Raw genomic sequence first — 68,293 nt, 5'->3', positions numbered from 1 at the left:
TACCCGGATCTATTGCAGTCTTACCGCGAGCTCAGCTTGCTCGGTTCGATGGGTCTGCTCCCTCAGGATGCTGGCTTGCTCGTCAAAGAGTGATCCAAGGAGGCTAAATAGGTAGTCACTTGGTACAGGGGGTCTTCTTCATGGCGGCACCGTTCCAGGCTTCTCATACGAGCTTCCCAAACTGGGGTTCTGATGGCCGGAGGGAATAACCACATCAGTGTGTGGGCTAGGTGTCCTTCTAAAATCCGGCACAGATAACGGAGTGCCTTCCTGACGGCCAAGAGATAGGCGTCTTGGTGTCTAAACCCCATGGCGGTCACTCGACATGGCTGGATGTCGGGGTAGCGGTCGCTTCTGGTGATGACCAGGATCACCCTGCAGCGGAGGGTACCATGGTGCTCGTACTCTCCGCTATAGTACCTTGGGCGTTCTGTAACGCCAAGGCTTTCCAGGGCGTTGATCAAGAGGCTGGGGAAGCCAGGTGCAGCTTGGCAATTGCCCTGGGTCCATCCTTCCTCAGCCATCTGAAAACAATGATAGGGTGAACAAACTTACACAAATATCTGGGTACAAAGGGGATAGATGGTATTTATTATTACAACATGGTGGGATACAGATTTCATGGATACACGATTATTAGGATAGGGGTTCTAGCTTGGAGTGCTGCTCCTATCATGGGGACTCTTCCTCTATCTGGATAGGACGCTTCTTTGGTGGAAGGCACTGCACCATCACATCATTTTCGGTCTGAGTACCTCTATCCCAATGGGTTTCTTCGGGTTCTTTTTCCATCCACCCTCCTACTCCTCTATGAGCCTCGTGTTCTTGCCATTGGGCTTGGAGAGCGGCTAGGGAATACTCAGGTCGTACGACTCTTGTCCGTTGTTCCCCTATTTCTTGGATTGCCTTTTCTGCCCTGTGGATTTGGTGCTTCAGTTGTGCCGCCTGTTCGCGGTGGAGCTTATCCAGGCCGGTGAGGTAGATGGATAGGTGGGAGACTGTACCTTCTAGGTCTTCTTCTTCTCTCCCAAGTCCTCTCATCCGGGCAATCCATGAGAGTCCTCTTCCTCCAGTAGGTGGGAAAAATCCCATAGGAGTCCGCTGGAGATGATGCTTGTAGACCACACGCAGACGTCGCAGGGCTTTTCGGGCGGCCTTTCGGTAGGTGTCATGGAAGCGAAAGCCAGTGGTGGAGATGAACCAGGGGTCCACGTCAGGGTAGCGGGTGCTTTTTCCCACGAAAATCATCATGTCGCACCGAAGAGTGCCCCTGGAGTCGTACTCCCGGTAGACGTACTCTGGTGGGTCCACAACTCCGACACGTTCCAGGCTGAGTAGCAATAACTTAGGATGGCCGGGCTCTGCGGGCAGATTCCGCCACTCCATCCATTATCAGCCATCTGGAACAAGGCAAGAATCAGTTGTGAGTATTTGTGTGGAAAAAGGATTAAGCAAGGAAAAGTCCTAATGTGAAAAGGCCTGAAAAATAGTCTTGCTCCTAGGGTCACGTCCTACGGCCAACCTACAGCTCTGATGCCACATGAAGCGTCCCCTCATAAGAGAAGACTTAAAAGTGATACAGTATCAGTCCCAAGAGGCTGATAACACTTTTATTACATCAGATGGTACATCACCGTACAACTCTACGCGGAAGTGGGCAGTGAAGCGCCACTATCACGAGGATAACAACTAACACCCACGCAACAATATTAACTATGAAGAGGGGGTCATCAGAGTCTTGCGCCATACGGAACTTCCTGCGGGTGACCCTATCCACAGGCAAGGTTGGGTGCAGGACGGAACCTCTACTCAACGTCTTCGGGAACGAAGTCTGGATCTTCCTTTGTAAAAATTAAGAATGGGGTGAGTACAAACATACTCAGCAAGTCCGACCACACCTATGGAGAGGGTATAAACAGAATATAATGCACAGGGTAAACCAATGATAAGGCTAGGGTTTAATTTGTGGAAAGCCAATTTTTATGCATGGGTTTATTTGAACGAAAGGGGTTTTCAAAAGCCATTATCTTACGCTGAGTTACACGTAGGGTTGATCCACACAGGATCCAAGTTTTAGATTGCTACCAGACTCCTCATCCGCCGTAGCACACGGCACAACTGCCGGACACTTTTCCAAAACAACTCACACCAACCCATCCATTCCCAGAAGAAACACTAGTTGTATGACCAAACTGTAACTCGCCCAGTACCGTGGGCACGGCTATTCGAATAGATTTTAACTCTACAGAGGTGTGCAACTTTACCCACAAGCGGGGTACCACAGCACAATCACCTTAGTGTCGGTGAAGATCCCAACAAAGCCATTACCCACCTTAGCTAGACCAGACTAGCCACCACGGGATCCACCAAGGGGTCATCGACCTATCACCGAGGTTTAACCGGGGCATCAGTCACACAGAGCTTATCCCTTCTCCCTGGTCACCCGTTGCTCTCAGCTCTCCTGATGGCTATTAGACTAACTAGTGGGGTTTATGCTAAGTCGTTGCCCATACAACGGTCGAGTGGTTTGCACGATAGTAGAGTTAGGCAAGATGACACACCAACTCAGTCCTTAATTGTGACAAGATGGATATCTCCCTCCCTTGCCCTACCACACAGGTACGAGCACACCATTTGGCACATCACACAGAAGTGCCATCCATCCCGCCTAAACTCATCTTTCGAAAATTCCACATTTTCCCTTCCCACACACTCACACACTTTCTTTTTATAAACAAGTAGTACCGTGTTTAAGGTCCTAAGCGTTCTAGCAGCGATTAACGTCCAAACAGATCATATCCAGACATTAATCTAGGTGGTCAAGGAATAGTTATAACAAATCAAGGGGTGGCTATCCAACCATGTTTTTAGCAGTTAAAACATATACAGTTTTGTAAAACAGGCCAATATGTTGTGTTTATAAAAACTAGGACAAAATATGCATCAAAAGGCGGGATTGAACTTGCCGTTCTCAAAGCCTTCCGGGAAGTCCTGATCGAGGTATTGTCCTTCGGGTTCGGGGTCGCGGAACTGGTCCTCGTTCGCTTGCTCACAGTACTGCTCGTCGACGAGTTCTCCCTCGTTCACACCGTGATCTACGCCGCACACAAACAAGCACACAATCAAGAAAAAGGAATAAAAGTTTTATCGCTGAGCTCGAATCGAAAATAATTAAGATAGGGAGACAGGAGTAATATTTTTGGGTGGTTTTCTAATGGCATGGTCAAAAGTATATAAGAAATAGCGTGGTAAAGTTTCAGGACGATCGGACGATTTTTGGCGCATGAAATGACGAGTTAAAGGAGTGGTTAGGGCTAAACTAGGGTTCAGTGGCCTTTTTGCAATTATTTCTGAGATAACAGGGGCTTGGTTGGAATTTTAGAAAACATCGGGGCCACTCTGGAAAAGTGTAGGGGTATAATTGAAATTGTGTTTATACGGTGGAAGGGTTTATTTGCGAATATAATAAAGGGCAGGGATTCTTTTGCAAAAGACAAAAGAGTGGAAGGGCTCTTTATTAAAAATGAGAGAGTGCAGGGGGTATGGGCATATTTGCCCTTCTCTTCTTCCTCCCGAACGGGAAATAGGGGAGGGCGCGTGAGGGGGCGGCGGCGGCCCTTGCCGGCCGTTCGAGGCACGGCGGCGGCCGAGAAGGAGGGGGAAAGGAGGAGGGGCTCACGGGGAATGGATTCCCCTCCTCAATTTCGGAGGAGGGGCCCCACAGGGAGGGGAGCCATGGCGACGGGCGGCAATCGGCCCTGGCCGGTGCAGCGGCGGCGCTGCAGGGCCTAGCGGCGGCCGGGACTAGGGGAAAAGGAAGAGGGCGACGGTGGGACCCTTTTCCCTCACTCACCATGGACTGGGGTGCAGCGGAGCGTGCTAGCCACGGGGGCCGGCGGCGGCGGGCAGAGCTTGCTCGGGCGGCGGCGCTAGAGGGCTTAGGTGGAGAGCTGGGGTTGGTGGGCTGGTTGTGCAGGTCGGAGGCGAGGTGTAGGGCCTACTTATAGGCGTGGCAAGGCGGTGGAGCGGGCGAGGCGTGTCGGGCGGCCGGCGAGGTAGCTCGCGACCATTAATGGCGTTCGCCGTCGTGGAGCGGCGAGGCGGCACAGGGAGATGGGATAGCTCGGGCAGAGGCCGAGCGGTGTGCCGGGCACTGCAGGCACGTGGAGCGCGTGGGTGTTGTGCGAGCACAGGAGCGGCCGGCGGCGAAGGCGGGGCACCGCACGTGGCTCTGCTTGCTGGCGGACGCGGAGCTCGGGCATCGAGGAAGGCAAGCAGCACGGCGGTGTCGAGGTCGCGCGGAACGCGCGTTGCGCACAGCGCACGCGGCGCGTGGGCAGGTGGGCAGGGCGGGTCGGCAGCGGCGGGCGAGGGGGCTCGGCGTCGAGGTAGGCGAGCGACACGGCGGCTCAGCGAGGCGGGGTGGCAGGGGGCGGCCGGGAGCGCGCGTGCGTGCGGGGAGCGGGGCGTGGCGGCGAGTTGCTCTGCAGCGTGCGGGGAAAGGAGAGAGGGAAGGAAGGGGGAGGAGGAAAAAAGAAAAAGGAGGAAAATGGAAAAAGAAAAGGAAAAAGAGAAGGAGAGAGAGAAAGAGAGAGAGAGCGAGCGCGTGCCGGCGATATTCGCGGCGGCTACCGCGCGTGGCCGGCGTTGTCCGGTCGGACGGCGACGCACGCGGAGCGAGGAGAAATGGGAGATGGAACGACAGTTGAAACCGGGTGTCGGGACGGCGGAAAAAAAATTCTAGGAAGAGATTAGGGTTTAGGGATAATTGAGCTCGACGATGAAAAAAAATTTTGAAAATTATTTTTAGCGCGTGTTTTATTTTGGTAGATTTTTCGGGATGTCACACCGCGGCAGGCGACGGTGATGGCAGGGTAGCGGCGGCGGCGCAGTACAATAGGGTAGGGCGGCGGCGGCAGCGAAGTCCGAGGATAGGGCAGGGGACGGCGGCGTCAACAGGGCGAGGGCGTGGCCGGACGGCGGCGCTGTGCGATGCAGAGGACGAGGGCCCGCGGGGGTGGGGCGCGGACGCACGGCGGCGGCGTGCGATGCAGGCGCGCGGGGTGGGGGTGGGTTTTTTTATTGCAAAATGACCATACTACCCTTCAAATAATTAAATCAATCAAAATAGTTATTTTGTGTAGGCGTTGCGAGGCGTTGGGAAGTATTTCCAAGTATTGTAAAAGGGCTCTTTACACATATCTTAGGATACATTCGACATAGGATTGAACGGAGAAACATGAACAGAGTTCAGTATATCAGTTACGCATAATCCAGGAAAAATTGGACTTGGCTGCATATATCACCAGTAGTGGATATAGAGGCCGATTATCCATTATATCAAAAAAAGGGGTTGGACGGGGTGTCAGGGTCTTCCGTGTTCGTTCGGCATAGAGCCTCACTAACTTGTCCAGTGCATCTTTACTGTGCTTCAGTTAAACTATGCAAAATCAGCTTCCATGTGACCATGCCATGCAATGAGTGGGTCAATCAGGAATGCAGAGCACAACTTAGCATTTTATTTTTCACCAAAAAAACAAAGCACTTTCTACACTGAAGTGTAAGCCAACATAGTTTTACTATCAGCATGATGTGCCTGGTAATGCCATGCAATTACTCACGCAAGGGATAAACACAACGACCTATCATGAACAGACAGTGGGAAAAAAGATGACATCTACATACAGAAGTGCTTCTTTCAAGGTAACGAATTCCATAGCATGAATACCATGCTAGCCAATAGCCATTTATTGCTAAAGAAGGCAATAGACATTTCTGCTTTGAAATCATGAAAAGCATGAAGGATCAAAAAGTTGTAATGTGTCAAACCTGCAAAGCTCAAATACTAGTACTTAGCATTTGTACATTGATGTCCTTTTCTCAGTCAATTCACATATAGGAAAGTTACATTGAACACATGATTTAGAAACTGTCTGTACTAGGCACAGGGATAAAGTTCAGTAATTGTGAGTACCTGATTGTATCCACAGAAAGAACAAATGATGCAACTGAAATCACCAATAGCTATATGTATATTTCTATGACAGGAATGCACAACGAATCAAAACATTTTTCTCACAGCGATGATAAACAGACTGCATTCTCCACTGCAAGATCACATTATAGGAAGGCATGCAAACTAAACACTTCAGAAGATTGGTAAATGAATTAAGTAAGCCTTCCTTGGCTCTGCATTTCTTCTTAGTGAATCAGAACAGAGGTACCCATTGGTAAACAAATTAAGGAAGGATAATGAGTCTCACAAATTCAGATTCCAAGCACATCAATCCAATTCCTTGATAGAGTGAAATCATAAGAAAAAACACTGATTGCCAACACACATATTTTTAGGATAGATTCTCTGTCACTTCACACAAATAGGTCGCAAATGGTAGTCGTTTGTTCATTCAGGAATGCAAACTGATTGATTTCCACAATGTACAGAAAAGTAATGGTATCAAGTTTTCAACTCACTGAACAAAACCACAGCAATTATTTCAGCACCAAACAAACGGAGGTAGAGAGGATCGTAGCCAAAAACCTGCCATCTCAAGGGTGAAGCCTAGCTGGAGAAGACTATCCTCGCCCTACAAACTGGCCACCCAGCATGTCCAGCTCGCTTTCATGGCAGAAGCCATACCGGAGATGAGTAGTCCGAGCCGCCCTGTACTGGCTGAAAGCAGTTGGTAATTATGGGAGGCGATCCTGACGACCACCTCCCGTTGTCGTTGCAAGAGTAGGATGCCTTGTCTATTTGGTTTGAGCCATTATCATCCAAGAAGTAGATGCCGCTGAGAAACCCTGGAAAATCGCTGGTCTCGTAGCTTCTAGAGTGCCCTCGTCCCAAGAATAACATCCGGCCGTCAAGCGACTTCAGCTCAGTACAGAGACATGGAGCGAAAGGTGGTTTTGTTTCATCAAGGCCGGTAACATGGAACACCCTGAAGTATTCAGCTCGACAATTCTTCTGCTGACCGCACTTCATCACCATCAGTAGTTCTCCGCGGGAGCTCACAAGATACCGAGAACGGATCTGCTGATAGTGGAGTCCGTCAGTTCCATACTGGATGCGGTACGAGCTCCAATTGTCGTGGGGGAGCAGACCCTGAGACACATCCGGTTTCCAGACTAATATCTCTGATGTGCTTGTGATGAAATAGAAAGATGAGTTGTGGAACAGTACATCTTCCGGATCCATCTTTATGCTCGAAGGTGCGAACGGGTCCACGCCAACAGCTGATGTCATCTCCCAGAAAACAATCCCCTTGGGCTTGTTGAGGTAATCCATTTGCACAATTGCGGCCGCAACACAACCCTCATTGTCGGGTGACGACGAGAGCGTGGCGGCGAGAATGGCCATGTCGTCCCGGCCGTTCCGCGGGTACGCAACACGTCCAGGGAGCAAGTATACCTTCCCGTTCAGAATATTGACCAACTTATGAACCGGGCCGCCGGCGAGAAACACCCACCGGCCGTCGTATGAGCCGAAGTAGCGAGCGAAGCGGGCGTCGGCGGGGGTGCGCACGCTGTGGATGACGCTTTCCGCGCCGTCCCCACAATATAAGCAGGAGAATGAGGGCCCTCCAGGCAACGGGTGGAGCAGCCACGGGAGTTGCGGCGGCGGCGCCGCCGCCCCGAGGTCAGCGGACGCCAGGTGACAGGCGTGGAGCACGCGAATGCGTCCAGCGTCGCACCGGACATGTCGGGCGATCTCTATCAGAATATCTTTCGGAAGGCAAGCTGCACGTCTTTGACGAGGGAGAAACCAAGCCGGAGAAGAGTGGTTGGAAGGCACCTGCTCCGGGAAGAAGCGCTCGACAACCGAACGCGGCCCTTCTGACCACTTGCCGTTGTCATTGCAGAGATACTGCCTCTCATTGACACAGCGGAACATCATCTCCTCCTCGTAGAAGCTCCGATCATCCAAGAAGTAGATGCCGGCCTTGAACCCCGGGTAGTCGGCCGTTTCGTAGGATCTGGAGCAGCCTCTCCCCACGAACAGCATCCGGCCACCCAGCGTGTCCAGCTCGCTCCAGGTATAGGGGCGCCCAACCATGCCGCTGCTGCCGTCGTCCTCGAGCGCCAGCGGTCCAATCCGGCTGAACACCTTGAACCCCGACGTCGGCGAATCAGGATCGGGAGCGAACCTGACGATCATCAGCAGTTCGCCGCGGGACTCGAGCAGGTAACGAGCTCGAACGAACCCATCGTGACTGGTGTCCCTGGGCACGCAGCGGCGTAGCGTCGAGGAGAGCGATACTCCCCGCAGCGCCTCGTCCCCATCCTGAACGAAGGTCGGCGCGCACGCGAGGATGTGCTCCTCGTCGGTGAGGAAATGGAAGCACCCGTCGTCGCGGTACACGAGGTCCTCCACATGTTCGGTGATGTAGGGGGGCGTGATGTCGTACACCACCCGATCACTGATGCGCCAGATCGCGCAGCGGAGCTGGCGCGGGCCGTCGACGTCCCGCTGATAGGTGACGATGCCGGCGGCGAGGCAGCCTGGGACATCGGGCGCGGACGAGAGGGTGGCGGCGAGGATGACCATGCTGTGGACGTGCTGGGCCGACGGGTTGTAGCGGGTGCAGACCTCGTCGGGGAGGAAGTGGATGTGGATGTGCCCCCCTTCATCCTGGAGGAGGCCCATGAGGCGGTGGCCGCGACTCTGCTCCATGGCGAGGAAGAGGTAGCCGCCGTCGCACGAGCCGAGGTAGCGCAGGCCGAACGGGGCGTGGTGCCCCTGGTGGATGCTGCAGCCGCTAAGGATGCAGGCTACGCGAGTGAAGTCGTCGGACGGCAGGAGGAGCCGCGGGAGCGGCGGGGGCGGGGAAGCTGCGAGCCCCGCGCGCCATGAGCGGCACACGAAGGCCATGTGGGCGCGGTCCCATTCGCAGGGGACACGGCGGGCGATCTCGGAGACTTCCTTGGGTGAGAGATTCGCCCAGGGCGAGGGCGCAGCCATGGTGACTAGTGAGGAGAGTTTGGGAGTTACTGGTGGACGAATTGGGGAAGGCGAGGCGACGAGGAAGACGTTGGGGGTGACCGGGAATCCGGGATGGGATTCTCCCCGATTTTGTTCTGGGCGCCGCCGGGGAGCAGAGGAGCAGGGAGGCAGGACTCGTAGTGGGGGCTCCTATATGTCAACCCGAAGATGGATAAGCAACATAACTATAAAGCTCATTAAATTCAGATTATAGTCTAATTAGATTCAACATTTTTTAAAACAATTCAACATTTAAAAAAGAATAGATTCAACATTTTATACAACACATTTCAACAATTTTTAGAAAAAAAATACTACATTCAACATTTTTACCAGCTATCTCGACATCATGACATAATAGATTCAACAATTATCAAAACCTAAATCAACATTTTCTAAATCAACATCTTGACAGCACGCGGCGGGTGGAGATGGGTCGGCGACGGCGGTGGACGAGCAGCCGCAGGGGCGCGGCGACAGCGACGGACAGCCTCGGGGGCGGCGGCGGGGGGGGGGGGGGGGCCGCGACGGGCAGCCACGGGACTGCGGGCGGCGGCAGGGCCGCCACGGGCAGCAGCAGTGGTGGCGGAGGGAGCTGGGGCGGTGGTGGCGGAGGGAGCTGGGCGGTGGTGGCCGCCGGGACGGGCAGCCACGGAAGCGGCGGAAACCGCGATGGGCACCCATGGTGGAGGTGGCGAGCGCATGGTGGTGGAGACGGGTGACTAGGGCGTGGATCAGACAGATAGAATTAGTTGGCACGAATCTCAAATAGTGGAAAAATCTAAAATAGTGGAAGATAAGGAAGAAAAAATCTTCCGAAAAATGTATAAGATCCACGGCTCGTTGTCCGTCCTCGCTGGCAGGAGCGGCAGCCGTCTTCTCTTTGGCCGTTTAGATTGAGCCGAAGCTGGAGCCCACATCGATCCTCACCAGTCCATCATCCCATCCCATACGAGAAACACACGCATATATGATGGAGAAGGAGAACTACAGGCCCAACAAGAGGCCTATATTATAACCTGCGTCTTTCTTCATGGAGGCCTTGTTTGAGTTGTTTCTGAATACTGCTTTGGTCTAGTCAGCAGTTGAGCCCTCAGCCCCACCTCTCTCTCTCTCTCTCAAAAAAAAAAGGTTCAGCCCTCAGCCAGCAGTCTTCTTCACACGCCAGTCAGCTGCTTGCTCACACGAGCTCTAGGCCGCGCAGTGAAGAACGAGGGCCGGCGGCTGTAGACGTCAGGGACGTGAGGTCCTTGATGATGCTGTGTCTCGATCTAATTTTGGAGCCGGTTTCGATATACGTTGTGAAATTGGCTCGATGGTGGTCTCGAGCGGACGGGCCTTGCGCCTTGTGGGGCCAGTGTGCCACGCGGCGGGTATCTGGGCAGTGTCGCACGGCAGGCGTACCCCTGCTCGGCTCTTTCCCCCTGCCCAGTTGGGCCACGCTGTCGCACGCGACGCATGTCCAATTCATCATGCGCATCCCCGCACGATGCGTGTCATGCCGTCGCCGCTCGCGCTCTCCTCGTCATCGGAAGCGAACCCGAGCACGCCAAAGCCGCTGCCACCAGTGACCAGCCCATCGCAGTATAAAGATCGCCGCGACCGAAGCAGCTGCAGAGGCAAGGCTGGAGCTAGCCGTTGCTGAGCATGTCGTCCCAGCACGGCGGCCTCGGGGGCACGGCCCGGCGGTGGCGCGAGCTCCAGGGCGAGGGCGGCTGGGCGGGCCTCCTCGACCCGCTCGACATCGACCTGTGCCGCACCGTTGTCACGACTCGAAAAATTTAAACATGATTAACATGTTAACCACATCATCATGAGGCATAAGAGAGCATCATGAGCATGTGTGCTTTATTTTGAATTCAATTTTGTGTATGTTTGAATTTGTGATTGTTAAGAAAGTTTAAATTTTGCTATGCAACTTAGTCTCCAAAAAATTTATTTAAATACTAGATTTCAAATGTTGTTTTAAAAATATTTTTGCAGGATTTTTTGACCTTAGAACCGAGCCACAAAATTCTAGGAAATTTCAAAAACAACCTCTTTGTTCTTTTGGCTGCGATCAAATTACAAAATCTTTTCGAGTGATTCTTATTGCATTGTGTTCTTGGTGATTTTATCTATCTCTAGTAAAAATTTGGTGAATTTTTTAGCCCGGGAACACCTTCATTTCGAATTTCAAACTTGCTTTCTTTTTTTTCCTCGCCCGGGCCCACTTGTCAGTCTCCTCCTCCTCCTCCCTCCTCTGCCTCAAGTGCCACACGTCGCCAACGCCGCCGGCCATCTCTGGGACATGCGCCGGCCATTCTCGTGCACCGTGCCGCGTGCGTCCTTATCCGTTCGCCCGCCCTCTCCTCGTCCATTTAGAGAGCCCGGCCGTCGCCGTCCTCCCCCTGTGCTGCCGCCGGTGAGTTTCGCCATCACTTGGGGCACGCTGTGCGCCCCCCCTCTGCCCCGCTCCGGCCCCGCCTCGCCGGCGCCGCCTTGCGCCACGCCGCCGCTGACGTCGCCGTGCGCGACGTGTGCGCACGCGCGACGCGCCACGCGCGCCGTGGCCGCGCCCACGCCGCGGTCAAGGCCCGGCCTTGCCTTGACCCGGCCTAGGTGGGCCGCTGGCCCATGGCCCCCACTGTCAGCCTCTGGGCTGGGCGACCCCGGGTGCACTTAGCGTTTTCGACGAGTTTTATTTGTGCTGCAAATTTGAAAAAAATGCGTAGAAAATTCGATAGACCTCGGAAAAATGCGAAACTTGTTTTGTTGTGTTCATATCACTGAGATCTACTTAAGAAAAATATTGTTTTGTATGTTTCCTTACTATTTGTTAAAGTTTTAGTGTGTTTTCATATGCTCTGTCCAAAAATGGTTTATTGCATAACTTTTTGCTGGAAAGTGACAAAATGGTGAAACTAGTTTTGTTACCTTTGTTTTCATGCCTAGTATCTATGATAATTTTCTTGGGTTTGTTTAGTTACTTTTGCATGCCTTTTCCGATTTGTCTTGTATAGGACTGCTGAAGCTCGTTATTTTTGTAAGTAATTCTAAGAAAATCCTTTTAAAGCAAATCTAAGTTTCATGAGTTCCTTGTAATGTCCTCTACGTGCTTAATTTAATTTATGATTTATGTTTGTTGTAATTGTTCATTTCTTAATTCTTGCTCTAGCTTCCCGTTTTCATTTGCAATCGTGATCATTTTGTCGACGCATGTGGTTGCATTGTGTATCATCGCATGTTGTGCCATTCTTTCTTCATGCCATATCCTCTTTTATAACCATAGCAGCAATCTAATGCATACGCATCACTTCATGCATTATAGTGACTGAATCGTCGGAGGTCGAACTGGAGCCCACTGAGACCGTTGAGCCTGAACCCGGAGTCCAGTTCGTGATCGAGCCCGAAGCTAACCAAGGCAAGCATCTAAGCATTATTCCTTGCTCCTATTTAATCTGAGTTAGTTAGTTATATCACTGGGTAATGTTGGGTTATATAATATGTATGTATTGCATTCTTGTACCCAATTTCATGCATTGTCCTCCCCTGATTTGTCACTCATGTCTTTGTCACTTGTTAGTCAGTTAATTACTTAATCTGACTAGATGCTTAGCCCTGCTTGGAATAATTATATCGCTTGCTAGGAAGGAATGTCTTGGAGTGTCACACTTACCGATAATCCTTGATTGCACTGGTTCGTTGGGGTAATGTTGGAGTGGTAGTACTGAGATTCGAGCAGAATGGTAGGGCCTAGAGAATGTTGTCACATGGGCATAGTCCGCTTGGGTCGTTTAAGGACCGTCCGTGGATGCCATCGACTTTGAGCACCTTTCTGTGCTACCACGTATCCAAATAATGGTACGGATGAGCCAACTACCTTCTTTGACTTGATCATTGATGTGCAGTCCTAGATACGTGGCCACAGACTATGCAGAGAGGCTTAGGGGTGTCCCCGGGTGGAACTATGTATAGAAAAGCTTAGAGATGTCTCTGGTGGAACTAAGTCTCTATGCGTAAGCTAGGTGTGAAGTTCAATGATCGAGCCTTGTTGGGAACGGTTGACGCGAGTACCCCCTTATCCAACTTTAGCGGGTTGGGTGAGCCGCATGGTCCCTGCGTCGTGTGGGTAAAGTAGTACACCCTTATAAGGTTTTTAATCAATTCGAATTGCCACATTCTCGGATATGAGCAAGCTCTTGGTTCGTCGAATTCCTCGTAGAGAATTTCGGTATTGTCGGCTTTGGTTCATGTCACATCTATGATCACGTATATTTTTCATATATTATGCTTTTAATCAACTAAAACTTTTGGGGTTCGGGCAACATCAATTAATTTTGCTAGGTGATAGTCTAGAGAGCTCATACTTATGCAATAATTACTTAACCTTAAAGCTTTTACGTGAGCCTTTGCATGATCCTTGTTTATTTAATCGCATAAGTCTTGCGAGTACCTTTGTACTCAGGTTGCTTTCTAAACCTAGTTGCAGGTGAGCCGGAAGTGGTGTTCGACCAGTTCTACCCCGCTGATCCAAATACGAGGGAGGAGTAGGTCGTTGTGGCTGTGATGGTGTCCTTGAGCAAGACACCATTATCTTAATAGGTTTTTATCGTAACCGAACTTCGTGAGAGCATGTAAACATAATAAAGTCTAAGTTCTGTTTAATATGGCTTTCGTGAGCCCAAGGCTTGTAATGGAAGATAGTTTGAACCCTCCTATATCGAACCTGTAATGAACTTTGGTAATGTAAAACTGCACTTTGTGGTTCTGTGGCGATGTATCTGATTGTAAATGATATGTGCATATGCTGGATCCTGGGTATATGTTGGAGTACATACCGGGACTACCAGATTTACGATCGGTTTAGATGAATTGTGTTGATTAAGTGCCTCTAAGATGTGGATTAACACATGGCGTGTCGAGAGACGAACACGTGTTAACTCTCATCTTAATAGATTAATCAATAATTTTCACCGAAACCGAGTGCAAATTGGGCGGTTCTCACAACGGGTATCAGAGCCGAGATTCCATAAAATGAACCTAAAACTTGTTTAGTGGGTTGAGAGTAAAATAAAATTTGATCACTTGCACTAAGATTTATTTTTGTTAAAAAGTTGAACTTAAGGCAAGATGCTACCTTTCTTCCTTGGTCTTAGAGCTAATTCTTTCTTACTGCTTCACTTGTTTAATTAAGATGTGCTTAACCCCTCTTGTCTTCATAAGTAGTGGGAGCATAGGAAAAACCCTTTCGCCTGCTGAAAGCTTTTTGAGCAATCTACCGAGGTTGAGAGGGTGGGAATCACCCATTGTCCTAAGTGCTAGTAGGAGGGTTGTAGCACTGCTAGACAATGCGGTTGTTTCGGGTCGTGAGTGAGTGCTAGAACGTTAAGGCGTGCTCACGATGTGAGGAGACGTCATGTTGCATTCATATCTCGCATGCAAGCATACTCTCACTCGTCTGATCACCAAATCTGTTTTTCCTCTTAGAGTTACTACTCCTGTGTTGATCGTGTGTTAGAATTTTATCTACACATTGTTTTTCCAACCTTCCTTCGAGTATCCTCTATCGTCCATTCCAGACCGCTAACCGTTTTGTTTATTAACAGGATGGTGTTGCATTCGGGAACTGAGAGGGATGGTGGTAATCGTTCGGGTGGCACTAACAACCGCAACAATGAGGCCCCCCTTCCTGAACCTCCCGTTCACCCAACCGTCGCGGACGTCCTGGCTCGACAAACTAAACTTATGGCGCACCTAGTCAATCAGATGGGCAATGCCGGCAATTATGGTCCTAGGGCTGAGCCTCAAGTGAACAGGTTCGGAGAATTCTTCCATACCAACCCTCCCATCTTTCGTGGCTCCAAGGATACTCTTGACGTGGATTTCTGGCTGAATGTAATTGAAGAAAAGCTTGATCTTATTGAGTGTGAGCCACATGAGAAGGTTCTTTTTGCTGCTCATCAACTTCATGATGCCCATGGGACTTGGTGGCGGAACTTCAAGGCATCTCACCCCGCAAACCACCACTTCACATGGGAGGAGTTCCGCACAGCTTTTCGCTCCTTCCATATTCCCCAGGATATCATGGACATCAAGAAGAAGGAATTTCTGAATCTCACTCATGGAAGTTGTGGGCCTATGTCAATGCCTTCAACACTCTCTCCCAATATGCACCTAAAGAAGTGGCCACCGGTGCCAAAAAATATGAACGCCTGTATGATGGGCTCTCCAAAGAATTGCAAGACAAGCTCTCTACCACCAAGTTTGAAGACTTCAATGACTTGGTGAATATCACCATTAGAGCCGAGCATAAGATGAAGAAACTTGAAGCAAAGAACAAGCATTCTGCTCCCACCTCGGCAGGCGGTAGCTCCTCACGTCCGCGTCTGGGGCCTCCTCCTCCACCTCGGGCGCCAGGTGCTCAACCTCCACGTCCTATGTGGATTGTGCGCCACCCTCAACCTCCTCAAGGACAAGCTCCTAGGCTGGCCAATGCCTATTGGAACAACCCAGGTGTTGCCGCGAAGGGTTCGTGCTTCAATTGTGGTGGCATAGGCCACATCTCCAAGAATTGCCCCTCTCCGAGGCGTGGCGGTGCCTTCAATGCACCTAGGCCCAATAATCCTTTGCCTCAAGCACCACGTCATGAAGCTAAGCCACAACAAGCTCCTAAGCGTGTCCGTCTTAACTACACCACTGCTGAAGAAGTTCCAGAGGATGCCGAAGTACTCATGGGTACGCTTCTAATCAATTCCCACCCTGCGATTGTTCTTTTTGATTCTGGGGTAACTCTTTCATTCATCAACAAGAAATTTGGGCTGCATAGTAAACTTAAGACGCAAAATCTACAAGTGTCATACCATATAGAATCACCGGGTGGGAAAATCATTGCTAGACATTTTGTTAATGAGGTTCCAATCCTCATTGAGGGAACTACTTTTTGTGCTAATCTTCTCATCCTTGATAAGATGGGCCTAGATGTGATTCTGGGGATGAATTAGTTGGGTAAGCATGACAGAGTTATCAAATGTGGGCCCCGCACCATCGATCTTTTGCACCCCTCTGGGAGTAGAGTTCTCCTTTCTCTTTCTAAGATGGAATCTCATCTGTATACTCTGACGAGTACCAAAGCCACTGCGTTGGAAGATATTCCCGTGGTGTGTGAGTATTCGGATGTCTTTTCAGAAGAACTACCAGGAATGCCCCTTGATCGTGAGGTTGAATTTGTCATAGAGCTCAAGCCTGGAACAGCTCCTATCTCTAAACGGCCCTATCGAATGCCTCCTAATGAGCTAAGGGAGTTGAAGGAACAACTCAAGGTCTTGTTGGACAAAGGTTTCATTCATCTGAGCTCCTCTCCTTGGGGTTGCCCGGCTCTCTTTGTAAAGAAGAAAGATGATAGTTTGCTGATGTGTGTTGATTACCATCTGTTAAACGCAGTCACTGTCAAGAACAAATATCCTCTTTCTCGGATTGATATCTTATTTGATCAACTCTCGGGAGCTCGTTATTTCTCCAAGATTGATTTAAGGTTAGGTTATCATCAAATCAAGATCCGAAAGGAAGGTATCCCTAAAACGGCTTTCTCTACTAGATATGGTCTTTATGAATTCACTGTCATGTTCTTCGGCCTCACTAATGCGCCGGCTTATTTCATATATCTAATGAATAGCATCTTCATGGAGGAACTCGATGTCTTTGTGATCATCTTTATTGATGATATTCTCATCTATTCCAAGACCCAAGAAGATCATGCTCGTCATATTCATATTGTCCTTCAAAAACTTAGAGAACATCGTCTTTATGCCAAGTTCAGTAAATGTGAATTTTGGCTTGAAGAATTATCTTTTCTTGGTCATATCCTCTCCAAGGATGGTATTGCTATAGATCCTAATAAGGTGCAAGATGTTCTAGATTGGAAGCAAACTCAGAATATCCATGAGATCCGCAGTTTTCTTGGACTTGCGGGATATTACCGCTGGTTCATAGAGAACATTTCTAAAATTACGAAGCCTATGACTGAGTTACTGAAGAATGATGTCAAGTTTGAGTGGTCCCCAGCCTGTGAAGAAGTCTTTCAAACCCTCAAGGATCGTCTCACTACCGCTCCCGTTCTTGCTCAGCCAAATATTTCCAAGAGTTTCGATGTCTACTGCGATGCTTCTCGCATCGGTCTCGGCTGTGTTCTTATTCAAGAAGGCCGAGTAGTGGCCTATGCTTCTCGTCAACACAAGCGACATGAAGAAAATTATTCTATCCATAATTTAGAGCTTGCGGCCATTGTCCATGCTCTAAAAAATATGGCGTCACTATCTGCTTGGCAATCATTGCAACATTTATACTGATCACAAGAACCTCAAGTACATTTTCACTCAATCTGATCTCAACATGAGGCAATGTCGATGGCTTGAACTGATCAAGGATTATGATATTGAAGTGCACTATCATCCTGGTAAGGCAAATGTCGTCGTCGATGCACTAAGCCGGAATGCTCAATGTAACTGTTTGACCATGGCTCCTCCTGTGCATACTCTTTGTGATGATCTTCGGAAACTTAGGAATTTCCATAGTCAAAGAAGGCTATCTTGCCACTCTCACGGTCAAATCTGACCTTTATGATCAAATTAAGGAATTCCAAAAGAAGAATAAAGGTATGGCTCGAATTCGGGAATTAATAAAGGAGGGCAAAGCTTGATGTTTCTCTACTGATAATGAAGGAGTTCTATTCTTTGGGAAGTGTATTGTGGTGCCTAAGGATCATAACCTCAGGCAAATTATCCTTGGTGAAGCCCATAGTTCTCAATTCTCCATTCAGCCGGGCAGTACCAAAATATATCAAGATCTCAAGCAAAGGTTTTGGTGGACTCGCATCAAGCAAGAAATCGCTCGATATGTCGCCGAGTGCGATGTTTGCCAAAGAGTTAAAGCCGAACATCTCAAACCGGCCAGTACCCTTCTGCCCTTACCTATTCCATCATGGAAGTGGGAAGAAATTGAATGAATTTTATCATTGGATTATCCAGGTCTTCTCAAGGGTATGATTCTATATGGGTAATCGTGGATCGTTTGACGAAATCGGATCATTTTCTTCCAGTCAAGACTACTTATCATGCCAAGCAATATGCGGAGTTATACCTTACCCGCATTGTATGTCTTCATGGTGTTCCTAAGAAAATTGTCTCTGATCGTGGTCCTCAATTTATTGCTCACTTTTGGAGAAGTCTTCATGAAGCGATGGGAACCGATCTCACATATAGTGCTGCTTATCATCCTCAAACCGACGGTCAAGCCGAAAGGGTCAACCAAATCCTAGAAGATATGCTAAGAGCTTGTGCTCTTATATATGAGAAGAAATGGGTTACTTGCTTGCCATTCGCAGAGTTCTCCTACAACAATAGTTATCAAGCAAGTATCAAAATTTCTCCTTTTGAAGCTCTCTATGGAAGACGGTGTAGAATTCCGATCAATTGGTCCGAATCTGGAGAAAGGCCTTTCTTTGGCCCCGATTTGGTAAAGAATGCTGAGGATCAATTCAGAATTATCCGTGAGAATCTTCGCATTACTCAATCTCGCCAGAAGACTTATTCTGATCGTCGTCGCCGAGAACTCCACCTCAAAGTTGGCGATTATGTTTATCTCAAGGTTTCTCCATTCAAGGGCACTCGTCGCTTCCAAGTAAGAGGAAAGCTAGTGCCACGCTATGTGGGACCTTTTCGGATTACCAAGAAAGTTGGCGCAGTAGCTTATCAATTGAAACTTCCTCAATCACTCTCCGCAGTACACAATGTCTTTCATATTTCTCAGTTAAAGAAATGTCTTCGAGTTCCCACCCGACGCCATCGACCTCGAGTAACTTGATCTTCAACCAGGTCTTATCTACGAAAAACACACAATTGCCATTCTTGATCATGATGAAAGAAGAGTGAAGCGTAGCATGGTGAAGTTTGTCAAGGTTCAGGAGAGCAAACACTCCGAAGATGAAGCCACTTGGGAGCGTGAAGATCGATTACGTCAAGAATACCCGGATTTCTTTTCTAAGGAGTAAGTTGTCTTTCTACCACACCCCGCTTCCTTAATGAAATTTATCTTTCTAGATATTATTATATGTGGACACAGTCACCATCAAGAAAACTCTAAGAATGTCTCATCACACCACATCACCCCTGCTTTTATGCATCATCTCGTAGATAATTATCCAGTCTAGGTGAATATGGCCTCAATCCACCTGGAGTTTTGTCCCTTTCATCCTATCTATCTAAATCTCGGGACGAGATTTTCTTAAGGGGGGAGAGTTATCACGACTCGAAAAATTTAAACATGATTAACATGTTAACAACATCATCATGAGCATCATTAAGGCATAAGGGAGCATCATGGGCATGTGTGCTTTATTTTGGATTCAATTTTGTGTATGTTTGAATTTGTGATTGTTAAGAAAGTTTAAATTTTGCTATGCAACTTGGCCTCCAAAATTTTTATTTAAATACTAGATTTCAATTATTGTTTTAAAAATATTTTTGCAGGATTTTGTGACCTTTGAACCGAGCCACAAAATTCTAGGAAATTTCAAAAACAACCTCTTTGTTCTTTTTGCTACGATCAAATTACAAAAGCTTTTCGAGTGATTCTTATTGCATTGTGTTCTTGGTGATTTTATCTATCTCCAGTAAAACATAGGTGAATTTTTCAGCCTGGAAAAGCCTTTATTTCAAATTTTAAACTTACTTTCTTTTTTTCCTCGCCCGGGCCCACCTGTCAGTCTCCTCCTCCTCCTCCCTACTCTGCCTCACGCGCCACACGTTGCCACCGCCACCGGCCATCTCCGGGACACGCGCCGGCCATCCTCGTGCACCGTGCCGCGCGCATCCTTATCCGTTTGCCCGACCTCTCCTCGTCCATTTAGAGAGCCCGGCCATTGCCGTCCTCCCCTTGTGCTGCCGCCGGTGAGCTTCGCCATCACCTGGGGCACGCCGTGCGCGCCGCCGTCGCCGCGCGCGACACGCCACGCGCGCCGTGGCCGCGCCCACGTCGCGGTCAAGGCCCGGCCTTGCCTTGACCCGGCCTGGGTGGGCCGCTGGCCCGTGGGGGCGACCCCGGGTGCACTTAGCGTTTTCGACGAGTTTTATTTGTGCTGCAAATTTGAAAAAAATGTGTAGAAAATTATATAGACCTCAAAAAAATGCGAAACTTATTTTGTTGGGTTCGTATCGCTGAGATCTACTTAGGAAAAATATTGTTTTGTATGTTTCCTTGTGGTTATTAAAGTTTTAGTGTGTTTTCATATGCTCTGTCCAAAAATGGTTTATTGCATAACTTTTTGCTGGAAAGTGACAAAATGGTGAAACTAGTTTTGTTAGCTTTGTTTTCATGCCTAGTATCTATGATAATTTTCTTGGGTTTGTTTAGTTACTTTTGCATGCCTTTTCTGATTTATCTTGTATAGGACCGCCGAAGCTCGTTATTTTTGTAAGTAATTCTAGGAAAATCCTTTTACCGCAAATCCAAGTTTCATGAGTTCTTTGTAATGTCCTTTGCGTGCTTAATTTAATTTATGATTTATGTTTGCTGTAATAATTTATTTCTTAATTCTTGCTCTAGCTTTTCGTTTGCATTTGCAATCATGATCGTTTGTCGACGCATGTGGTTGCATTGTGTGTCATCGCATGTTGTGCCATTCTTTCTGCATGCCATATCCTCTTGCATAACCATGGTAGCAATCTAAGGCATACGCATCACTTCATACATTATAGTGACTGAATCGTCGGAGGTCGAACCAGTGGAGCCCACCGAGATCGTTGAGCCTGAACCCGGAGTCCAGTTCGTGATCGAGCCCGAAGCTAACCAAGGCAAGCAGCTAAGCATAATTTCTTGCTCCTATTTAATCTGAGTTAGTTAGTTATATCACTGGGTAATGTTGGGTTATATAATATGTATGTATTGCATTCTTGTACCCAATTTCATGCATTGTCCTCCCCTGATTTGTCACTCATGTCTTTGTCACTTGTTAGTCAGTTAATTACTTAACTTGATTAGATGCTTAGCTCTGCTTAGAATAATTATATCGCTTGCTAGGAAGGAATGTCTTGGAGTCACACTTACCAATAATCCTTGATTGCACTGGTTCGTTGGGGTAATATTGGAGTGGTAGTGCCGAGATTCGAGCGGAATGGTAGGGCCTAGAGAATGTTGTCACATGGCATAATCCGCTTGGGTCGTTTAAGGACCGTCCGTGGATGCCATCGACTTTGAGCACCTTTCTGTGCTACCACATATCCAAATAATGGTACGGATGAGCCAACTACCTTCTTTGACTTGATCATTGATGTGCAGTCCTAGATACGTGGCCAAAGACTATGCAGAGAGGCTTAGGGGTGTCCCCGGGTGTAACTATGTATAGAAAAGCTTAGAGATGTCTCCGGTGGAACTAAGTCTCTATGCGTAAGCTAGGTGTGAAGTTCAATGATCGAGCCTTGTTGGGAATGGTTGACGCGAGTACCCCCTTATCCAACTTTAGCGGGTTGGGTGAGCCGCATGGTCCCTGCGTCGTGTGGGTAATGTAGTGCACCCTTGCAAGGTTTTTAATCAATTCGAATTGTCGCGCTCTCGGATATGAGCAAGCTTTTAGTTCGTCGAATTCCTCGTATAGAATTTCGGTATTGTCGGCTTTGGTTCATGTCACATCTATGATCACGTATATTTTTCATATGTTATGCTTTTAATCAACTAAAATTTTTGGGGTTCGGGCAACATCAATTAATTTTGCTAGAGAGCTCATGCTTATGCAATAATTACTTAATCTTAAAGCTTTTACTTGAGCCTTTGCATAATCCTTGTTTATTTAATCGCGTAAATCTTGCGAGTACCTTTGTACTAAGGTTGCTTTCTAAACCTAATTGCAGGTGAGCCGGAAGTGGTGTTCGGCCACTTCTATCCCGCTGATCCAATTGCGAGGGAGGAGTAGGTTGTTGTGGCTGTGATGGTGTCCATGAGCAAGACACCATTATCTTAATAGGTTTTTATCGTAACCGAACTTCGTGAGAGTATGTAAACATAATAAAGTCTATGTTCTATTTAATATGGCTTTCGTGAGCCCAAAGTTTATAATGGAAGATAGTTTGAACCCTCCTGTATCGAACCTGTAATGAACTTTGGTAATGTAAAACTGCACTTTGTGGTTCTGTGGCGATGTATCTGATTGTAAACGGTATGTGCATATGCTGGATCTTGAGTATATGTTGGAGTACATACCGGGACTACCGAATTTGCGATCGTTTTAGATGAATTGTGTTGATTAAGTGCCTCTAAGACGTGGATTAACACGTGGCGTGTCGAGAGACGGACACGTGTTAACTCTCATCTTAATTGATTAATCAATAATTTTCACCTAAACCGAGTGCAAATTGGGCGGTTCTTACAACCGTGCTCCGCTACGGCGAGATGGCGCAGGCGGCCTACGACGCCTTCAACCACGAGGCGCTCTCGCCGCACGCGGGGCTGTCCCGCTTCGCCAGGGCGCGCTTCTTCGACCGGGTGCGCCTGCCGGCCCACGCCGCCGCCTACCAGGTCACCAGGTTCCTGTACGCCACGTCGTCGGTGACCGTGCCGTGCGCGTTCCTACTTAGGCTATCCGCACTCGTCGTACTCCAAATCTACTCAATAAAAAAATGTTGCATCCTGGTCATCGAGATTTTCTTCTCTATCTTCAGGTTTCTCGTGCTCGTTCATTCTCTATATCCTTACTCTATACCAGCTATCAATTGATAGGACCCACGTGTCATTTTTTTTTTCTTTTCTTTACCTCCCTTGGCGCCCTCCCTCCCCCGTCTCTCTCTCTCTCTGCCGGCGCGCAGCTCCGGCTCGAGCTCGCCGCCCCGCGCCCCAACCCCTGCTCGCGGCGGCGGCTCGACGGCGGGACGGCTGCTACTCCTCCGCCGTGCCTCCCTCCTCTCCGGCTGCACGCGCGCAGCCCCTCTCCCTCCCTCATCTCCCTGCGTGGGCGCCGCCATGGCGAGGCGGAGGCGCAACGGCCATGGCGACGGCCGCGGCGAGGAGGACGCGGCGAGGAGGCCGGGCCCTGCTCCCTCCACTCGCGCCGGCTGGGGCGGCGTGGCGAGAAGGGGCGTCGCGCGCGGCGGCGGTCGGTGCCGAGCTCGCCGAGGCAGGGGGCGGCGAGGGCCAAGAGCTGCCCCTGGGCACAGCGGCGTCGGCCGGTGAGGCGAGCAGGGGCCTCCGGCGGGTCAGATCCCGGTGGCCGCGCCGTCCCCCGCCCTCCTCGACCCTCCTCGCTCCTCGGCGCTCGAGCTCCTTCGCCGCCCCTGCGCTCGAGCTCGGCTCTCCATGGCCCGGAGTGGCGACCACAGCGGCGCGCGCACGGCCCGGAGCGGCGACCACGGCAACGGCGGCGCGCGAACGGCGGGGCGACCACGGCGGGGCGGCCGCGGCGGCCTGGGGACGCCGCCCTCCTCGCGCCGGTGCTCCTCCACCCCCTCGCTCGCGGCGTCGCAGTGGAGCAGGGGCCGGTCCAAGAAGCGGCGCGGCGGAGCGGTGCGGACGGCCCGCGGGTGGCTCGCCCGAGGCACGGCGGAGCGGCGGCGGCAGGGCGGCCCTGGCCCCCTCTCCTGCTCCTCCTCCTCCTCCATGGCGGCTCTCTCTGCGCCCCTCCTCGCCGGCGGGCGGGCGCACGGGCGGGCTCGCGCGTGGCCGCGTGGCCCCTCCTGCTCCCACCGCGCCGGGAATCCGGCCAGGAGCAGATCCGGCTTGGGCCGCCTCTCCCCTTCCTCCGCACCTCGCCAGTCAGCGTCAGCGTCACCGTCACCGTCAGCGTCAGCGTCACCGTCACCACACTCTCTCACGTCCTGCCTGCCTGCACGCATGGATCGGCGGATGCAGGCGTTGAGCGAGGTGCGCAGCCTGGTGGCCAAGTACAAGGACGAGGAGCTCAGCATCACGGTGACGGGCCACAGCCTCGGCGCGGCGCTCGCCACGCTGAACGCGTTCGACATCGCCGCCAACGGCTACAACGTGGCCCCGCCGGCCGCCGCCTGCCCGGTCACCGCGTTCGCGTTCGCCAGCCCGCGCGTCGGCGGCTCCGCCTTCAAGAAGCGGTTCCACAGCATCCCCGAGCTACCCGGCCGTGTTCTACCATGACGTCGGCGCCGAGCTGGCCATCGACACGGGGCGTCCCCGTACCTGAGGAGCCCTGGGCACGAGCGCACCTGGCACAACCTCGAGGTGTACTTGCACGGCGTGGCGGGCACGCGCGGCGGCGGAGGAGGAGGGGTTCGAGCTCGCGGTGGCGCGGGACGTGGCGCTGGTGAACAAGACGTACGACGCGCTGCGGGACGAGCACGGGGTGCCGCCCGGGTGGTGGGTCCCGCACAACAGGGGCATGGTGAACGGCGCCGACGGGCGCTGGTGCTTGATGGACTGCGAGGAGGAAGATGACGCCGAGTAGGGAGCAAAGCAAAAACACCGAGGCGCCTCACGTTTGATTTTTTTTATATTTTAACCCTTTTAAAACTAATATTTTATAAATAACTCTTCTCAAACTAAAATTTCAAGAAGTAGCCCTTTTGGTCACGTCACGAAACTTGGCGTGACTTGTAACTGAGTCGCGCCATTGCTTGTAACTGAGTCGCGCCATTGCATGTGGCGTGACTCAACTGCCACAGTGGCGCGACTCGAGATCGATTTTCATGTGGTGCTGACGGGGCAAAATGAGCTGAGCTAGTCACGCCAAGTTACATGGCGTGACCCAGCATTGAGTCACGCCGGAATGCATGGCGTGACCCAAGGAGGCTAGCAATGTGCAAAAATATAATCGTTTAGTCATATTTTGTTATTAGTTTTAATTAGTAAACGGTCTCCTAAATTCTTGAAACTTGACAGGCACAATATATAAAATGTCTGTGTTCCATTTTAACTATTTGAACTCCAATACATTATGTGGAAAATGAGAAATACAATTTCTAATTATGCTAAATGGTTAGACTTAGCATATGTGCAGGATTCACTCAGCATAATTAGAAATTGGATTTTTTTATTTCCTACATAATATATTGGAGTGCAAATGCTTAAAGTGGAACATACATACTCTATATATTGTACCTGTTAAGTTTCAAGAATTTAGAAGACTGTTTGCTAATTAAAACAAATGATGAAATTGACTAAATGGATTGTATTTTTGCGCACTTGCACAGCCTCCTTGGCCAGTCACGTCGGCATGCATGGCGTGACCAAACCTCCGAGTGCAAAAAAAATATAATCTGTTTAGCCATATTTCTTTATTTGTTTTAATTAGCAAGCAATATCCTAAATTTTTAAAACTTAATAGGAATAATATATAAAGTGTTTGCGTTCCATTTTAACCATTAGCACTCTAATACATTATCACTATTAGAGAAAGAGCTATTCGTTAGTGTTACTACTGGCCGCAAATTGAGCCGGTACTAACGCGTGCAGTGTCCTGGGAACCATTTAGTACCGGTTGGTGGTTCCAACTAGTACTAAATGTTGGGGACGCCACCTTTGGCCATCGACCGAAGACTCGCGCGCCGAAGGAGCCATGCGGGGTCCAATGTTCGAGCAATCAAGCGAAGCCTTGCGAAGAGCCGGAGAGGGAGCCTTGCGAAGACGCCAAGCGAAGCCATGCGGAGAGACAAAGCCCCTCGGGCGAAGACGCCTGGCGAAGCCATGCGAAGACACAAAGCCCCTTGGGCGAAGACACCTGGCAAAGCCAAGCGAAGAAACTAAAGAATTCAGGCGAAGACCCGAGAACTACAGCAGAAGCGGCGCCCCTCGAGGGTAGCGAAGGCCGAGCTGACATATGATGACGTACGAAGCCGGGCCCGGGGAACAGTAGAAGTCCAGCTGTAATCCACTACGTGATGTAAAAATACGGTCTTGTCTTTGGAATATTCCAAGTGATGTAAAAATACGGCCTTGTCTTTGGAATATTCCAAGAATATAGTTGTTATGGGGCATCACAGTGTAATTACGGGGATTGGTAGGTGAACCACCACCTATAAATACCCGATCCGCTGTACGTTGATGAGGGAGATTGAATAGAGAGAGAATTTTGCTCGATTGAGCGAAGCCTTTGCGTTTGGTCCAGAGTTGTTTGCTTCGCGCACTTCCTTATTGTGGTAGTGTTCGTCCGATCCGGAGGCACTCTCCACCAACACTAAATAGGCTATTCCGACAACGGCTAGATTCTTTTGAGGCCGTGCTAAGGATCGGATGTCTGAACCCTGGCCCGCTATACCTGGAGTATCCGGGTTTGCAACTGTCCAGTAGCAGCTTCTAAAACCAAGTGCCACATGCTGATGGCATGGATGATGCCGACAGTTGATGTTGTTTTGAATGGGAGCACGAGCCAGAGTAGTAGACAAGATAGTAGACAACAATACATTGTTTCCTCATTTAATGATGGTCACGTCACCTCATTTTGCTTACGTGGACTTATATAGACGCATGGTGTTTAACTATTGTACATGCCCTTAATTAGAGGTAACATGATCATCTTTCACTAAAATGTATGAAATTTTCTAAACAAACAGTTTTTTCTGGAACGGATGGAGTATGTGTGATATGTGGCTAGTTATTTTTATATTAACAGGGGATATTCTCATCAACATTATTATGGTGGGCAAAGACTCTGTTAATCTCATAATATGTCAGTCCAGTCGGTGGAGTTCCTGCATATGAGTACTTGCATCTAATGATGTCTCGAGGGAAAAAAATTTATATGAATGTTGTAATTGTATTGCTTACTAGTTAATTAAACTTCGGGTTCATCCGTTATTAGAATAATATAGGGTGTGTTTAGTTTCCGGGGTGTTAAGCATGCTGCCGTGACTGGCCAAGGAGGTTGCTTTTAAGTGCGCAAAAATACAATCCATTTAGTCATATTTCGTCATTTGTTTTAATTACCAAACAGTCTCTTAAATTCTTGAAACTTAACAGGTACAATATATAAAGTATTTGTGTTCCATTTTAAGCATTTTTACTCCAATATATTATGTAGAAAATGAAAAATCCAAATTCTAGTTATGCTAAGTGTAATCCTGCACATATGCTAAGCCTAACCATTTAGCATAATTAGAAATTGGATTTCTCATTTCCCACATAATGTATTGGAGTGCAAATAGTTAAAATGGAATGCAGACACTTTATATATTGTGTATGTCAAGTTTCAAGAATTTAGGAGACCATTTACAAATTAAAACAAATAATGAAATATGGCTAAACGGATTGTATTTTTGCGCACTGCTAGCAGCCTCCTTGGGTCACGCCATGCATTCTGGCGTGACTCAATGTTGGGTCGCGCCATGCTACTACTTGGAATTTTAGTTTGAGAGAGGTTATTTATAAAATATTAGTTTTAAAAGGGTTAAAATATAAAAAAAAATTCCTCACGTTTTCGTCGCGCATGTGGTCGCGCGAAAATTAGTATCTGTCACGATGGGAGAAGTACGACTCTATCCGCCTGATGAATTCAGTTCTACTACATGCGATTTCATTACCGAAAAAAACAAACGGGTGGGCCGAATCTCTTCACTGAAATTTAGAATTTACAGACGCGCAACAAAATATCTAGAGAAATTGGGCTGTTGATGGGCTCAGAAATGCGCCCGCACCACCTCGCGGCCCAGACAACACCTCCACGCGGCCGCATCACAGCCGCACAAGTCGATCCAACGTGGGCGGCCTCTACCCTGGACGGCGAATGAAATACCGTCCAGGGTTTGTAAGGCGTCCGCAATGACTAATTATTTATCTAGCTAGATTTGATATGTCAATAGAAAAGTAGGAGAAAAAGTAGTCACTAGCGACGAGCAAATAACTGATCTATTTTATGTAGTCTAAAAATCGATGAGAGACGTATGAGTCCAATAGTATAAAATAGTCTTATCTTTCATCTCTCACCTCTACATCAGCAAACTACAGTAACGGCTATTATCATTGTGGACGCTCTAAATCAGGACCTGGGTGCGCGCGTCGGCATCTCATGTGCAGAAAGCCTCATCGGTAACCCTGCAGCGCTGCCTCCGCCGCATCCTGCACTGCACGTGCTGCGCCGCCTCTGCATCAAGTTCGTGGAGCTCGGCGCCGATGCTTGGAGGGCCTCGCAGACGGTGACCGCGCGCGTCCATGTCTTCGGAGGCGCGGAGTTGTTCGGTCGGCTTCCCGTAGCAGACGAAGCTAATCTGCGAATGGGCGGAGCCAAGAACCCCAGAGACCATGGCAACGGTGCGCGCCATGGTGTCCTGCCGTTCCCGGCGCAGGGATGGTTCGCACCGTTCTGTCAGAGCCATCGTCTCTGCTTCGAGCTCGGCGAACGTGCCCGACGCCCAGCGGCGCGGCCCGCCAAGAGAGTGAGCGGGAACGCCTCCTTTTCCGGTAGGCCGAAGCAATACGGTAGGTTTCCCATGCATGCATCCACAGTTATGTTGTGAACTGAATTGGATGGTGAATGCAAGATCACTGGCTCCTGAATTATCACACCACGGCACATTGGCACTCAACCGAGAATTGTTTACCGACTCCTGACGAAGCCTGAATAAATCCTGATCGACCTCCGGTCAGGCCGGTAGGAAGAGGCGATCGAGACACAACAAGACAACAAGCTACCAGTTCAAACCCGTATTGTATTGTTGTCACTCGTTATTCATAGACGAGAGATACGAAAGACACAAGGGTGCGTGCGAGCACGAGCGCACCAGTCTGAATGTCTGATGCGGATCAAATCTGCTCGAAGTCCTGAAGCGCCCAGTGGCCGTCGGCGCCCTTGACCATGCACTTGTTCTTGGCGACCCACCAGTCGGCGGGCACGGGGTACTTGCTCTTGAGCGCGTCCTCCCCCTTGTTCGCCAGCGCCACGTCGCGGTCCACCTCCAGCTTGAACCCGCCGCCGCTGCCCTGCTCCCCGGCCACGCCGTGCAGGTAGCACTCGAGGTTGTGCCGCGTCGGGATCGTCCCGGGCTGGCGCAGGTACGGCGACCGCCCCGTGTCGATGGGCAGCGGCACGGCCACGTCCACGTACCCCAGCGGCGGGTACAGCGGCACTACGTCGCCGGCGTTCTTCACGTGCAGCGCCCGCAGGTCCGGGAACGAGGCGAAGGCGCTCTTGAAGTTGCCGTCCCCGACGCGCGGGCTCGCGTACACGAAGGCCGTCACGGGGCACGGCGGCTGGGAGGAGTCGGCGGGCGCGTTCACGCCGTTGGCGGCGAGGTCCACGGCGTTGAGCGTGGCCAGCGACGCGCCCAGGCTGTGCCCCACGACGGTGATGCTGGTCACCTCGTCCTTGTGCAGCGCCATTAGCCGGCTGACCTCCTCAAGAACCTGCACACACGTTTGATGATTCACCAAAAAAGCATCTGATCATCAATTCGATTCGGCGATTAGCTTGGCCTTGGCGTGTGGATGTGAAACAGCTGCAATGCGGCAAAGTCAAATGCTCATGACAGACGGTGAGCGACGCACGCTATGCCATTTCAAGTAGTTAAAGAAATCTAGGGCAGATATTAGATTTCATGTATCCATGCCAACAACTATGGTTGAGTGTCAACTTTTTTAAAAACTCATTGCCACTTTCCTGATATATAAATAGTTAGAATGAAGGTCAGATACTTGAAGAAATCAAAAGCATTATTCAAGCTGACATTGTTGAGGTTAGTCCACCATGCATGGGCATGCACACAGTATAAGTAGTGGCCATATACTCCCTCCATCTCAAATTATTTGTTGTTTTGGTTTTTTTAGATACATCAATTTTGCTATGCACATAGACATGATATGTGTCTAGATAAATAGCAAATTTGATGTATCTAGACAACCCAAAACGACTAATAATTTGGGACAGAAGGGAGTACCTTTGATAGTGAATAGAACATCTTTTAGATACATGTCATGATCGAGGTGCTGTTTCCAAGATTAATTTCTACTCTTGTGGTTATTAGTAGGGCTCAACCAAATTCAGATCAATTAATGTTCATATAGTCGTCTTACCACTTGTCCACTTCCTTATAGACGGTTTTCAGAAAAGTTATGCTAATAATGTTAGTTATAACCTGAAGTTAGCTGGCCATTACAGATTAGAACGACTAGTCGACTAACAATATTAGTCTGCAATTCATATAGAGAAACTATTAATTAAGGCTATATATCTTTCTCTTACTAGGTCATGATCTAACTTATTAATTAATTTACTAGCTAATATCAGCTAAGATTAGTATTACTCTCGTCCGGAAATGGAGGGTTTTTTTTTTATTCGGACGAAGTTCAATACCTCAATGCAACTTCCTGTATCGCTGACTGCCATCAATACGGATCTTCACGCATGCACTACGAGCTAACTCGCTGCTTGGATGCATGATTTAAGCAAAGCAGCGGTCGACAAGTGGGCCCAACTGAAGCATTCATGCAATGTGCATGCTTTCGTGTGTGTGTTCATGTCTGTCTAAACTCTACAACCATGAAACGTTGCCCGTGAACAATTTTTGCTGGTGAAATGATATGCTTCAGGTCCTGTTTGGAACCAAGGGATTTTTGCACAAGTTCTTTAGAAATTTAATTTGCACTAAACATGATTTTAATTCCAAGCGTGGCATCAGTTTCGATTTGCTCCGGTCTTCTGGTAATAATTAACTGTAGTTAAAATTTAAAAACTGGGAGATGAGGTGACATCGCTAGTAGCTAGTACTTGCCTGATCTCTGGCGCTGGACTGGTTGTACTTGGAATCCGGGTCGCTGGACCTGTACACGGACAGGAATCCCCTGTGCACCATGGCGGCCGGGTTCGCCGCCGCCGCGGAGCCCAGCACCGGCGCGGCGGACACGGGCGTGAAGTCGAAGTCGTTGACCCACTCGAGGCTCCGCATCGTCCCGCGCCACGCGACGAGGATGTCGCGCCTCCCCAGCGCCGCGACGCCGTCGTCCGTGGCGACGGCGACGTACCCCATCCAGTTGGACTCCCTGCTCCACGACTCCGGCAGCAGCTCCGGCAGCGGGAGGACCAGGAACGCCTCGGGCACGGGCAGCGCCGAGGTGGCGTAGATGAACTTGGTGACGGCGTAGCTCCCCGCCGCGGCGGCGCCCGAGCTCGCCAGCAGGTCCGCGTAGCCGAACACGCAGGCGCCGCAGTTGGGAGAGCGCTTCTCCTGGTTGAACCCGTCGTAGGTGGCCTGCGTGAGCTCGCCGTAGGCGATGATGTTCGCGCGCAGGTCGATGTCGAGCGGGTCGAGCAGGCCGGCCCACGAGCCCGCGCCCTGGAGCTCGCGCCACCTGTTGGCAATGCTTCCAAGCATCGGCGACGGCGACGACGACGCCATGGCCGCACCTACCTGCCACTTGGTGATCAATGAACTCGACCGATCGCCTCAGCTACGCCTCTGTTTTGGCTGCTAGCTAGCTGAGTTTGGCTGAGGCTCTGCTATAGATTGTTTGAGCTTCTTGGTGGTGTATTTATATCGCTAGCTAGATGCAGATCGCGTCGATGTGATCTATGTGCATGGTGACCCACTTGCAGTTTTTCTTTCAGAGACGCGTACGCACGTCCATCTCAGTGTGCTCGAAAGGTATTCTATATTTCTATCCGATCCTTACCTGAAACTGACCGGCGCCAACAAGTCGGCCTTGAGCATTAAGCAGCAGTAAAACCGTCTCTGACAAAATGATCTTCGGCTTGTAGCCTGCACGCTTCGAGCAGGAACGTGCTGGTCATGCGCTTTAGCCTACTGCTTGATCGATGGCGTACTCACGCCCTGTGCACGAAGCTATTACTCCCTCCGTCCCATAAAAAAAGTGCAATTATGAGATTCAAAAAGTAACCTATAAAAAGTGCAATGCTAACAATAACTACCTATCTTAACAGTACTAATAGGTTAGTACATCAGAAAACAGAGTCCAGTGTGATCGGGAAACCCTGCTGGTATACAAATGTGCGTCCAGAATCGTTCTTCCAGTGCCAGAGCAACAGTGAAAGGTAAGGTTGGCTGACCTGGCACTTGAACGGTGGTTACAGCTCTACAGGATTGGAGATGCAAAGTGTATGTGACACCTCATTGCGTGCAAGCCTTAGTTGCTTGTCCCGTCGAAGATCTGACCATTATCCTGCTGCATTTCTGTGACCTTGTTTTTTCTTTTCTGTTCTTGTGCAAAGTTTATGACGTTGATGATTGGCACAGCAAAGGTGGTACTAGCTTTCAAGCGTGCACTGTGAGCCTGAATAAAAATAGAGGGACCCAACTGAGATTTACATCCTAATAAATCATTCTGTTTTGCCAAGTCAGTAGTCCTTAATCCCAAGTCTTCTGCCACGACAGTACCACTGAAGATAGAGATGGTGAGTACTCCCAGTCGGTGTTCGTGTCCTCTGCTCATGTTTAGAAAATGTTTGATCGCTTTAAACAACCGTAGCACGTCTGACATGACAGAGGTGGCGTTGCCCCACTCTTAAATGACTGTTTAAATTAGGAGATATCATGTAGTTCTACGCTGTTTTAGTTTGAGCATTATTGGTGATGGGCTGACAGCTACGAGCAGCGAACTGACTTGGCTACCTGACTGAAACGTGTACCACGAGCACCGGCAAATGAAATGTACGTGCAGCAGAGATACGACATGCTACTATATGCTAGTAGCATGCAACATAGACCGTAGCTCTCTGTAAGCTCAAGAGGGGCCTGGATCGAGCCATTCGCTTTGGTCGCAGTGTAGGTGTCAAAAACGTCGATGGTTTGCAGCAAGCCGAACGGCCATTCATGTTTATCTATTGCAACGTAAAGAAAACAATTTTTACCAGCACTGTCTATCCATTGGGGTTTATACTCTGACAGATCGAAGCTCCAACCAACTTGCCACGCACTAGGACAGAAAATAGTGGCGCCGCGCTTCACCAATCACTCACAAGCTCGTTCCTGGATCTCCAATCAATCTGAAAACCACACATCCCCCGCCAGCAATCATACCATGTCGCTTCGACCTCTGGAATTTGCCCGGAACAAGCAATGTTCGGCTCAACAGTGCAAAGTCTCAGGAGGAACAGCGCATTGGTATCTAGCAGCCACAATAATTGAATTCCAGTGTGGCATCATGAAGCCCTGGTACGACATAACAGAATAACAAGCGGGATCGAGCAAGTGGCAAGTCCGTTCCCATTTCCGTCACGGCTCACCAAGCCATTGGCCGAGCACAAAAGGCACTGGTGACCGGTGCGGTTGTTTCTGGTACAAGTTTCGTTCAGGTTGGCAACTAAGCCGCTGGGTTTTTATTGTGGAGCACAACGCCTCGACTTCCCAGCAAAAGAGGGGCAGAAAAAGCAGTCAAACAAAAATTTCAAGCGATCTCCTCAGCTTGAGATATGAATTGTTAAGAGTCCGTGCAAAGGGCCTAGTTCCTGTGGGCGAACTTGATACCCTTCTCAATGGAAGCCTTGAGCTCGCCCTTGAGGTTTTCCAGCCCCTGCTTCTCAAAGTCGGAGAGCTCTCCCAGACCAAACACTTCCTCCACTCCATTCTTGCCGAGGCGTACCTGTAGCATGAAAGGGACTGGTGTTAAAACTCTACTAGGCAGCATATGCCATATGAAGACAGTCTCTTGAGAGAAAATCAACAAAATTGAGTGCAATAATACACTAGAAAGAGTCCATCCAACTAGTATAGTTAAGACACTGGCAATAGTGATATTTACTGAAGAACACATCATTTTGATCAGCCAATATTAAAATGCCATCTTGCAGCTGACAAGACAGGGAAAACCATGATATCGTAAAAGAATGTGATATGCCACTCGCTACATCATCAATGGTTCTCTTTTTTTTTTTGAAAAGAAATCATCAATGGTTCCTTGAAACAACATGCTACAAGGAACCATATGGCCACGCCAACATATCACACTGATTCTCTAGAAAAAAAACACCAAAATGGCAATGGTTCCATATGTTCAACACTACAGTACCTTTAATCCGATAAGACACACAAGACCCAGTTGATAAGACACGCAAGGAAATATACTTTAAGCATATGATAGAATATAACTGCACATTACATATTACACATTAGATAAGTACCTTGGAGGCAAAGAAGGGCAACTCCGTCACAGTTGATTGCACAAACGAGCACTCTACAATGTCAGGAACTCCATTCAGACCCTTCAAGCATGCATCTGCAAACACAGCACCAGCATATCTGCACACACAAAAAAATATTAGTAAAATTGCAGCAGAGCTTGAGTTGAAATCAGCATAAACCTAATATGGTTATGTATAACAAAGCTTGATGGGAACTGAGTAGAATGTGCAAGTTTTTCTGAAAGAATACAGTCTAAAAAAACTCTGTAGACAAAAAAAGAAGCAGGTGCAGTTCAAAGAAATATTAGTTGGAAATATAAGATATATGATCTTATACAGATGCTCAAGGACAAGTGGGCTCTTCATTTGGCAAGAAGCTACATTCCAAAGAATAACAGTATCTTGGAAGTCCTTCACATGAATGCAATAACAAGAGTCTCAAAAGTAGAATATGCAAGTTTTTCTGAAAGAATACTGTCTTAAAAAACACTGTGGACCAAAATAGAAGCAGGTGTGGTTCAAGGATTGTCTCTTAAATTCACGAGGTTAGTTCAACTATACATGTATACTGAATGACATAATAAACTACAAATGACGTTCATTACAATCAGATAGATTAATATGCATCCAGTTCTGACAATAATTTGATGCGATCAATATACAATCACTGGAATACATGAAGAACCATGATATAGCAATAAGAATGTATACTTAATAGCACCAAATTTCGGCCACATGCATCTCACTAGCTTTGATGTTATCAGCTTGTGCAGGAGAGTGCATGTGCAATCGTCCAGCAGCTAACTTATGTCACAGGCAGTTCTCCTAAGAAAATTCAAGCATCTACTGATGGACAAGTTGCAATGATAGACGGCAGTATTCATAAAATTCCATAAAGATCATAAACAGATAGGATATGCTAGTCACAGGTTCTAACTCCAACCAAATGACGTCCTCACAAAGGTCCATATGTTTTATAGACTTACGCCATTGACAATGTTGCAGAACCCTTTCCAGCCTTCGCTTCAACAACCTCCGTTCCACCGTCCTGTGTCCTCTTGGTGAGGGCCACAATTTCTTCTTGGGACAATGAATTGCTTGGAGGAGTGGCCTGTATGAAACAGAAAATTAGATTTTGGCTTGAAGTTTATGTTTTGAATTATTAGCTTTAGAGATATGAAGCACAACATAGAATACACTGAGCATGAGTGCATGACAAACACTAACCGTAGATAGCTTTAGAGTCCTTATGCACACTTGACAGATTGGCATTATTGAACTAGTCTAGGGTCTAGGCAAACATACTCTGCTGACCCGTCCACAAAATACAACCTCTTTGGTAATCAAATTGCATGTTTCTTCAAAGTATTAATACACTTATACTACTTGATCATTGCGGGTATGCTAATGCTACAAGGCTCTTTTGTCATTGGTTATATGACTTATATCTATTCTAACTGGGTACATTTTGGAGATCATTGTTTCGCTAATGAAACAACAACTGTGGATATAATACCTGTGAGAAGAGTGGCAGAATAGTAATACCCGCATGGCCCCCGACAACAGGAACATTCACATCTGCAAAAGATCACAGCAAGTAGCAACAACTCCCATTGAGAAATACGACAAATTAAATCTGACAACCATTCTAGCAATGTCTAGCATTCTAGCAATCTTTAAGTCAAACATCTTATTACCAGTAACTGGCACGCCCGCCTTTCCAGCATAAAATGTTTTAGCACGAACAACATCAAGAGTGGTCACACCAAACAGCTTCTTCTCATCATAAGTACCAGCCTTCTTGAAAACCTCCGCTGCAATCGGGACAGTGGAGTTGACAGGGTTGCTGATCATATTGACAAGTGCCTAAACAAGCATATAGTCAACAAAGCCCATGATCAGTGTGATAGCACAAATTAAACAAGATGGAAAAGTTTACTTGGAAGACTTACATTTAGACATATATAATCCACAAGCATATAGTCAACAAAGCCCATGATAAGTGTGATAGCACAAATTAAACAAGATGGAAAAGTTTACTTGGAAGACTTATTTAAGACCTTATTTAAGACAGTAAGCTGATCATTGCAAAGCATGTGAATATGCGCAGATTAATATATGGAGTTCTAGACATCTGGAGCAAGTGTACCCTCTTAGAAACAGGAGATGTCATTGAGGCGGGCAACTAGCATGTGGTATGTATGTTTTGGGCAAACAGCGTTGCCCATCAGTTAGGTAGGTGCGCCGCTTTACTACACCAGATCGCCACTGAACACTAGATCTGCCGCAAATCCAGGCACCGGCTATCCCAATTGCCAAAAGTAGAGTGCCAAATCTAGCAACATAAACCGCAGATCTACAGTGGCAAGGGCGCGACGCTTACGTTGGGGCAGTGCTTGGCGATGGCGGTGCTAAGCGCCTTAACAATGCCAGCGTTGATGTTGAAGAGGTCGTCCCTGGTCATGCCGGGCTTCCTGGGCACCCCGGCGGGGATGATAACGACGTCGGATCCCTCCAGCGCCTCCCCGAGCTGGTCATCCCCCATGAACCCCTTCACCTGCGGAACATCAGACCAATCAGCTCGGATCCAGCCGAGCCCGTGGCGCGCGTCGACAAACCAGGGCAGCAGCAGGGCCGTACCAGGGCGGGGGTGTTGATGTGGGACACGTCGGCAGCGACGCCGACGGTCCCCGCGATATCGTAGAGGGAGAGGGAGGAGACGAGCGGGTTGAGCTTCATGAGGAGTGAGAGCGGCTGCCCGATGCCACCAGCCGCGCCCAGGATGGCCACCTTCCGCTCCGGGTTGGCAGAGGAGGAGTAGCCGCGGCTGCGGCGGAGGAGCTCGGACGTGGATTTCAGCAGAGACGACCTCATCGCGGCCTTTCGGAGTTGGACTCGCTCGGGGAACGTCTCTCTGAGGACTAGTGAGGGGAGCGGAGGCGGTCAGGCGGTCGGCGGCGGCGGCGGCGGCGGCGCTTAATAGAGGGAGGGGTGAGGAGGAAGGGTCCAGACTCCAAAAGGGTGGATGGGATCTGAAGGGAAGTTTTTTTTTTATGGGGATATCTGTTTTTACTCTCTCGGAGGAAGTATTAGCGGAGGGCCAATCCGACTGCTATATCCTGCCGAAGTCCACGTGTCAAAAAAATAAGACAGACCAAACAAAAATTTAAGTGAAAACTTTATCTACTTTAGAAATAGATATAAATATAGATTACACAATATCCTTGTGCGTGTTGCTACTTGCTCGGGTAAGGGCAGTTCTAATGCAGACTTCACTCGTAGAGTCTAAGCCTCAAAGACTCCATCACAAGAAACTATAGATTATATGGCCTATTTGTCTCTCTTACATTCATTCTTGGTTTGCGTGAAGACTTAGAGTCTAAATAAGACTTGGAGTCTTGGTTTCTCTCCCTCTCACTTCCATAAATATACTGTTACATCAGCAAAACACAATAAATATGAGGCTTAGACTCCATGGTAGAGTCTGGGTTGGGACTGCCCTAAAAACTACTTCTATTTAAGTATGTTGAAGTAGATTACAAAGTAATAAATTCTTAAAGATTTCTATTCATTTCAATATTCTCATTTAAAATATTTAAATATGAAACTTGCTAGCTAACAACGAGATGTTAATTGTTTACAGGTTCTTAATAGAAATTCTGATATAAAATTTCACAGCACCATGAAGATTTTGTTTTTTCTAGGTTTATTCAATCTCTTTTGGACTTTAATTATGTGCGGTTTAAGACTGAACCTAGTTCACTATAATCGAAACCATTGTTCATATATAGTCATTGATACCAATTCCCTTTTAAAGTAAAGGTTGAGTCCCTTATCAATTTTCTTTATCATCTCTAATCTCAGAGTCCATAGTCCGAACTTGTTCTCTCGGGTAGAGTTCAAACTCAACGCCGATACCTAGACATTGCTATTTGAGCTAATATTCAATTTCAATTTTGAACCATTTATTTATCCTATCCAGGTACAAATTGAGTATAAATAATGCAAATGGACATATTTATGTTGGTTCTTTGAATGATTTTCTTTCTAATTAATTAGATTCTACAAATAGTCTAAATCATTTGCACTAAATTTTATGAGCTTAATTTATTTTAGATCAAATTTAGGCCCATCCCATGTCAAACTAACCTAAGTACGTCACATAAACTTCTATATACTTCCATCATTTTCTCCAAGTACTTTTATAAATACTTCTATGTATCTAGATTTGTTAAAACAACCTACTATTTGAAAAGGAGGGAGTACCATCACAAGATCAACATGTTACAGATAAAATATCTAGCATCTGTTAGCTTCCGTCATCCTGATAGATAATGTTTTTTTTTTACCGGTGAACATTGTGGTAGCTGCCGATTTTGCTCTATGGCCTAAACTACACAGATGCACAGGTACAGTCGTTACTTTTCCCAGTAGCCCAACGCCCCCGCAGTGCACTCGCGAGAAAGGAGCAGGCGACAACCAGCGGCGGCAGCACTATATATTATACCGCTGCTGAAATCGTTCTGTCAACAAAGGTTATATTGGTCAGAGTTAACCTTGAGTTCACAGAAATGCTAAGCTGCTAAGAATTGCCATCTTTTAATGGTACAGGTCTAAAACTGATTCTTTTGATGTTATATACATCTAAACATTGGCCCTTCCAATGGTACATGCTCGTTCCAGGCTCTACAATCAATCTGAAAACCACACATCGCCCGTCAGCAATCATAGCACGTTGCTTCGACCCTTGGAATTTGATCTGAACCAGCAATGTTCGGCTCAACAGTGCAAGGTCTCACGAGGAACAGCAGATTGGTACCTAGAAGTCCAGGTACAATACCAAAATAACAAGCAGGATATAGCAAGTGGCAAGTCCGTTCCCATTTCCGCCACGGCTCACCAAGCCATTGGCCGAGCACAAAAGGCACCGGTGACCGGTGTGGTTGTTTCTGGTACAACTTTTGTACAGGTTGGCAACTAAGCTGCTGGATTTTTATTGTGGAGCACAACGCCTCGACTTCCCAGCAGAAGAGGGGCAGAAAAAAAAGTCAAACAAAAATTTCAAGAGATCTCAGCTTGGCATGAATTGTTAAAGAGTCCAGGCAAAGTGCCTAGTTCCCGTGGGCGAACTTGATACCCTTCTCAATGGAAGCCTTGAGCTCGCCCTTGAGGTTTTCCAGCCCCTGCTTCTCAAAGTCGGAGAGCTCTCCCAGACCAAGCACTTCCTCCACTCCATTCTTGCCGAGGCATACCTGTAGCATGGAAGGGACTGGTGTTAAAACTCTACTGAGCAGTATATGAAGACCATCTCTCGTGAGAAAATCAACAAAATTGAGTGCCACAATACACTAGAAAGAGTCCATCTAAATTGTATAGTTAAGGCACTGGCATTAGTGATATTTACTGAAGAACACATCATTTTGATTAGCCAGTATTAAAATGCCCTCTTGCAGCTGACAAGACAGGGAAAACCATGATATTGTAAAAGAATGTGATATGCCACTCGGCACATCATCAATGTTCCTGGAAACAGGAACATGCTACAAGGAACCATTATGGCCAAGCCAACACATCACACTGATTCTCAAGAAGAAAACACCAAAACGGCAATGGCAATGGTTCACAGGTTCAACACTCCAGCACCTTTAATCCGATAAGACACGCAAGACACATTGATAAGACAGTTTTATAAACTTCAAGAAACAACAAAAAATAAAGATAATTCTTTAATGCCTCTGACCACACAAATAATTCAGGGAACAGAACCTATGATTTGGATCCTTGCCTCCAAATTCAAATAAAAGATTGACTTATATGATAAATAAGTGTGAATCAAATTATAGCATGGTAATTTCAATGTTGGTAACCGGTTTAAGCCTTTTTTAAATAAAAGAAAAGGATAACAGGAAGCAAGAACCAAGAAAATGAACTTTGACCATATGATAAAACATAACTGCACTTTACATATTTACACATTAATAAGTACCTTGGTGGAAAAGAACGGCAACTCCGTCACAGTTGATTGCACATAAGAGCACTCTATAATGTCAGGAACTCCATTGAGACCCTTCAAGCATGCATCTGCAAACACAGCACCAGCATATCTGCACCCAAAAAGAAATATTAGTAAAACAAATTGCAGAAGAGCTTGACCTGAAATCAGCATAAACCTAATATGGTTATGTATAACAAAGCTTGATGCAAACTGAGTAGAATGTGCAAGTTTTTTTTCTGAAAGAATACAGTCTAAAAAAACTCAGTAGACCAAAATAGAAGCAGGTACGGTTCAAAGAATGTCTCTTATATTCACGGGCTTAGTTCAATTATACATGTATAATGAATGGCATAAGCTACAAATGGTGTTCATTACAATCAGATAGATTAATATACATCCAGTTCCGACAATAAATTGATGCAATCGGTATACAGTCAAAGGAATACATGAAGAACCATGATATAGCAGTAAGAATGTATACTTAATTGCACCGAATTTCAACCACATGCAGCTCACTAGCTAGCTTTAATGTTATAAGCTTGTGCAGGAGAGTGTATGTGCAATCGTGCACCAGCTAACTTATGCCACACAGGCAGTTCTTCTAAGAAAATTCAAGCATCTACTGATGGACAAGTTGCAATAATAGACAACAGTATTCATAAAATTGCATAAAGATCGTAAACAGATAGGATATGCTAGTTACAGGTTCTATAGTCCAAACAAAAGACATGCTCACAAAGGTCCATATGTTTTATAGACTTACGCCATGGACAATGTTGCAGAGCCCTTTCCAGCCTTTGCTTCAACAACCTCCGTTCCACCATCCTGTGTTCTCTTGGTGAGGGCCACAATGTCTTCTTGGGCCAATGAATTGCTTGCAGGAGTGGCCTGTATGAAACAGACAAATTGATTTTGACTTTTTTTAAAAAAATAAATTGATTTTGACTTGAAGTTTGAGTTATTAGCTTTTGAGATACGAGGCACAACATAGAATACAATGAGCATGACAAACACTAACCCAAGATAGCTTTATAGTCCTTATGCACAGTTGACAAATTGACATCATTGAACTAGTCTAGGGTCTAGGCAAAGTGGCAAACATACTCTGCTGACCCCTGTTAACAAAATACAACCTCTTTGCTAATCAAATTGCATGCTTCATCAAAGTATTCATACACTTACACTACTTGATCATTGCAGGCATGCTTATTACAAGCCTCTTTAGTCATTGGTTATATGACCTATATCTATTCTAACTGGGTACATTTTGGAGATCATTATTTCACTAATGAAACAACAACTGTGGATATAATACCTGTGAGAAGAGTGGCAGAATAGTAATACCCGCATGGCCCCCGACAACAGGAACATTCACATCTGCAAAAGGTCACAGCAAATAGCAACAATTCACATCAAGAAAGACGACAAATTAAATCTTATAACCATTCAGGAATGTCTCTAGCATTCTAACAATCTTCAAGCCAAACATATTATTACCAGTAACAGGCACGCCCGCCTTTCCAGCATAAAAGGTTTTAGCACGAACAACATCAAGAGTGGTCACACCAAACAGCTTCTTCTCATCATAAGTACCAGCCTTCTTGAAAACCTCCGCTGCAATCGGGACAGTGGAGTTGACAGGGTTGCTGATCATATTGACAAGTGCCTAAACAAGCATATAATCAACAAAGCCCATGATCAGTGTGATAGCCTTGGAAGACTTAGACATATATAAACAACAAGCATGCATAATATCATCTAACATCTTATTTAAGACAGTAAGTTGACCATGTTTTCAAATCGTCTAGTCGAACCTAGTCGCCATGGGACCGATCAAACGACTAGTCACGATTAGTCGTCGATCAGGCCGATTAGCCGAGCTTAGCCGGTCCTAGTCGTCCTATGTGTCCCAGGACCGATATGATATATGTACTACATATTACTTAATAAAATGCAAGTATGAAGGCAACAATAATGGTCAATTTTTCACTTATTTGTGAGAGATGATTTGTGAACTGTCCAGAACTCTGTATTCCTGTCCCATAGTCCATATTCCTGTCTCTCAGCCTCTATATACCAAAAACCTAATGGGCCACCTTGCCAGCCCATCGCCGGCCGAGGCCCACAACTCAAACAGCCCACAAAACAATCTCAAGTCTGATCGTTTTCCAACCTGATCGTGCGATTAATCGCGACTAGTCGACGACTAGTCAGACGACTAGAAAACTAGTCGCCCAGACCTACTCGGTGTCCCTTATCGGGGTCACCGGACCGATAAGCCCGACTAATCGCGACTAATCGCAATTAGTCGGACGACTAGATAACATGGAAGTTGATCATATGCAAAGAATGGGAATGTTTGCATATCAATATCTTAATGCATGTGATCTGCGCTCTGGAGCAGTGTGCCCTCTTAGAAATAGGAGATGGCATTGAGGCGGGCAACTAGCACGTCATAATTCTGGATGTTTTGGGCAAACAGTGTTGCCTGTCAGTTTTAGGTAGGAGCACCACTTTACCACACCCAGGGGTGGATATGGACCTAGGGCCACGGCCCTAGGTGTGGCCCAAATAACCTCTTATACCCATCTTTTTTCCCATGGTCCAGCCAGGGGCGGATCCAGAAGGGGGCCTCATCTTCCCTTTCTTCTTCCTTCTCCTTCTCCTTCACTTTCTCTTCTACCTTCTCCTTTTCAACCATAGCTGGAAATTATGTGTGGGGTGGGTGGGGTGGGGTGCTCCATGGACTTCATGGAGGTAGTCCCCTCAGCCCCCCTGGTGGATCCGCCACTGGGTCCACCAACCATTCTCGGTAACATTCGTGCACCTAGCATTTGTGAAGAATTGTCTACCAGCTCCTGCCTTCTTGTCCTTTGCGCTCAAGTCTATGGCCAATACTGCCCGGGGCAATATTGGAACTGAGGGTTGGTCCATAGAACCGATCCGAAAGGCCAGAAATCAATGATCTTTCGCACGAAAAGGGCTCATCGGATCCATTTTCTTAAAATCTAGGAAAAGTAGCCGTACAGTGCCTTAAATGGGTCATGTTTCTTGTGCTCTATACTCCATCACGGGCTAATGGCCCAGCAATTCGCGCTCGCGCATCTGTCAGCAGCTGGCCTGCGGCCTGGCCGAGTGCTTGCCCATCCTCCCCAAGCGGGGCCGCCACTCTCGGCTGTAGCCTCGACTCGCTGCACCCCTAGGCAGCGAATAGCGAGCGTGCGAGAAGCTGGGGGCGGGCGCCGACGCCGGCGGCCTAGCATGATTGGCTGAGGGCGGCAGTTGGCGTCCCTTGGCCATCTCTCCTCTCTTAGACTCTTAATTTCGGCTCACAGACCGGACCGGGGCGCAGCAGCGCCTCCGCGCCTGGAGGCCACGCTGTCAAGGCGGCATCTCCTGCAGGCCGCAGCAGGAGCCTGGAGCCCCAGAGACTCAGCCTGGAGGCTCGTTCTAGACGGCCAAGAGTAGAAGCACAAGATCAGTTAATCAGTTTGGATTCCCGATCCTCCAAGGCAATCCCCCATTTTTTCGCTCGAATTGAACAGATATTATAGATCAGAATCAGTTTATTTATGCCCCATTTTGTAAATTAGAATTGCTCAATGAAGAGGTCCGGATATTGAAATCATTTCAATTTCGTGCTCCTACATTTTCTCAGCTATGAAAATCGTCAAGATAGAGTTGTGGAACAAGCTGGGGAATGATCGGTTAAAATACCAGATGATATGCTATATTAAGCGAGATGTTTTTGATAGCGTTTGTGGTACAATTAGATTTGAAATAAAGACTTTGAATCATGCAATTTAAACACTTTTAGACTATTGCTACTGTAAGTATTCGTGTGTGCACCAGCTTGAGTACTTATAGAGTTTTGATCAGTGGCCCTAGGCGTGAAATTGTGCCAGCTCCACCACTGACCACACAAGGTCAGTATTGAACACTAGATGTGCCCCAATTCCAAGCATCGGGTATTCCGACTGCCAAAAGTACAGTGCCAAATCTACCATCCAAATCTATATACATAACTGCAGATCTACAATGGGAGGAAGGGCGCCACGCTTACGTTGGGGCAGTGCTTGGCGATGGCGGTGCTGAGCGCCTTAACAATGCCAGCGTTAATGTTGAAGAGGTCGTCCCTGGTCATGCCGGGCTTCCTGGGCACCCCGGCGGGGATGATAACGACGTCGGATCCCTCCAGCGCCTCCCCGAGCTGGTCATCCCCCATGAACCCCTTAACCTGCGGAAGATCAGACCAATCAGCTCGGATCCAGCCAAACCCGCCGAGCGCGTCGACCGAGCATAGCAGCAGCGCGGGGGCGTACCAGTGCGGGGGAGTTGATGTGGGACACGTCGGCGGCGACGCCGACGGTCCCCGCGATATCGTAGAGGGAGAGGGAGGAGACGAGCGGGTTGAGCTTCATGAGGAGCGCGAGCGGCTGCCCGATGCCGCCCGCCGCGCCCAGGATGGCCACCTTCCTCTCCGGGTTGGCCGATGAGGAGTAGCCGCGGCTGCGGCGGAGGAGCTCGGACGTGGATTTCAGCAGAGACGACCTCATCGCGGCTCTTCGGAGTTGGGCTCGCCCGGGGGCGCGTCTCGCTGTGGATTGGTGAGGGGAGCGGAGGCGGTCAGGCGGGCGGCGGCGGCGGGTGGTGGTGGTTGAGGGACGGGTCAGATGGAAGGGTCCAAAGGGTGGATGGGATCTGAAGGGAAGTTGGTGGTGGCGGCGGTGGGAGAGAGAAAAGGCCAAGGGTTTAGCGTCTCGAGGCCTCCGCCCGCTAGCCGAGGTGATATTCTTTTGATTCTGCGCTGGGTTTATCTGGCTGGCCGAGGTGGAAGGGTCACTGCCGCACTGAAGTGCACAGCGCGACTGGACGAGCACGACGGGCCGGCGCTCAAGGACTGCCACCATGGCGGCTCTCTTATTTTGCCTGCTCAAGAGTTAGGGTATGCTTGGGTCTCCAAGATTATTTCTAGCTTACTTTTTTTTTAGTTTAGAATAGTTTAAACTCTCCAAATATGAGAGTTAGTTCTTAGTTATGTATAAATAGCTTATCTCAAAAAACCATACCACCAAAAGGTAATTATTTGAGCTATTTCGAGTGAGCTCCACTGATTCTCTCACTCTCTTTTGTAAAAGTGGCAGCGAAATGATTGGGAAATACATTAAAAGCTAAATAATTTTTGAATCTAAATATATGAAGGACTATTTTATTGGAGGGCTATTTGTTTAAACTAAATAGCTCTAACGCAAATAGCTCTTTAGTTCTCCAAACACACCCCTTGTTATATGCTAAACTTCTGAAAGGATTGCCAAATTCACGGCTGATCAAAGGCAGCTATAAACCCAGGCACCCAGCCGCTCTGACGGTCTGACCTCCGAGGCTCGGCAGCTCGAGAGACATTTTCGATTCAGCAACTTGAAAAGGCGCACCATCAGCACAATTTTACTTCAAAATCGATCAGTTTCGGACTTTCGTTCGGCTAGGAATCCGCGTCGGCAGTCGGTAACTATTGATTTGCCTTTCAAGATTGTCCCAACTGTCTGTATCAAAAAGGAAAAAAGTCCCCCCACTGCGGATTTGCAATAGTATTGTTAATTCAAAGAAGAAAACCTCTTGGATTACTTGTTTTTTTACACGAATCTGAGCATTGTCAACTTTTTTTTACACGAACCTGACCTCCTTTACTAACAAACGAGAAGCTCGCATGAATCCAACCATTACAAACACATACGTAATTATCAGACATCAGCGCGGCCCACCCCATTAATCGGTCCCCGTTCATGCTGTGATTTGGAAAATTTATAACCAAAACAAAAGAAATACGCCCGAAGCAGCTTGATATGGTACAGCAGGTAAGTAACTAATCGAGACAGTAGAAGGCTGACTGCCACACATTACCATCAATAACCAGAGTACCAGAGTTACAAAGCAATGTATTAAGGAGCCAGCAAATTCATGGAGTCATGTCCATCGAGATTTCACACATTTAAAAGTAGCAACATGTCCTTGACACGGGAAAATATCCAGATTCAGACAACCCTAACTCTAGAGAGAGTTCGCCCCCAAGACAACTCTTGTGCGAGGCACAACTCCATCGGCTCAAGAATGAGACTCACGATCCACTTTCACTCAATGAGATCATCATCGTCATCAGGAAGAGGTTGTGCTGCAGCAGCAATAAGCTCAGCTTCATGCCTTCAAGTAAAAATGAGAAGTGAATCAGCTCTTGCTGCACTTTGAATTTGGGCAACAGATTGGTGAAGATCATAAAAATGACTAAGTCAATAAGAACAAAGATGATACTCACTGTTGCTGCATGGCCATGTCAATGGTAACTTCAGGAGGCTTAAGAGCGACGGCTTCAACAAAGTGAATGTTGGAATCCCTGATAACAGCGAGAGGCAATGACAAGAATTAATATGCGTAGAGGTAGTTAGCTGAGAGCCCAAAGATGCAAAGAACTAAGTACTGAGTTGATTACCCAGCCAGCTTCCTTGCAAGGTAAAGGAACGGCTTCTCAAAGTTGTAGTTGCTCTTAGCAGAAATTTCATAGTACTGCAGATTCTTCTTCCTGTGGAAGGTGACCTGCTTGGCCTTCACCTGCCTGTTCTTCACATCAACCTTGTTACCACACAGGACGATGGGGATGTTTTCACACACCCTGCATGAATTTATTGAGCATCAGAATCTACCAACAAAATTCTACATCTAGCACAAGTAGACAAAAGATTGAAACAAACCTGCACAGGTCCCTATGCCATGTAGGAACATTCTTGTAAGTCAGCCTTGAGGTAACATCAAACATAATGATCGCACACTGGCCATGGATACTGCATGGAAATAGAAAATTAGAAGCAGTTATGCAATGGAGAACAGTTTTTATGCTGAATGAACACATTAATTTTACACAGTATGTTCGCTTCATTAGTAAGATATCACTGAAATAAATCATTAATACAAACGAAATTTACCAGAACATCATCACATTTCCTAGAAAAATAATCACAAATAGCACTTACTAGTATCCATCCCTGAGGCCACCAAACTTCTCTTGCCCAGCTGTATCCCAGCAGTAGAAACGGATCTTACCACAGTTAGTAGTGAAATCCAACGGATGAACTTCCACACCAATGGTTGCTGAAGAAATGAAATGCATTAGCAATCAGTACTGTTGACTATAAGCATGGTTCCGCTAGGCGCTAGTCGGATTCTAGGCGCGGACCCTCAGCCTAGCGCCTAGTCGGGAGTAATCGCGCCTAGGCGCTGCTAGGCGATGAATAATACATGTATAAATACTTAAAAGAAAAGAAAAAAAAGGATATGAGTGGTCTTGAAAAGGGAGAAAAAGGGAAAAAAGCCCATTTGAAGGCAACTCTGCCTCAGACCTTCTCCCGCATCCTTTCTGCTTCTCTCGTCTCTCTCCCTCTCCCGCACGCGCCCTCCGCTGCCAGCATACGCCCGCGCCCTCCGCTGCCCGCGCCTGTGCCCGCCGCTGCCGGAAAAGCCTGTGCGAGCGCCCGCCGCCGCCCGCAGCTCCTCCTCCCCCACCGGCGACCTCCGCCGGACGCTTCTCCACCCCCACCCCGGCGCCGCCGCCGAGCTGCGCCCGCCTAGGGGTCCGCCTACCACCCTAGGCCAGGCGACGGGCCTCGCCTCGCGATTAATCGCGCGGAATCGCGCCTAGGCGAGCGCCTAGCAGAACAGGGACTATAAGCAGTGAAACAAAACCCAAGTCAACATGGCACTTACGCTCATATTTCTTCTCAAACTCTCCAGTGAGATGCCTCTTCACGAATGTGGTTTTACCTGTTACCAAATGACATCAAGGGTTAAAATAGTACAGCAGCCAGAAGGATTTCAGAAAGGATTGATACAAGGTGGAGAACAAATAATCTTAGTGAGGTCAATATATGCCTAGGAAGTAGGGACCGTGAAATCTACAATATTACAGGCAACAAAATTGATAAATGGCATACTAACAAATGTCAAAGCCTTCTCATGGAAAAGGTTGTGTCATTTATAATCAAGAGCAAACTAGTTGTGCATCCACAGAATTCCAAAAATTTAGATTCTTCACATGTGCTCCCCTAATTTACATGAAAAGTCGGATTTCACCTATTTAACAGATGAAATACAAAGCCTCGTTCTCTAGTTGTGATACAAGCATTTGTCAGAATCAGTACTAGTTTTGTAAACAAAAAAAAACCATGATCCTGACTTATAGTACCTCGTTCAGTCTATGTTACAAGGAATCCAAAAGAGCTTGCAACTCTATAACACGAGCATGACTAAAATTAGCACCACCAAAATCTCTATCGACTATTACAGTCGCGGAGGACCATAACATCGGCAGATTCCACAACATCAGAAGTTGCGATCCATCAGATCTCGTAGAAACTAATTGCACATAGGAACTCAACACATTATATTCTACCATTTCTAACAAATAATCGTGACACGGTACGGCTAGGAACTCACCCGTTCCGCCATCTCCAACGATGACGAGCTTGAAGCTGGGGTAATCGACAGTCCCCTGGTTCGGCAGCGCCTGAAAACCACAAAAACATCACAGATCAACCACACGCAGCCCCAGATCCGCAGATCAAATATGACAAAAATCGGATCAGTACGGGCGCTCACCATTACGGTCGCACGCGAGGAACCGCACCTAATGCGGCGATGCGGCCTTCAGAGCACGGGAGAGCAGCAAAACCCTAGAATTCGAAACGGAGTTTGAGTGAGCCGCCGGTGGAGGCGGGTTTTATAGCTGCGGTCGCGTGTTATTTTTTTCTCGGGGGTGCGAAGTTTTGTTAGCTTTGGATGGACGCAGGAATTGTGGCCGCCGGATCTTGGGCGGCGGGTGGGGATCGGATCCGGCTAGCTTTCGTCCCACGCGAGATTTCTAGCCGTCGGATCCAGAAGGTGCCGTTGCAGCGGCAGCGTGGGCCGTTTGGGCTTCTCTTGTTGTTCACACGACAATGCACAGGGTGGGCCGATCTAACTATTTTCGCTTTTTCGGCCCTTTGATATTTGGGTCTGAGATAATACGGTGTTTGTTTAAGGTCCATGTGTTCAAGCTAAATTTTTGTAAGAATAACATATCTATAAGGTCTGCTTGGTTGGCCACTAAAATTTACCATAGCAAAATATGAGCATACCAATCTTTTTTACCAAAATTTTGACAATTTAATAAGATTTAGTTAGATGGGATACTAATTGGATTCCAACCAAACGACAGCCAAAAATTATAATCTTATCTACATTTTGATATGACGAATTTTGGTAGCAAACTAAATAGGCTTTAAATTTCCTTTAAAAGAGGGAAAGTATGTGCTTGAACCGTACGGCCGCCGGCTGTTCTGCTGGCTGCTTCTCCAGCCAACCAACAGTAATTTTCTCTCACACCAAACCAGCACCAGCCGCCAGTCACCAGCTAGGCAGCAGTAATTTTCTCTCACAACAAACCAGCACTAGCCACCAGCCGCAGCCAGCAGAACAGAGTAATATCTCCTCCAATCACATGCAAGTACATTACAGCTGTAACTAATTTGTAAAGTACTTTTTTTTTGCTAAGAGAAGAGAGTTTAATTTATGTTACTCAGAAAGTTCATTACATTCTTGAGTAACTAGTTGCTCAACACACCGGAGCTACGAAACGCCACATTGATGAATGCCGATTTCGTTTTGCCAGCTGCGCGAGCCACGCCATTGCTCTCTCTTCTCGTATGGGCCACTGTCCACTCCGTCGGGCCCTCACCGGCTCCCTTGGCTTCGTTGATGATGAGCTTCAGTCGTGAGCGCTGCTCCTCCTGCACCAACAGAGCTCTTACCATGGAACTGAAATCCGTCTCCAGGATAGCACGAGATGGGCACCATTCCTATCACGACATGTATACTGCCAAGATTATATTATGAAAAGTACTTTTCTCTATCCATACCATTTTTTTTTTTTTGCGAGAAAGAACGTCACTTATATTAGAAAAGAGAGTACAAAACATTCCCTTCTTATAGAAAGGTCCCTGAGTAATCTATAAATTACAACAAGATCCTCACTGCCACTGTTCTTCGTTCTCCTCGGAGCAGACAGCCAATGTTGCTTTACCCAGGCTTGTGAAACGCCCCAGATGCTCCATCTTCCATCTTCGCCTTGTGAAATCAGCGAGCGGACTCCAAGCTTTGGAAGACTGCAAGAGGTACTCGGTAGTAGACCAGCAGTCGTCGGCTCCGCTGATTTCAACCCTCTTCCACCATCATCATCCCTCCCAGAGCACCAAGTCGCCACCACCAGACCAGGAAATACAACAGCAACCGCATCGCCAAGGAAGAACAAGCATACTCCAGTACAAAGGCTATCCCAACCCGACATCTCCAAAGAAACCCAAGATTGGGAAGGCCCCAAACTCACAGATCCAACACCGGCACCGGAGAACACACCGGTGAAGAAGAGAGTGATCTTGAGTACCTTATTCCATGAAGCCGACGACGTCTCCCCCAACCAACCGCCGGCGGGAATCAAAGACTTCACAAGCCAGAGTGCACGACGCCGAAACCGCCTCGGAGGAACCAAAACTCCCCCTCAGCAACGAAGCACGAAGCACCGTCAAGGAGAAGGAGGAGGACCCAGCAGTAACCATCGCCAGAGGAAGCGCCGATCAAGCCGCCGCCGCCACCGAAGAAGCACAACTGGGAAACTAACCCTAACCTACCTAAGCCTAAGCTAAAAGTAGAAGGTATATACGCCGGATATCGATTTCGCCTCTCCTCATCACCTCCGACACCAGAGCAGCCGCCGGAGGCAAGGGGGAGCCGACGAAATCGACGCCGGAAACCCGGTCGCCCTGCTTTCGCCCTTTTTACTGTAGAGAAGGGGAAAGATCCTCTATCCATACCATTTTAACCTAATACGTAAGAGTAATTTTGTAACTAATGTTTGGTTGCGCTCACCTAAAATTACATCCCTTTTATCCAAAAAAGCATGCAAATCCGAGGACATTCAAATCACGACATGTATCTTTATATGTTTCACAAGCCCTCGTAAACCTTTGGCCAACTGTTGCTGTTTGCATACAACAGCACACAGCTTATAATTATTACGTATGATAAGAAAGAGATAAATGTGCTCCATATACATCAATATTTACGCTAATACATATAATGAACAGTATCCAATCTACTGATTTGATATTTAGCGACTCAATTATTCACCCGTCTAGTGATTTGAAAATTGAAAGAAGAAAATTACACGGTGGCTCAACCGATCTACTTAGCCGGTCAGTATAGCTCGCTCACGCTCAATTATTTGACAGAAACATGTCGATCTCCTGGAGTCCCTAGAAAATTTGGATTTCTCGCAAGGACAGAAAAGGACGTCAATCTGACAAGACATCAAACGCTTCTGCCTGAATTGTTCAAGTTCACTCGGTTCTGGCACATCAGGCAGCATAGCTGTACCCGGGGAAAATGTGCTAAAATTTAGTACTCAACTTTAGTCAAACCAAATAGACCTATAAATCAAAAGAAATCATGGAAACTGTTTAAGTTGCTTATAATGAACAGTATCACCTAATCACTCGTCTCGAACACGCACGCGCTATATATAATACCCCAGACTAAACACAGCTAGTCAGTAATACACCTCACGTAAGAACAGCTAGCAGACCGATACACAATGTCACAACCCGGAAAAAAAAGAGAAAAGAAAATAAAAATCCCGTCGGGTCCCACCTGTCAGCCTCTCCCTCTCCTCTGTTTCGCTCGGCGCCGCGGCACGCGTCGCCCGTCGCCGGTCAACCTCGACTTCCGTGCCACGTGCCGGCCAATCTCGCGAGCCGTGCCGCCCCTTCACTCTCTCCTCACCCCTCTCCTTATCCGCGCCCGGCCCGTCCCCGTTCCCCGCCTCAAACCCTAGCCCCGTTCCCCAATCCCCATTGCCGCCGCCGCCCCCGAGCTTCGTCGCCGCCGAGATTCGTCGCCGCCGGTGAGGTTTCCCCCGATCTAGCGCGCGCATCACGTAGCTCTCCTCCTCCTCCTCCGATTTTGGCCCTCACCCGGCCTTCTCTCCCTCCCTGCAGGGCCGGCGACGAGCGCCTCCGCCCGCCGCCGCCTCTGCTCGTCGCGCCGCCGGTCCGCCGCAATTCCTCGCCCACACCGCCGCTGGTGAGCCTCGCCGCCACCTCCGCATCGCCGTACGCACCTCCCCTTCCCCGCTCTGGCCCCGCTTCGCCGCGCCGCCTCGCGCCGCCGCCGCTCGCCGTCGCCGCGCACGCGCGTGCGCGCGCACCGCGCGTCACCCGCGACGTCGTGGCCGCGCCCACGCTGCGGTCAGGGCGCGTGCCCTGTCTTGACCCGGCTGGGTGGGCCGCTGGCCAGCGGGCCCCTCTTGTCAGTGCCTGGGGTTGTGAGATGGGGTGGATCTAGCAATTAGTTAGGGTTTTGTGATGTTTAGTTTTTCTGCAATCTTGCAAAATTCGTATAAATTCGTGTATAGCTCCAAAAATTATGAAACTTGTTTTGTTGGATTCCTCTATCTGAGATATACTTAGGAAAAATATTGTTTTGCATGTTACTTTTCTGTAGATTTATCTATAGATTTATCTTGCAAAAGAGAGTTTATTGCTTAGTTATTTGTATACTGCTCGAAAAATGTAAAAACAAATTTTTTTAGACTCCTTGTTAGGTGTAGTTTTCAGTGGTGCAACTTGTTCATATGATTCCTTGCTGCTTATAAAAGTTTTAGCTTGTTTTCTTATACTTTGTCTTAAAATGGTTTATTCTAGAACTTCTTGCTGGAAAGTGATAAAATGGCAAAACCAGTTTTGTTAGCCTTGTGTTCTTGCCTAGTTCCCATGATAATTTTATTGGATTTGTTTAGTTTAGTTTGCATTCCTTTTCTGATTTACTTTGTTTAGAGTGGCTGAAAGTTATTTTATATATGATTATTTATAGGAAAATGATTTTACTTCAAAACCAATTTTCATGAGTTCTTTGCATTGTCCTCTGCATGCTTAAATTATTTCATGATTTATGCTTGCTGTTTAGTTCATTCTTTAATTCTTGCATCGCATTCATGCATTTTAGTGACCGAACGGTCGGAGAACGAACCCGTGGAGCCCGCCGAGTCCGTGGAGCCTGAACCCGGAGTCCCGTTCGTGGTCGAGTCTGAAGTTAACCCAGGCAAGCAGCTAAGCATATTCCTTGCACCTTTCTAATCTAATTTAGTTTAGCTATTCCACTGGGTATTGTTGGGCTATAAGTGTAGTATGTATGTATTGCATTTTTATACCTATCTTCATGCATAATCCTTCCTTGATTTGTTATCTTTATTCTTGGCACTAGTTAGTTAGTTAATTACTTAACCTGACTAGATGCTTAGCCCAGCTTAGGTTACTTCTATTGCTTGCTAGAAAGTAATGGTTTGGAGTATCACACTTACCTGTTTATCCTTGATCGCACTTGAGCTGGGGCAAGTAGAGTTTGGTAGTACCGAGATTCGAGCGGAATGGTAGGGCATAGAGAATGAAGTCACATGGGCATAGTCCGCTTGGGTCGATTAAGGACCGAGTGGATGCCATCGGCCTTGAGTACCTTTCCGTGCTACCACATATCCAATATAATGGAACGGATGAGCCAATTATCTTCTTTGACTTGATCATTGGGGCCCGGTCCCAGATGTGTGGCCAAGGGCTATGCAGGGAGGCTTAGTGTGTCCCCGGGTGGAACTATGTGTAGGAAAGTTTAGAGATGTTCCCGGTGGAACTAAGTCTCCACGCGCAAGCTGGGCGTACCCTCAACGGTTGAGCCCTGTTGGGAACGGTTGACGTGAGTACCCCCTTGCCCGGCGTGATCGGTTGGGTGAGTCGCATGGTCCTCGCGTCGTGTGGGTAAAGTAGTACACCCTTGCAAGGTTATAATCAATTCGAATTGCCGCGCTCTCGGTTATGAGCAAGCTCTTGGTTCGCCGAATTCCTCTTAGAGAGTTTCGGTATTGTTGGTTTTGGAATCATGTCTTGTCAATGATCTACTGGCTTTTATGTTACTCTCTTAATGAACTAAAAGTGTTTGGGTTGGGCAAGATTAATTAATTTTGATAGGTGATAGTGTAGAGAGCTAGTGCTTGTGCAATAATTACTTAACATTAAAGCTTTTACTTGAGCCATTGCATGATACTTGTATACGTAATCGCGTAAGTCTTGCGAGTACCTTTTGTACTCAGGTTGCTTTCTAAACCTAGTTGCAGGTGAGCCCGAAGTGGTGTTCGGCCATTTCTACCCCGCTGATCCAAACGCGGGGGAAGAATAGGTCGTGGTGGCTGTAATGATGTCCTTGAGCAAGGCGTCATTACCTTAGTAAGTCTTTATCGTAATCGAGTTTCGCGAGAGCATGTAAATGCAATAAACTTTATGTTTCTGTTTAATATGGCTTTCGTGAGCCCAATGCTTGTAAGTAAAGTTTGAAACCCACATATGTTGAACTTGTAATATTAAGCTGTGAACTCTGATCGTATAAAACTGCTCTTGGTGGATTATTGGCGATGTATTCGATTGTAAACGGTATGTGTGCATATGCTGATTCTGGGCGTATGTTGGAGCACATACCGGGACTACCGGATTTGATATTATTTTGAATGAATGACGTGTCGGTTATTCGTGTCTCTGGATGTGGGATAACACGTGGCACGCTCTCCGGCACGCACGTGTTAACTCTCATCTGGATGATAATGACCGGCGGTTCGTTTAAAATAGTATCAAATTGGACGGTTCTCACACACACAATCTTACTACAGATGTGATGAAAAGACAGGCAACGGCAATGGCGATGCCTGCAACAGCCTGCGCACACTTATGCGGATCTGACGACCGAGACCTTGGGGACGGGCACGGGGTAGCTTTCGACGTCCTCCATCCAGGGGTTCCCGAGGCCCTTCTCCTTGGCCGGGTTCACCGACCGGAGCGCCTTCCACACGGCGCTGTTGCACTTGAAGCCGGACCCGAAGGCGATCTGCCAGGTGCGGTCGCCCTTCTTGATCCGGCCCTTGGCCTCGGTGTAGGCGAGCTCGTACCAGAGCGAGCTGCTGGACGTGTTGCCGAACCGGTGCAGCGTCATCCTGGAGGGCTCCATGTGCCAGTCCGTCAGCTTGAGGTTCTTCTCCAGCTCGTCCAGCACCGCGCGCCCGCCGGCGTGGATGCAGAAGTGCTCGAACGCCAGCTTGAAGTCCGGGATGTAGGGCTTGACCTTGCGCTTGAGGACCCTACGCGCGACGAGCGTGGCGAAGAAGAGCAGCTGCTCCGACATGGGCAGCACCAGCGGGCCCAGCGTGGTGATGTTGGTCTTGAGCGCGTCCCCGGCGACGGCCATCAGGTCCTTGGACAGCGACACGCCCACCTTGCCGTCCTCGTCCTCGCGCTGGGTGACGCAGCCGAAGCAGCGGTCGTCGGCGCCCTTGTGGGTGCGCACCGTGTGCACCAGCTGGTACTTGGAGCGGCGCCGCGCCGAGCCGCGGTTGGAGAGCAGGATCGCCGCGCCGCCCATGCGGAAGAGGCAGTTGGACACGAGCATGGAGCGGTTGTTGCCGAAGTACCAGTTGAGGGTGATGTTCTCCATGCTGATGACCACGGCATAGGTGTTGGGGTGCGACTGCAGCAGGTCCTTGGCGAGGTCGATGGAGATGAGCCCCGCGCTGCAGCCCATGCCGCCGAGGTTGTAGCCCACGATGTTGCCCCGGAGCTTGTAGTGGTTGATGATCATGGCGGACAGCGACGGCGTCGGGTTGAAGAGGCTGCAGTTGACGACCAGGATGCCGATGTCCTTGGGCCGGACGCCCGTCTTGGCGAACAGCTCGTCCAGCGCGCCGAACATGACCATCTCCGCCTCCTTGCGCGCGTTGGCCATGGACGGGTTGGGCGGGATGTTGAGCACGGCCTCCGGGAGGTACGTGTCGTCGCCCAGCCCCGAGCGCTCGACGATCTTGCGCTGGAACTCGATGTTCTCCGGCGTGAAGGTGCCCAGGGACTCGGTGCAGTTCATGAACCGCGCGCGGCTGCACTTGCGCTCCTCGTCGGGCTTGTAGCACGCGAAGTCCACCAGGTACACGGGCCGCGGCCGCGTCAGCACGTACGCCGTGGCGGCGATCACGAGCAGCGTGGAGCAGACCACCACGGACACCAGGTTGTACTGCAGGCTCTGCCACAGGTCCGCCACGTCCCGCAGCGTCAAGGTCGAGAGGTGCGCCGCCACCAGCCCCGGCAGCGGCACCAGCAGAAGGTACGCGCCGTGGGTGATGAGGTGGTGGTACCCCAGCTTCACGTACTTGAGCTTCACCGACTGCTTGAAGTCCGGCATGCCGCTCGCCGCCGGCGTCTGCCTCTGCACCAGCGGCGGCGCTTGCTCTGTTCTCGCCTCGGCCATTGTTGCAGAAGCGAGACCTCGCGGGAGGGACGACAAGGATCGCCGATCGCCGCCGGAAACGAGATTGCTACTACTCTCTCCGAACAACTTGCCTCGACGTGTGGTTTGGCCGTCGATTATATAGGCGGGCGCACCGATCCGAGCGCGGTGTACACTGGAGTCCGAGACCTACACCAACACCCTGCCAGGTGCGCGTTAAGGCGAGAGCCATGTCACGGGAAAGCTAACCGTGACGGGATCGAGAAAAGGCGCCCACCTACCCGATCGGACTCGGAGACCGGACCAGACCGGCCCGGACCGCGCGCCGGATCCCGTCCAGACCGACCGAAAGATAGCCCGGCACGGCCACGCAACGACCAAGCAGCCGGCCGGACGCAGCAAGGCGGCCGGCAGGAGGGAACCCCGCGCGCGGTCGGGCCGGTGCGGCGTGCCGGCGTCCGTCCGCAAGCAACCGGGGATCCGGACACGCTAGCAGCGGCGGCTCATGCGTTCCGCCTGACGCGCCCCGGAGAGTGGAGACGCAACGCGGGCGGGGTGGGCCGCTCGACGGCGACGGTTGCTTGGGGCCGGGCGCCGCGGGGAAGGAGGAGGAGATGGAATGGAAGGGGACGGCCCCAAGCGAGCGCGGCGTGGCGGCCGGTGGGTGCCCTCTTGTAGCGGCGCGCGGTTCCGGACAGGGGCGGCCAGTGGCGGCCGCGGCCGAGAGAGGCGGTTAGCCGGTGGAGCCGCGCGCGGGTGCCGGGGCCAGACACGCGGCCGGGCGCGGAGCTCGGGAGGTGCGGTGCACGGACGCGGGCGCGTGCGGGGGTGTGGACGCCTTTTTTTTATTTTCTGGAGCGTAACGTGCACGTGTACGGTGTGTGTGAACGTGCCTGAGAGAGAGTGGCTATTACGGGGCCATTTCGTCGCTCGCTTTCATGCAACCGTGCGCAGCACGAAGCCTCTCGTTGGAACTTTTTTTCCAAGTGATTTTTTGGACTTGTATACTGTGGTCGATGGTTAGTACAACTGTACAAGTAGCAAGTAGTACGAAAAAGGCAGGGTCAGCCTCATACAATGGTCGACGACTAGTAGTGCAAGTAACAGGGACGAAAAAAGCAGGGTCAAAGAGATGCTGCTGCGTCCTTCACCGAATCACCTGGTCAGATAGATATATGTATACGCAGTCGATCTCAAGTTCCTTTCATCTCGCAAGCACGTCACTGACCTGCCCAATCATCGCCCGTGTCACCTAGAAATCAGCCCTGCAAGTTTCCGCCTCGCCTTTCCGGTGAGCGTGAAAAGTTATGTATATTCAGTGCAGCCCGGCAGTCTCTGTTTTAATGTTTTTTTTTAAGTAGTTGTAGCCTGTAGGTCGCGAGAACACTGACCGAGAGCGACGCCACAACCTCGATCTCAAACACGAAATGTGAAAGCGGCGGCGGTCAACAGGATGAGGGAGAAGAACAGCGCCGTAGTTTGCTACAAAAAGCATGTGTTTTACCTGCTCGATCACGTCATTGACCTGCAGACAACGGCAGACAGCATCGAAGATGAACTCGCAAATCAGGTGCTCGCGTACATGTATGGCTAGAACCGGTTTCTTGCGGAAGTGGCGCGCCGCCGCCTTCCTTTCGGCCAAGCATCCAGGTTGTGGTATTTATGAAAGCTCTACTGCAAACTTCTGCAAGAGGACACCACAAAAGTACTTCAAGGATATGCAGGTTTGACCATTTGTGGCAAACGTGAAAGGGCTATCTCTGTACAGTAGTAGCGTGTTCTACATTGCCAAAGATCTCCAGAAAGGCATATCTTATCCAAGCCAAATTCTATGCACTGCTCATACCAGCTGCTGTTCTGCCACTCGTATTACATCTTCAACGACCAAGGAAGATCCTATTCCTGAGCCAACGGTTTACACTGCTATACATCTACCGGATCAATATTTACATCGATTCACAACATCAGTAAGCAATACCACCTGAGAATGCGTCCCCATCGTTGATTAAGCTCTCAGTTAGCCAGTAACCATCCCACGAGCCTCCAACTCTCTACAAGAGCAGTCGATTAAAATCACCAGATAACTGAAATGTCTGCAAGGGAAAGACAAGCTGACAGGTACCTGAACCATTGTAAACTGAAATATTCCTTCTTCCTCGGGACGGGCTCCTTGTACCCAAACTCTTTGTTTAAATTGGTTCTGTTTGACATAATGAGAGTCAGAACAAGATAAACTTAGTTGCTGGAGAATGGAGATCTAAGTATAAATATGCTAACTTTCATCTGTTTTGTCTTGCTTTCTATAGCTCAGAAGAAAAGTGTGTCCAGGGAAAATACCTCTCCAACCCATAAGCTGCTTAATATCTTTCTTTCTTTGTGGCCTAGCAACACTCTGTAAGCTGAATGGTGAAACAAGCGTCGGAAGCGTTCAAACTGGAATAGTAGTGGTGGCAGTTTGTAAGTAACACACTATGACTGCCAGCATATGCCAAATGGAATAGGTTTTAGACTACCTGTCCTAGATCAAATTGTCGTCCGAAGTAAGTTGACCTTTCAAAGGGGTCGAAGCCTGCAAACTAATAAGACCATAAAGACTCTGAGACTCGTCAGCCTGATCAAAGCTGGGTTTCATTAACACTATGTCCAATGAAATGAATGATTTTCATGCTTGTGTAATTACCCGGTACATGACCTCTATCCCATAATCCTGGCGGGGCTGATCATTGTATTTCAAGGACTCAAGTTGGTATTCCACTGCTTCTTCTGCACTAAACTGAAAGATTGAACCATTTTAAGTGTCCAAAATCAATATTTGAATAATTATGCTCTTTTGTGATTATTTCAGATGGGGCATTACATTCAACCTGGGACCAAAGGGCTTTCTCTTGCGTGTCTCAAGCCTGGAGCAAAATTGGAAGAGTCAAGAAACAACAGTAAGATCCAGCCAGTTTAGGAAGCTCATCGACTCAGAGGATTAACACCAATGTTCATATTTAGTATACATGTGGTATGCCAATTAAGTCTACATCTGGTATAGAATTCCATAAACATCTGCTATTCCAAATGCAATTGGTGTGCTCTATACTCGACCAAACCTAACAAGCTTCTACTCCTTAGTAGAGGCTTGAAATTAGTTCACGGGAGATAAAACCCATCTGAATTTTTTTTTATATCTATAAAAGTACGGCCTTAGTCGCACATTGGTGTGAGTGAGGCGCCAGAAGGTGCTTGCTCGTAGAATCATTTCATTGATTTGGGTTTGATTTATTGGGGGGCTTAAGTACTGACTATGCATAGGACTACAAGGGATAAAGACGTAACGTATAAAGAAAGGAGAACGGCAACCTTAGTCCTTAGCGGCCTCCTCATCAAATCCAATCATTATAAACAACTTTATATTAGGAAAAAGGAGTATTAGTGTCCTGGTTTGCAGTATCTAATAACTGCAATTTTTGGAAGATTTTATAGCATGCCATTAGTTTAAGTTATTTATGCAGTTTTTAGGTAGGATTGAGAACGCAATGTACAGAAGTCCTTTTTGTGATAGGCAGGAGATTAGTAAAACATTAGGTGTTGCAATAATACATAACTTCACTATGGCAGTTTGGTACATAAATCCCTAGTTATAACATCAAATCGAAGGGTGGTTTATCAAAATTTCATAACTGAATTGGTCCGTTCACCACAGGTGACAGATTCCCTATATGTGGTATGCAAGTACCACAAAAATAAACTAGGAATCATGTTCGGCAACAGAGTCTTAAGAAATGATACAAAAGGTCACAAAATCTGCACCTGCTGTTGGAAATTGCAGGAGATAGGCACTCCTGACACAGTATTTATCAATTCTTAGTTACGTTCACACTGATACTTTTGCAGTCTAACTGTCATTTGTGGTTTAGCTATCCCCAATCAAACAAATCCTAAGTGAAGTGAATGAATAACTACCATCGTGCTGTAAAATATGCAGGCAGAACAAGCCTGCACCATCTACAGCTGTAACTATGTGACTGTTTTGGTAGCTGAAAGGTAAATTCACTCTTGCCAGACAAAATAAGTAGTATGGTTTCCTTCCACAGAAAAGCATATTGAGGCTTCAGTGTCAGCTTACATCTCTGTACTACAATCGGATGCCTCAAATAGATGGGGGATCACTTGACTGTTTGGTTTTTATCCAATCACTGACAGTTCATTTAGCCTGATAGACTAAGTCGAGCCTAGATAAACTTGATTTCAGCCACTTTTATTGCCGATGATAATATGATGTCAATATGATGTTCGGTTAATGTGTGCACTTGAAAACATCATTTTGGCCTGATAATGGCACGCTTTTCTCCCTCGAGTTTTCGTCCAATTCTGAACTGTAAGCATCACGGTAAGAGATACCGGTAACCAATCTAATGAAACTTTCATGACAATTTTCCCAATATAGTGAGCAGTTTTACTTTATTGTTGGAAAAGCTGGGAAGCAGTCGCCGAAATGTGTTTGAGAACACACTAAAAACCAAAAAAACAAGCCCCATCAGGACAAGCGTGTCTCTCGGTCTCTCCTGATTACGCAACCTAATCTTCCCAAATCTAGTAACGTGTACTCAACCTAGTCGACCTCTCACACGTGCACAGCAAGATGCAGCAAGGGGTAAGGGAAGTTGAAACGGCGGTACTGACCAGTTGGACGAGAGGAAGTCCGGCACGTCCGACGAGGCGGCGGAGGCGGAGACCCTAAGCCGCGCCGCGGCGAGGGGAACCGGCCTGGTCTTCCAGCAACAGCCGCCGCCGCGGCGGCGGATTGGCGCCGGCGGTAGAGGGATCGGCTTGGCGGTCGCAGCAGCTGCCGACGCCATTGTCGCAAGGCAACCTGGGATGCTTCGTGCCTTCGTCCCTGCCTCCAGTTTATCCAGGACTGGAAAATTAATTCAGACCAGTGAATTTTCCTCGACACGTTTGCTCTTGGGCCGAGCCGGGCTCCGCGCTTCACACAATTGGGCCGTTTAAGGGCCCAACAGAGATGACAGCCCATTAATATTGGTGAGGTATCCCTCAAAAAAAAATTAATATTGGTGAGGTGGGCGTTAATGTCGTTAACCCCTCTGGCTTCCCACCCGCTCTGCTTATCCACTCGCGCTCGCGTAGCAAGCGGCCACGAGACTGGCCACGCGCTCCTCACCTCGCCTTCCCCAAACCTCTCCAAAACCTCGCGGCTGCGGCTTCCAGCGCCATGTGCGCCTCCTCCTCCTCCTCCGCCTTCTAGATGCCGCGCCCGCCCACTAAGCCCGCGCTCAACTCACCCTTCCTCCCACTCGCCGCCTCCCTTCCCTCGCCGCGCGCCCTCCCGCCCACCCGCCTGTCCCCCGAGAAGCGCCCACGACGCCTCAGCTCGGCCGCCGTATCGGCGGCGGCGTCCACGTCCTTCTCCGCGGACCCGAGCGCGGAGCTGCGAGCGCTCTGCTCCCATGGCCAGCTCGCGCAGGCGCTCTGGCTCCTCGAGTCCTCCGCGGAGCAGCCCGACGAGGACGCCTACGTCGCGCTGTTCCGCCTCTGCGAGTGGCGCCGCGCGGTGGAACCCGGGCTGCGCGCGTGCGCGCACGCGGACGACCGGCACGCGTGGTTCGGGCTCCGCCTCGGGAACGCCATGCTCAGCATGCTCGTCAGGTTCGGGGAGACGTGGCAGGCGTGGAGGGTGTTCGCCAAAATGCCCGAGAGGGACGTCTTCTCCTGGAACATCATGGTGGGCGGGTACGGGAAGGCCGGATTGCTGGAGGAGGCGCTGGACCTGTACCACAGGATGATGTGGGCAGGTGTGAGGCCGGATGTCTACACGTTCCCTTGCGTGCTGCGGAGTTGTGGCGGCATCCCGGACTGGAGGATGGGGAGGGAGGTGCATGCACATGTCCTCCGGTTTGGGTTTGGGGGCGAGGTTGACGTCCTCAACGCACTCATGACCATGTATGCTAAATGTGGGGATGCTGTGGCTGCACGTAAGGTGTTTGACAGTATGACCATGATGGACTGTATCTCATGGAATGCGATGATTGCTGGGCATTTTGAGAATGGTGAGTGCAATACAGGGTTGGAGTTGTTTCTTACTATGCTGGAGAATGAGGTGCAGCCTAACCTTATGACGATAACTAGTGTGACTGTTGCATCAGGTTTGTTGTCAGATATAAGTTTTGCCAAGGAAATGCATGGGCTTGCAGTGAAGAGGGGTTTTGCCACTGATGTTGCATTTTGCAACTCTTTGATTCAGATGTATGCGAGTCTTGGGATGATGGGGCAAGCAAGAACAGTGTTCTCGAGAATGGATACTAGAGATGCCATGTCATGGACAGCTATGATATCTGGGTATGAGAAAAATGGCTTCCCGGATAAAGCTCTTGAAGTGTATGCACTGATGGAAGTGAACAATGTAAGTCCTGATGATATTACTATTGCAAGTGCCCTTGCTGCTTGTGCTTGCTTGGGACGTTTGGATATTGGCGTCAAGTTGCATGAGCTTGCTGAGAGCAAGGGATTCATGAGCTACATCGTAGTTGCAAATGCCCTCCTTGAAATGTATGCAAAGTCCAAGCACATTGATAAGGCTATTGAAGTTTTTAAGTGCATGCCTGAGAAGGATGTAGTATCATGGAGTTCAATGATCGCAGGATTTTGTTTCAACCATAGGAACTTTGAGGCTCTTTATTATTTCAGGCATATGCTGGCAGATGTAAAGCCCAATTCTGTCACTTTTATAGCTGCTCTTGCTGGTTGTGCTGCTACTGGGGCTTTGAGGAGTGGTAAGGAGATCCATGCACATGTTTTAAGGCATGGTATTGGATCTGAAGGTTATTTACCCAATGCCCTTATCGACTTGTATGTAAAATGTGGCCAGACAGGTTATGCTTGGGCACAGTTCTGTGCGCACGGTGCAAAGGATGTTGTGTCTTGGAATACAATGCTTGCTGGTTTTGTAGCTCATGGGCATGGGGATACTGCTCTATCGTTCTTCAATAAAATGGTGAAAACTGGAGAGTGTCCGGATGAAGTTACGTTTGTCGCTCTGTTATGTGCTTGTAGTAGGGGTGGAATGGTCAATGAAGGTTGGGAACTTTTTCACAGCATGACTGAGAAATACTCTATTGTTCCAAATCTCAAGCACTATGCATGCATGGTGGATCTGCTATGTCGTGTTGGGCAACTGGCAGAAGCTCACAACTTTATAAATGAAATGCCTATCGCACCAGATGCTGCTGTTTGGGGAGCCTTGCTAAATGGATGCCGGATACACCGGCATGTTGAACTTGGCGAGCTTGCGTCAAAATATGTTCTTGAATTGGAGCCTAATGATGCTGGATATCATGTTCTTTTGTGTGATCTATATGCTGATGCTGGTAGATGGGATAAATTGGCCAGGGTGAGGAAAACCATGCGGGATAAAGGATTGGATCATGATTCTGGATGTAGCTGGGTTGAGGTTAAAGGAGTGGTCCATGCATTTCTAACGGATGATGAATCACATCCACAGATCAGAGAAATAAATACTGTTCTTGAAGGAATATATGAGCGGATGAAAGCATCTGGTTGTGCTCCTGTTGAATCTCATTCTCCAGAAGATAAAGAAGTATCCAAGGATGACATCTTTTGTGGTCACAGCGAAAGACTTGCTGTTGTTTTTGGTTTGATCAATACCGCACCTGGCACCCTGGTTTCTATCACCAAAAACCAGTACACATGCCAGAGTTGTCACAGGATATTGAAGATGATTTCTAACATCGTACGAAGAGATATAATTGTTAGGGACAGTAATCAACTCCACCATTTCAAGGATGGAAGTTGTACATGTGGAGATGAAGGTTATGCGTGAAGAACTTGCAGAGGGGAGGCTAGCTAGCTATGTTGCATATACCCTTGTGCTATTATTTATATGGTACACGTGTCAGTCACTAGCAAGTAGCAGGGCAAGATGGATACAGCTACATGGGCAGCAGCAGCACTGCTTGGATCAACAGAACTCATATTTTGAGTTATATATAGCAGTTTTGTGCATATAGTTAACTTGTTGCAGTGCAAGTGCAGAAATTATACTCATGTAATGCAACTTCAGATTCTCACGAATCATGCCCATTGAAGGTAATTTCTCACTCTTTTCTCTGGTTAGTTGATAAAGAGGTCATGTTGCTTGTCTAACAGTTATGTTCTTTCCTTTCAGTCTCCTGAAGCAGTGACTCTTGGAGCTTATCTTTGCTTCCAACAACTTGCCAAAAAGAAATATCAAGTAAGCTTGAGCTATAGAGGATAGTTTATTTGGTGTATAATGTTTTTTTGAATAGGCTTTATTAGTCTTAACTGTAATTCTAATGCCTATCAACCATAGTCTGGAGAGATATAGAGCTGCAATTTTGCCATAGTTAGTCATATTAAGTATGTGAAACTTCAAATTATATATTTTGGCATTGCATTGTGTCCTTTGGTGTAATTTGGAAAACAAAAGCTGATAAAGCATGTACAACTAAAAGGAAAATCTGGGACGTGGATTCATGCATGGACCATGCAGATAGATAAGTCAAGACTAAGAATTCCTGTGATATATAGAAATATTGGACATGGCCTGCTCTTGCAGTCTCATTTGGATATTATCAGCAAGTCACAAATCACTTGGGCAACTAATGTGTGCTGCATTTTGCAGCCTAGTTTCCTCCAAGTTTGGTAACTGAGCTGAAAATATGGATTGCAACTTTATGTTCCAAATTACTAGAGAAAGTCTGCCGGTATACCAAACCCTGCATGAAGATCAAGCAATGGACATCAGGATCCCTCCAGGCTCCAGCATAAACAGAACAGTTTACATCTTGAGACAGGTCATCAGCACATCAGGTTGGAATGGAACTGGCCGGGTGATTTTGGACAGGGCTGATTTGTCCGAGGTGAATAGTTGATGGATAAATCCGGCGAGTGATGACGCAGTTGACCAAGTCCGCGTCGAGCAGCCGAGCACTGCACACTGTGCAACCGACGTAGCAGAGCTGGACTGCTGCATGGTTCCATACTTCCATGCAGGTTGGCAGCGCTTGCAGAAAAACGGGTTCGGAGTTGAAGCCAAAAGTATTGGCTGGTGGCTAATTTGCTGTGAGAGAAAAATACTGCTTGTTGGTTAGTGGCTGGTAGCTGATGCTGATTAAGCACCGCTGCTAGTTACCAGCAAAACATAGTGGAAGAGTCCTCTTCAAGCTCGCCGTCCCTGGATAGATTGCCAATTCGCCACTATTGTGTGCAGTTTCTGCCTTCTGCAACGGACCGCGACTGTTTTGGTACTACCCGTCGATTTCTGTGCCCCGTTGGCCGTTAACTCCTTGGACAGCGTTGTACCTCAACCACAACTCTGCCCAAAAGCCCCTTGCCATCATGCCATGCCTTCCATACTGCGCGACACAAGTTAAACTGTCGAGAGAGGTATGGCTAGTTCAAATGCATTTTCTCGTGTCACTTTCTATAAAACTGGCTCTTTTTTTCGCGTCTACAGCCATATGCTTGTAGGCTCCCAAGTAGGAGTGGTAAAGGACCGTCAAATTTGATTTAGATAATCTAAGAATCGGGCCTTAAAAGGTCGAATTCTAATCCTATACAATTTTGAGTTATAAAAGAAATTAAAGACTCAAATTGGGCTGTGAATTGACCATTGGGGTCATGGCCCATACCAACCCTACTCCCAAGATGGGTCACCCAATCTCAAGCATACATATTTCTCTTTCTTTTGTATCAAAAATCATCAACAAACTATACACCATTATTAGCGCTAGTTGTTCCAGCCAATCATCGACACAACATGCAATGCAACAACCGATATCCGGCTCGGTTTCTACAACTAGGCATGCGGCATTCAAGCACTGACGGGACACATCTCTTCCATTCGCAGCACTATCTGTATGTCTAACTACACTCCTCTTTACTCGCCCCAAATACGCACATCTCCCTCACTCCGTCTACAAGTTCATCCACCAAATCAAAAATCCCAGAAACCATATCAGCGTCCAAATAAAAACAAACGAACAATATGAGGTATAATCTCGGTAACATCAGTCGCGCTAACCAACTTTTACACGACGTGTGACGAGGGCTTTGTGTGCTCCACCTTAGTACCAACCACTAGGATACTTTATAGTTCAATCCGACTCGCACGCTGAGTAAAATACGAACTCGCATCAATTTCGCTTACGTTTTCATTCTTGCTTTGCGTAAAAGGATTAACCCGAGTGTTGGAATGTATTTGGCATTTAGGTTTATATGTGGTGAACCTCACCCTCAACTAGCAAGGTAGGACAATTCCTACACATGACATGCTACTCACAAATGACCACTAATGAGTTCAAATTCATTGTAAGCCGGAATGCCTCAGATATCCTTCCACACCAGCTGTCGCACGACGTGCACCAAGGTATCCCACGCTCCCACTCAAAAAAAAAAAAGGAAGAAGAAGAAGGTATCCCACGCTCCATCTCAACTCCAGTACACCACTACTAGATACCTCAAATACACCTATGCACCAATAAAAAATGAAACAACTGTTGAAGGGCACTGGACGTGCCAGGCAGCTGTAAAACACCTCAGCACCGCAACCAAGTCCCACTCCACCTGTGTGCTCGATGTCACACCTTTTACTCGCCCGCTCCCTGCAGCACTAGGCAGCAGGTCGGCAAGCATGGACGTAGGATGCTCACATTGCCCACCCCGTCAAGTGCAATTGTGCAGAGCATGCCTGCTCCCACTCGATGAATGCATGTGTCCTAACTCCGCCCCAGCATGTTATTGACTAGCCACTTAGCCAGACTCGATAAACATGCATGTTCATTCAAATACTTTTCTTCTTTTTTCGCAAAAAAAAAACGAACGGCCATCCAGCCATCTTTTCCGCGAACGTGACTGTGCACATATTTAGAGTGGGCAAGAGCCATCATAATAAGGAAATAAGGCAAGAGCCGGGAAAGGTGCAGTTAGAGTGGCACCAACCATTCTTGTTAGAGCATCTCCAAGAGTGCCCAATTTTTTGCTCCCAAGAAATCTGTATTGGGACCTTGCTAAAAGGATTTTGGGTATCAAAAATACTAAACTCTCCAACAGTGCCTTAAAACACTAACGTAAGCTGGACCAGCCGTTCCATTTCTCGTGAAAAAAGGCACCCTCGCCCCTCTATCTTTCCTCCACGTGGCCCTTTTTTTTCTCACCGAGGGATTGGGAGTGCATAGAGCAGGTCTAAATTTGGCTCACAATAGCTCCGTTATTGGCCACGCGAAAAAATTGGGAACTGATATTGGGCACTGTTGGACCTTTGTTTTTCAGCTTTTTACCCAAAACTAATTATTGAAGAGGTTTATTGGGCACTCTTGGAGATGCTCTTAGGAGCCGTTTGGGAGCGCTCCGCGCGAGGGCAGAGCTGGAGCCACCTTTTTTGGCTCAGCCCGAGTGCCCAACAAAACAGCTCTAGCTCTCCTAGCCTGCCGCGCAGAAGCGCTTCACCGGAACAAAGCGTATGGTGCGACTTCGACAGGAGCTAACCGGCGGAGCCGATGTGCGAGTCGCACCAAACGGACCCTTAGTTGTCAAGCCACGTGCGACAAGGGGTATACCGTGCTCGGCTGGAGCTTGCCTGTCCCCTTTTCGTGTACCGTTCGTGTCTCCAAACACGTATAGCCCATTGATTCGTTCCCTCCTAGAGCTACGCCATTCTAATTTTTTCGTTCACAGCAAGTCAAGAAAAACAAAACCTTCAGTCCGACTAAATTAACTGGATGGAGTGACGAGGAAACCGCAAAATAGAAATCATCACTGCCTAATTGTGATCTTGCACCAGAAATCAAGATTATGGGGAACGAATCGATAGCCTACACATGTTCGGAGACGCGCA

The 68,293-nt window shown here is 48.2% G+C and overlaps 8 protein-coding genes and 1 pseudogene across 9 annotated transcripts; 2 read left to right on the top strand and 7 right to left on the bottom strand.

The window, feature by feature from the left end:
* Nucleotides 1-6,320: 6,320 nt before the first annotated feature.
* LOC120700632 lies at nt 6,321-9,118 on the bottom strand. Its single transcript, XM_039984879.1, has one exon. It carries the CDS (start codon nt 8,960-8,962, stop codon nt 6,623-6,625), a length of 2,340 nt encoding a protein of 779 aa, XP_039840813.1. The 5' UTR covers nt 8,963-9,118; the 3' UTR covers nt 6,321-6,622.
* Nucleotides 9,119-22,803: 13,685 nt separating this feature from the next.
* LOC120697773 lies at nt 22,804-24,519 on the top strand (annotated as a pseudogene).
* A 3,917-nt stretch (nt 24,520-28,436) lies between these two features.
* On the bottom strand, nt 28,437-31,418 carry LOC120697772 (phospholipase A1-II 7-like). The gene is made up of 2 exons (XM_039981097.1): nt 30,673-31,418; nt 28,437-29,308 (listed from the first exon to the last, which is right to left on the bottom strand). The coding sequence occupies exons 1-2, from the start codon at nt 31,294-31,296 to the stop codon at nt 28,709-28,711; spliced, it is 1,224 nt and encodes a 407-aa protein (XP_039837031.1). The 5' UTR covers nt 31,297-31,418; the 3' UTR covers nt 28,437-28,708.
* Nucleotides 31,419-33,074: 1,656 nt separating this feature from the next.
* On the bottom strand, nt 33,075-37,114 carry LOC120697771 (malate dehydrogenase, mitochondrial-like). Its single transcript, XM_039981095.1, has 7 exons — nt 36,675-37,114; nt 36,418-36,591; nt 35,732-35,900; nt 35,551-35,612; nt 35,021-35,145; nt 34,035-34,152; nt 33,075-33,496 (listed from the first exon to the last, which is right to left on the bottom strand). Exons 1-7 carry the CDS (start codon nt 36,906-36,908, stop codon nt 33,356-33,358), a joined length of 1,023 nt encoding a protein of 340 aa, XP_039837029.1. The 5' UTR covers nt 36,909-37,114; the 3' UTR covers nt 33,075-33,355.
* A 1,739-nt stretch (nt 37,115-38,853) lies between these two features.
* Nucleotides 38,854-44,878, bottom strand: LOC120697770 (malate dehydrogenase, mitochondrial-like). The gene is made up of 7 exons (XM_039981094.1): nt 44,352-44,878; nt 44,093-44,266; nt 41,527-41,695; nt 41,345-41,406; nt 40,793-40,917; nt 40,021-40,138; nt 38,854-39,286 (listed from the first exon to the last, which is right to left on the bottom strand). Exons 1-7 carry the CDS (start codon nt 44,583-44,585, stop codon nt 39,146-39,148), a joined length of 1,023 nt encoding a protein of 340 aa, XP_039837028.1. The 5' UTR covers nt 44,586-44,878; the 3' UTR covers nt 38,854-39,145.
* Nucleotides 44,879-45,898: 1,020 nt separating this feature from the next.
* LOC120697769 (GTP-binding nuclear protein Ran-2-like) lies at nt 45,899-48,837 on the bottom strand. Its single transcript, XM_039981093.1, has 8 exons — nt 48,673-48,837; nt 48,511-48,580; nt 47,782-47,838; nt 47,052-47,169; nt 46,773-46,862; nt 46,514-46,693; nt 46,340-46,417; nt 45,899-46,227 (listed from the first exon to the last, which is right to left on the bottom strand). The coding sequence occupies exons 1-8, from the start codon at nt 48,673-48,675 to the stop codon at nt 46,158-46,160; spliced, it is 666 nt and encodes a 221-aa protein (XP_039837027.1). The 5' UTR covers nt 48,676-48,837; the 3' UTR covers nt 45,899-46,157.
* A 2,745-nt stretch (nt 48,838-51,582) lies between these two features.
* LOC120697766 (3-ketoacyl-CoA synthase 11-like) lies at nt 51,583-56,520 on the bottom strand. Its single transcript, XM_039981091.1, has 2 exons — nt 54,805-56,520; nt 51,583-51,702 (listed from the first exon to the last, which is right to left on the bottom strand). The coding sequence occupies exon 1, from the start codon at nt 56,434-56,436 to the stop codon at nt 54,871-54,873; it is 1,566 nt and encodes a 521-aa protein (XP_039837025.1). The 5' UTR covers nt 56,437-56,520; the 3' UTR covers nt 51,583-51,702; nt 54,805-54,870.
* A 1,601-nt stretch (nt 56,521-58,121) lies between these two features.
* On the bottom strand, nt 58,122-61,315 carry LOC120697767. Its single transcript, XM_039981092.1, has 7 exons — nt 61,084-61,315; nt 59,273-59,315; nt 59,096-59,188; nt 58,929-58,991; nt 58,753-58,848; nt 58,538-58,615; nt 58,122-58,466 (listed from the first exon to the last, which is right to left on the bottom strand). The coding sequence occupies exons 1-7, from the start codon at nt 61,257-61,259 to the stop codon at nt 58,380-58,382; spliced, it is 636 nt and encodes a 211-aa protein (XP_039837026.1). The 5' UTR covers nt 61,260-61,315; the 3' UTR covers nt 58,122-58,379.
* A 189-nt stretch (nt 61,316-61,504) lies between these two features.
* Nucleotides 61,505-65,909, top strand: LOC120697765 (pentatricopeptide repeat-containing protein At1g15510, chloroplastic-like). 2 transcript variants are annotated; one of them, XM_039981090.1, is made up of 3 exons: nt 61,545-64,524; nt 64,604-64,669; nt 65,081-65,909. In XM_039981090.1, the coding sequence occupies exon 1, from the start codon at nt 61,667-61,669 to the stop codon at nt 64,256-64,258; it is 2,592 nt and encodes an 863-aa protein (XP_039837024.1). In that variant the 5' UTR covers nt 61,545-61,666; the 3' UTR covers nt 64,259-64,524; nt 64,604-64,669; nt 65,081-65,909. The 2 variants fall into 2 exon arrangements, with proteins under 2 accessions (XP_039837023.1, XP_039837024.1); XM_039981089.1 differs by lacking the exon at nt 65,081-65,909 and having other exon boundaries at nt 61,505-64,524; nt 64,604-64,860.
* Nucleotides 65,910-68,293: the final 2,384 nt, after the last annotated feature.

The sequence above is a fragment of the Panicum virgatum genome, chromosome 3K (genome assembly GCF_016808335.1).
Source record: "Panicum virgatum strain AP13 chromosome 3K, P.virgatum_v5, whole genome shotgun sequence".
In the NCBI taxonomy this organism is placed as follows: Eukaryota; Viridiplantae; Streptophyta; class Magnoliopsida; order Poales; family Poaceae; genus Panicum; species Panicum virgatum.
This window is presented reverse-complemented; position numbering and strand designations above follow the sequence as displayed.

What these genes read in the sequence shown, in the direction of transcription:
- LOC120697769 (XM_039981093.1), bottom strand. An exon ending in CGTTGGAGATGGCGGAACGG is followed by an intron (nt 47,839 to 48,510) that starts GTGAGTTCCTAG and finishes ATTTGGTAACAG; the next exon opens with GTAAAACCACATTCGTGAAG. An exon ending in CTTGCAAGGAAGCTGGCTGG is followed by an intron (nt 46,418 to 46,513) that starts GTAATCAACTCA and finishes CGCTGTTATCAG; the next exon opens with GGATTCCAACATTCACTTTG.
- LOC120697766 (XM_039981091.1), bottom strand. Translation starts at nt 56,436, where the DNA reads ATGGCCGAGGCGAGAACAGAGCAAGCGCCGCCGCTGGTGCAGAGGCAG.
- LOC120697771 (XM_039981095.1), bottom strand. Translation starts at nt 36,908, where the DNA reads ATGAGGTCGTCTCTGCTGAAATCCACGTCCGAGCTCCTCCGCCGCAGC. An exon ending in TCGCCAAGCACTGCCCCAAC is followed by an intron (nt 35,901 to 36,417) that starts GTAAGCGTCGCG and finishes ATGCTTGTTTAG; the next exon opens with GCACTTGTCAATATGATCAG. An exon ending in TTCTGCCACTCTTCTCACAG is followed by an intron (nt 35,146 to 35,550) that starts GTATTATATCCA and finishes TGTTTCATACAG; the next exon opens with GCCACTCCTCCAAGCAATTC.
- LOC120697770 (XM_039981094.1), bottom strand. Translation starts at nt 44,585, where the DNA reads ATGAGGTCGTCTCTGCTGAAATCCACGTCCGAGCTCCTCCGCCGCAGC. An exon ending in TTCTGCCACTCTTCTCACAG is followed by an intron (nt 40,918 to 41,344) that starts GTATTATATCCA and finishes TGTTTCATACAG; the next exon opens with GCCACTCCTGCAAGCAATTC. An exon ending in TGCCGTTCTTTTCCACCAAG is followed by an intron (nt 39,287 to 40,020) that starts GTACTTATTAAT and finishes TCCATGCTACAG; the next exon opens with GTATGCCTCGGCAAGAATGG.
- LOC120697772 (XM_039981097.1), bottom strand. Translation starts at nt 31,296, where the DNA reads ATGGCGTCGTCGTCGCCGTCGCCGATGCTTGGAAGCATTGCCAACAGG. An exon ending in AGTCCAGCGCCAGAGATCAG is followed by an intron (nt 29,309 to 30,672) that starts GCAAGTACTAGC and finishes ACGTGTGTGCAG; the next exon opens with GTTCTTGAGGAGGTCAGCCG.
- LOC120697765 (XM_039981090.1), top strand. Translation starts at nt 61,667, where the DNA reads ATGCCGCGCCCGCCCACTAAGCCCGCGCTCAACTCACCCTTCCTCCCA.
- LOC120697767 (XM_039981092.1), bottom strand. Translation starts at nt 61,259, where the DNA reads ATGGCGTCGGCAGCTGCTGCGACCGCCAAGCCGATCCCTCTACCGCCG. An exon ending in CCTTTGGTCCCAGGTTGAAT is followed by an intron (nt 59,189 to 59,272) that starts GTAATGCCCCAT and finishes TCAATCTTTCAG; the next exon opens with TTTAGTGCAGAAGAAGCAGT. An exon ending in GGATAGAGGTCATGTACCGG is followed by an intron (nt 58,992 to 59,095) that starts GTAATTACACAA and finishes TGGTCTTATTAG; the next exon opens with TTTGCAGGCTTCGACCCCTT.
- LOC120700632 (XM_039984879.1), bottom strand. Translation starts at nt 8,962, where the DNA reads ATGGCTGCGCCCTCGCCCTGGGCGAATCTCTCACCCAAGGAAGTCTCC.